Consider the following 61,274-nt stretch of genomic DNA (forward strand, 5'->3'; position numbering starts at 1 on the left):
CACGTACATTCGCACACATCCACAGATACACTCACACCAAAGAACCCACACTCCAAGAAATCCAGACGTGGCTCTGATTGCACACACATGTGATTATGCGCAGAGGTCCACCCTACCAGCCAACCTCAGATCTCCACGCAGGCACACATGAACGCACGTACATTCGCACACATCCACAGATACACTCACACCAAAGAACCCACACTCCAAGAAATCCAGACGTGGCTCTGATTGCACACACATGTGATTATGCGCAGAGGTCCACCCTACCAGCCAACCTCAGATCTCCACGCAGGCACACATGAACGCACGTACATTCGCACACATCCACAGATACACTCACACCAAAGAACCCACACTCCAAGAAATCCAGACGTGGCTCTGATTGCACACACATGTGATTATGCGCAGAGGTCCACCCTACCAGCCAACCTCAGATCTCCACGCAGGCACACATGAACGCACGTACATTCGCACACATCCACAGATACACTCACACCAAAGAACCCACACTCCAAGAAATCCAGACGTGGCTCTGATTGCACACACATGTGATTATGCGCAGAGGTCCACCCTACCAGCCAACCTCAGATCTCCACGCAGGCACACATGAACGCACGTACATTCGCACACATCCACAGATACACTCACACCAAAGAACCCACACTCCAAGAAATCCAGACGTGGCTCTGATTGCACACACATGTGATTATGCGCAGAGGTCCACCCTACCAGCCAACCTCAGATCTCCACGCAGGCACACATGAACGCACGTACATTCGCACACATCCACAGATACACTCACACCAAAGAACCCACACTCCAAGAAATCCAGACGTGGCTCTGATTGCACACACATGTGATTATGCGCAGAGGTCCACCCTACCAGCCAACCTCAGATCTCCACGCAGGCACACATGAACGCACGTACATTCGCACACATCCACAGATACACTCACACCAAAGAACCCACACTCCAAGAAATCCAGACGTGGCTCTGATTGCACACACATGTGATTATGCGCAGAGGTCCACCCTACCAGCCAACCTCAGATCTCCACGCAGGCACACATGAACGCACGTACATTCGCACACATCCACAGATACACTCACACCAAAGAACCCACACTCCAAGAAATCCAGACGTGGCTCTGATTGCACACACATGTGATTATGCGCAGAGGTCCACCCTACCAGCCAACCTCAGATCTCCACGCAGGCACACATGAACGCACGTACATTCGCACACATCCACAGATACACTCACACCAAAGAACCCACACTCCAAGAAATCCAGACGTGGCTCTGATTGCACACACATGTGATTATGCGCAGAGGTCCACCCTACCAGCCAACCTCAGATCTCCACGCAGGCACACATGAACGCACGTACATTCGCACACATCCACAGATACACTCACACCAAAGAACCCACACTCCAAGAAATCCAGACGTGGCTCTGATTGCACACACATGTGATTATGCGCAGAGGTCCACCCTACCAGCCAACCTCAGATCTCCACGCAGGCACACATGAACGCACGTACATTCGCACACATCCACAGATACACTCACACCAAAGAACCCACACTCCAAGAAATCCAGACGTGGCTCTGATTGCACACACATGTGATTATGCGCAGAGGTCCACCCTACCAGCCAACCTCAGATCTCCACGCAGGCACACATGAACGCACGTACATTCGCACACATCCACAGATACACTCACACCAAAGAACCCACACTCCAAGAAATCCAGACGTGGCTCTGATTGCACACACATGTGATTATGCGCAGAGGTCCACCCTACCAGCCAACCTCAGATCTCCACGCAGGCACACATGAACGCACGTACATTCGCACACATCCACAGATACACTCACACCAAAGAACCCACACTCCAAGAAATCCAGACGTGGCTCTGATTGCACACACATGTGATTATGCGCAGAGGTCCACCCTACCAGCCAACCTCAGATCTCCACGCAGGCACACATGAACGCACGTACATTCGCACACATCCACAGATACACTCACACCAAAGAACCCACACTCCAAGAAATCCAGACGTGGCTCTGATTGCACACACATGTGATTATGCGCAGAGGTCCACCCTACCAGCCAACCTCAGATCTCCACGCAGGCACACATGAACGCACGTACATTCGCACACATCCACAGATACACTCACACCAAAGAACCCACACTCCAAGAAATCCAGACGTGGCTCTGATTGCACACACATGTGATTATGCGCAGAGGTCCACCCTACCAGCCAACCTCAGATCTCCACGCAGGCACACATGAACGCACGTACATTCGCACACATCCACAGATACACTCACACCAAAGAACCCACACTCCAAGAAATCCAGACGTGGCTCTGATTGCACACACATGTGATTATGCGCAGAGGTCCACCCTACCAGCCAACCTCAGATCTCCACGCAGGCACACATGAACGCACGTACATTCGCACACATCCACAGATACACTCACACCAAAGAACCCACACTCCAAGAAATCCAGACGTGGCTCTGATTGCACACACATGTGATTATGCGCAGAGGTCCACCCTACCAGCCAACCTCAGATCTCCACGCAGGCACACATGAACGCACGTACATTCGCACACATCCACAGATACACTCACACCAAAGAACCCACACTCCAAGAAATCCAGACGTGGCTCTGATTGCACACACATGTGATTATGCGCAGAGGTCCACCCTACCAGCCAACCTCAGATCTCCACGCAGGCACACATGAACGCACGTACATTCGCACACATCCACAGATACACTCACACCAAAGAACCCACACTCCAAGAAATCCAGACGTGGCTCTGATTGCACACACATGTGATTATGCGCAGAGGTCCACCCTACCAGCCAACCTCAGATCTCCACGCAGGCACACATGAACGCACGTACATTCGCACACATCCACAGATACACTCACACCAAAGAACCCACACTCCAAGAAATCCAGACGTGGCTCTGATTGCACACACATGTGATTATGCGCAGAGGTCCACCCTACCAGCCAACCTCAGATCTCCACGCAGGCACACATGAACGCACGTACATTCGCACACATCCACAGATACACTCACACCAAAGAACCCACACTCCAAGAAATCCAGACGTGGCTCTGATTGCACACACATGTGATTATGCGCAGAGGTCCACCCTACCAGCCAACCTCAGATCTCCACGCAGGCACACATGAACGCACGTACATTCGCACACATCCACAGATACACTCACACCAAAGAACCCACACTCCAAGAAATCCAGACGTGGCTCTGATTGCACACACATGTGATTATGCGCAGAGGTCCACCCTACCAGCCAACCTCAGATCTCCACGCAGGCACACATGAACGCACGTACATTCGCACACATCCACAGATACACTCACACCAAAGAACCCACACTCCAAGAAATCCAGACGTGGCTCTGATTGCACACACATGTGATTATGCGCAGAGGTCCACCCTACCAGCCAACCTCAGATCTCCACGCAGGCACACATGAACGCACGTACATTCGCACACATCCACAGATACACTCACACCAAAGAACCCACACTCCAAGAAATCCAGACGTGGCTCTGATTGCACACACATGTGATTATGCGCAGAGGTCCACCCTACCAGCCAACCTCAGATCTCCACGCAGGCACACATGAACGCACGTACATTCGCACACATCCACAGATACACTCACACCAAAGAACCCACACTCCAAGAAATCCAGACGTGGCTCTGATTGCACACACATGTGATTATGCGCAGAGGTCCACCCTACCAGCCAACCTCAGATCTCCACGCAGGCACACATGAACGCACGTACATTCGCACACATCCACAGATACACTCACACCAAAGAACCCACACTCCAAGAAATCCAGACGTGGCTCTGATTGCACACACATGTGATTATGCGCAGAGGTCCACCCTACCAGCCAACCTCAGATCTCCACGCAGGCACACATGAACGCACGTACATTCGCACACATCCACAGATACACTCACACCAAAGAACCCACACTCCAAGAAATCCAGACGTGGCTCTGATTGCACACACATGTGATTATGCGCAGAGGTCCACCCTACCAGCCAACCTCAGATCTCCACGCAGGCACACATGAACGCACGTACATTCGCACACATCCACAGATACACTCACACCAAAGAACCCACACTCCAAGAAATCCAGACGTGGCTCTGATTGCACACACATGTGATTATGCGCAGAGGTCCACCCTACCAGCCAACCTCAGATCTCCACGCAGGCACACATGAACGCACGTACATTCGCACACATCCACAGATACACTCACACCAAAGAACCCACACTCCAAGAAATCCAGACGTGGCTCTGATTGCACACACATGTGATTATGCGCAGAGGTCCACCCTACCAGCCAACCTCAGATCTCCACGCAGGCACACATGAACGCACGTACATTCGCACACATCCACAGATACACTGACACCAAAGAACCCACACTCCAAGAAATCCAGACGTGGCTCTGATTGCACACACATGTGATTATGCGCAGAGGTCCACCCTACCAGCCAACCTCAGATCTCCACGCAGGCACACATGAACGCACGTACATTCGCACACATCCACAGATACACTCACACCAAAGAACCCACACTCCAAGAAATCCAGACGTGGCTCTGATTGCACACACATGTGATTATGCGCAGAGGTCCACCCTACCAGCCAACCTCAGATCTCCACGCAGGCACACATGAACGCACGTACATTCGCACACATCCACAGATACACTCACACCAAAGAACCCACACTCCAAGAAATCCAGACGTGGCTCTGATTGCACACACATGTGATTATGCGCAGAGGTCCACCCTACCAGCCAACCTCAGATCTCCACGCAGGCACACATGAACGCACGTACATTCGCACACATCCACAGATACACTCACACCAAAGAACCCACACTCCAAGAAATCCAGACGTGGCTCTGATTGCACACACATGCGATTATGCGCAGAGGTCCACCCTACCAGCCAACCTCAGATCTCCACGCAGGCACACATGAACGCACGTACATTCGCACACATCCACAGATACACTCACACCAAAGAACCCACACTCCAAGAAATCCAGACGTGGCTCTGATTGCACACACATGTGATTATGCGCAGAGGTCCACCCTACCAGCCAACCTCAGATCTCCACGCAGGCACACATGAACGCACATACATTCGCACACATCCACAGATACACTCACACCAAAGAACCCACACTCCAAGAAATCCAGACGTGGCTCTGATTGCACACACATGTGATTATGCGCAGAGGTCCACCCTACCAGCCAACCTCAGATCTCCACGCAGGCACACATGAACGCACGTACATTCGCACACATCCACAGATACACTCACACCAAAGAACCCACACTCCAAGAAATCCAGACGTGGCTCTGATTGCACACACATGTGATTATGCGCAGAGGTCCACCCTACCAGCCAACCTCAGATCTCCACGCAGGCACACATGAACGCACGTACATTCGCACACATCCACAGATACACTCACACCAAAGAACCCACACTCCAAGAAATCCAGACGTGGCTCTGATTGCACACACATGTGATTAAGCGCAGAGGTCCACCCTACCAGCCAACCTCAGATCTCCACGCAGGCACACATGAACGCACGTACATTCGCACACATCCACAGATACACTCACACCAAAGAACCCACACTCCAAGAAATCCAGACGTGGCTCTGATTGCACACACATGTGATTATGCGCAGAGGTCCACCCTACCAGCCAACCTCAGATCTCCACGCAGGCACACATGAACGCACGTACATTCGCACACATCCACAGATACACTCACACCAAAGAACCCACACTCCAAGAAATCCAGACGTGGCTCTGATTGCACACACATGCGATTATGCGCAGAGGTCCACCCTACCAGCCAACCTCAGATCTCCACGCAGGCACACATGAACGCACGTACATTCGCACACATCCACAGATACACTCACACCAAAGAACCCACACTCCAAGAAATCCAGACGTGGCTCTGATTGCACACACATGCGATTATGCGCAGAGGTCCACCCTACCAGCCAACCTCAGATCTCCACGCAGGCACACATGAACGCACGTACATTCGCACACATCCACAGATACACTCACACCAAAGAACCCACACTCCAAGAAATCCAGACGTGGCTCTGATTGCACACACATGTGATTATGCGCAGAGGTCCACCCTACCAGCCAACCTCAGATCTCCACGCAGGCACACATGAACGCACGTACATTCGCACACATCCACAGATACACTCACACCAAAGAACCCACACTCCAAGAAATCCAGACGTGGCTCTGATTGCACACACATGTGATTATGCGCAGAGGTCCACCCTACCAGCCAACCTCAGATCTCCACGCAGGCACACATGAACGCACGTACATTCGCACACATCCACAGATACACTCACACCAAAGAACCCACACTCCAAGAAATCCAGACGTGGCTCTGATTGCACACACATGCGATTATGCGCAGAGGTCCACCCTACCAGCCAACCTCAGATCTCCACGCAGGCACACATGAACGCACGTACATTCGCACACATCCACAGATACACTCACACCAAAGAACCCACACTCCAAGAAATCCAGACGTGGCTCTGATTGCACACACATGTGATTATGCGCAGAGGTCCACCCTACCAGCCAACCTCAGATCTCCACGCAGGCACACATGAACGCACATACATTCGCACACATCCACAGATACACTCACACCAAAGAACCCACACTCCAAGAAATCCAGACGTGGCTCTGATTGCACACACATGTGATTATGCGCAGAGGTCCACCCTACCAGCCAACCTCAGATCTCCACGCAGGCACACATGAACGCACGTACATTCGCACACATCCACAGATACACTCACACCAAAGAACCCACACTCCAAGAAATCCAGACGTGGCTCTGATTGCACACACATGTGATTATGCGCAGAGGTCCACCCTACCAGCCAACCTCAGATCTCCACGCAGGCACACATGAACGCACGTACATTCGCACACATCCACAGATACACTCACACCAAAGAACCCACACTCCAAGAAATCCAGACGTGGCTCTGATTGCACACACATGTGATTAAGCGCAGAGGTCCACCCTACCAGCCAACCTCAGATCTCCACGCAGGCACACATGAACGCACGTACATTCGCACACATCCACAGATACACTCACACCAAAGAACCCACACTCCAAGAAATCCAGACGTGGCTCTGATTGCACACACATGTGATTATGCGCAGAGGTCCACCCTACCAGCCAACCTCAGATCTCCACGCAGGCACACATGAACGCACGTACATTCGCACACATCCACAGATACACTCACACCAAAGAACCCACACTCCAAGAAATCCAGACGTGGCTCTGATTGCACACACATGCGATTATGCGCAGAGGTCCACCCTACCAGCCAACCTCAGATCTCCACGCAGGCACACATGAACGCACGTACATTCGCACACATCCACAGATACACTCACACCAAAGAACCCACACTCCAAGAAATCCAGACGTGGCTCTGATTGCACACACATGTGATTATGCGCAGAGGTCCACCCTACCAGCCAACCTCAGATCTCCACGCAGGCACACATGAACGCACGTACATTCGCACACATCCACAGATACACTCACACCAAAGAACCCACACTCCAAGAAATCCAGACGTGGCTCTGATTGCACACACATGCGATTATGCGCAGAGGTCCACCCTACCAGCCAACCTCAGATCTCCACGCAGGCACACATGAACGCACGTACATTCGCACACATCCACAGATACACTCACACCAAAGAACCCACACTCCAAGAAATCCAGACGTGGCTCTGATTGCACACACATGCGATTATGCGCAGAGGTCCACCCTACCAGCCAACCTCAGATCTCCACGCAGGCACACATGAACGCACGTACATTCGCACACATCCACAGATACACTCACACCAAAGAACCCACACTCCAAGAAATCCAGACGTGGCTCTGATTGCACACACATGCGATTATGCGCAGAGGTCCACCCTACCAGCCAACCTCAGATCTCCACGCAGGCACACATGAACGCACGTACATTCGCACACATCCACAGATACACTCACACCAAAGAACCCACACTCCAAGAAATCCAGACGTGGCTCTGATTGCACACACATGTGATTATGCGCAGAGGTCCACCCTACCAGCCAACCTCAGATCTCCACGCAGGCACACATGAACGCACGTACATTCGCACACATCCACAGATACACTCACACCAAAGAACCCACACTCCAAGAAATCCAGACGTGGCTCTGATTGCACACACATGTGATTATGCGCAGAGGTCCACCCTACCAGCCAACCTCAGATCTCCACGCAGGCACACATGAACGCACGTACATTCGCACACATCCACAGATACACTCACACCAAAGAACCCACACTCCAAGAAATCCAGACGTGGCTCTGATTGCACACACATGTGATTATGCGCAGAGGTCCACCCTACCAGCCAACCTCAGATCTCCACGCAGGCACACATGAACGCACGTACATTCGCACACATCCACAGATACACTCACACCAAAGAATCCACATTCCAAGAAATCCAGCCGTGGCAATGCTTGCACACACATGTGGTTATGCGCAGAGGTCCACCCTACCAGCCAACTTTAGATCTCCATGCAGGCACACATAAATGCACATACATTTTCACACATCCACAGATAAACTCCACCTCAGAAACCAAATTCCAAGAAATCCAGCCGTGGCAATGCTTGCACACACATGTGAGGACTGCAACCTTTAGGAACAATATGGAATGAGTGATAATGTCATCATTCCATGAATTGAAAAAATTTGTTTCACCTTAAATCTTTTTTTTCTTTTCTTAATTGCAAAAACTGTAAATTTGGCTCAGGGGGACCTGAAAGCCAGGAGACAATTTATTGACTTTGCCCACAATCTTATGGAGGAAAAGATTTCAAATAAATATTAATAAAGATTTCTATCAGAGCAAAATCTCTCTCTCAAGTATTTGCGCCTCACCACGTCCTAACCTAGCAGTCATATACAGCTATTACAGGGAGTGCAGAATAATTAGGCAAGTTCCTACTGGTGATGATCCAGTGGAGCTCCAGTCACTCCAGGCTCCCTTGTGGTTCCACAAAACAAACAAACTCGTGCATCCATGACTGATCCTGCTGCTTCACTTCTGTATGAATTGATCTTTTCATCACGGTTCACTTTGGACAAGCAGGAAACAGAGGTGACGCTGACTTGTGGCTTTGCAGGATGATTCCCTTTAACAACAAGAGCATGCACACAGTTTGTTTTAGGCCACCATGAATAGCTCACATTGTAAATCACAAAGAGCCAGTATATTATACTGCAGCTTCCACTCACTGTGACAGGATGGCTCGTAGGAGGTGATTACACTCTGCTTCCTTTGGTTCCAGTTCAGATTAAGGGACAACACATGAAAAGACAGAAACTGGAAACAAATGTTAGAAAAATATTTACTGTTAGAAAACATTCAGTGAAAACAAAATTGATTTTTCTGTTTGGCTTCAAATCTGAGTCTCCAAAAGCCAGTCAGACAGTACAGGGAATGCAGAATTATTAGGCAAGTTGTATTTTTGAGGAATAATTTTATTATTGAACAACAACCATGTTCTCAATGAACCCAAAAAACTCATTAATATCAAAGCTGAATGTTTTTGGAAGTAGTTCTTAGTTTGTTTTTAGTTTTAGCTATTTTAGGGGGATATCTGTGTGTGCAGGTGACTATTACTGTGCATAATTATTAGGCAACTTAACAAAAAACAAATATATACCCATTTCAATGATTTATTTTTACCAGTGAAACCAATATAACATCTCCACATTCACAAATATACATTTCTGACATTCAAAAACAAAACAAAAACAAATCAGCGACCAATATAGCCACCTTTCTTTGCAAGGACACTCAAAAGCCTGCCATCCATGGATTCTGTCAGTGTTTTGATCTGTTCACCATCAACATTGCGTGCAGCAGCAACCACAGCCTCCCAGACACTGTTCAGAGAGGTGTACTGTTTTCCCTCCTTGTAAATCTCACATTTGATGATGGACCACAGGTTCTCAATGGGGTTCAGATCAGGTGAACAAGGAGGCCATGTCATTAGTTTTTCTTCTTTTATACCCTTTCTTGCCAGCCACGCTGTGGAGTACTTGGACGCGTGTGATGGAGCATTGTCCTCAGAGATGGGATCGGATTACATTAACGCGTTACTTGTAACGGGTTACTGTAATCCGATTACTTTTTTCAAGTAAGTAAGGGATTACTATTGCAAAAACGGTAATTAGATTACCGTTACTTTCCCGTAGGAACGCTGCGTTACTGCGTTACTAAAACCGTGATTTTTTGCGATAATGTCTCATGACAGTGACGTAAGCAAGTGCGATGTTCGTGACAACAGCTGTGTGCAGATCAACAATGGATCACATATCGAGTGCGGGAGAGAGTATGAGCGTGCAGCGTTTAAAGCGTGGAAGTACTGACCTTACTTTGAGTTTGATTCCATAAAAAGTGACAAAAACATTAGCGTCCGTTGTGCGTGGGAAGAAAACTTCTTTTTACAGCGAAAAAACCCCTAAACTTCCAAGCAAGCACCGAGTAGCTACCACGTAATGGGAAACTCACAGAGAAACTCGCGGATTCTTCCACTGACTGCTGCGGCACACCTGCACCAGGGTAAACCTCCGCCTACCCAACTCCTGCTTTACAGGTGAAAATAGAGCAAAAGGACCGCTAGTCTTTGATTTTATTTATTTTCTGCTGTGTTTTACTTGCATCTATTTGAAAGAGTGAGTGTAAACACACAAAAAAAAAATTATGTGCTGGAATGTGCAGAAAATAGGTTTAAATATTAAACAAATTTCTTCCAGTCAGAGAATGTTGCATATAGGGTTGCCACAAACGATTATTTTGATAGTCGACTAGTCACCGATTATTTTTGCGATTAGTCGACTAATCAGATCATGCATCCATTGAACGTAAAACATACAGCTTATTGCACCAGCATGCATCTGCTCTTATATAACTGTCATTAGCTTACAGCTTTAAGTGTTTAAAGTATGTGCTAACTAAAAATAAAGACATGATAGTTTATTAAATTTTAATGAAGTTTGCAGATTGTTTTGGTGGAGTTTAATAAACTCAGCCGTCTGCTCCTTGCTATCTAAAATATAACAGGACACCGGAGTATATTCTCGAGCATTTCACACTTCTGATAATCAGTTGTCTGCTTAACGTTTATTCAGCTGTGTAAAAACTATAACTTTAATCTCAGCCGAAACCGATTTACTCAGGAACAAATAAAATACTGAAAAATGCCAAACAATAACATTTTTAAGTTATCTAAGTGACTTATATATCATGTTTAACCTGAGTAGCGAAAGACGGCGGTGGGTTTGAAAACGCTCTAGTGAGCCTTGCCCCCGGCTAGCTAATGAGCTAGTGGGTAACAGACGTCTCTGAAAACGTCGGAGTGCTTTTGAAAATATGTGGTGTCTTGATAAACTGAGCAGATATTTGAGGTTTACACAGTTACATTCTCGTCTGAAAATATGTTAAACGTTTATTTTGTGGCCCGGAAAGAATAATAAGAGTTAACATTAAAACTAACTAGCTGCCGCCATTGTTGGAAACTGAGCAGGGCCGCGCTATGAATTCTGGGACACAGTTTCTTCTTCTTCGGCGTTTAACGGCAGCTGGCATCCTTGTACATGCAGTGCTGCCATCTTCTGTTTCAGTCCGTTATTACACTCTTAAATCCTACTAATTCCTGCGTCTTTTGGGATCTTACAAAGCTTCAAACGACGTGTCGACTATTAAATCAGTCGTCGACGATTTTGATAGTCGACGTAATCGTGACTAGTCGACTAATCATGGCAGCCCTAGTTGCATATAATTAAATTTTTGCTTGATGCATAAAGTTAAAAGATTAAAACTAATAAAACAAGTTTTAAAAAGGGACTTTTCCATTTGATTACATTTTGTATGATGGATTATGTAGAAAAAATAGAATTGGGCTGAAAGATCTATCGCTTTATCACCTATTCAGGTTGTAAATCGTGTTTTTAAAAAGTAACTAAGTAACTAAGTAATTAATTACTTTTAAAAATAAGTAATCAGTAAAGTAACGGGATTACTTTTTTCAAGTAACTTGACCAACACTGATTGTCCTGCATGAAAATCGTGTTTTTCTTGAAGGATGCAGACTTCTTCCTGTACCACTGCTTGAAGAAGGTGTCTTCCAGAAACTGGCAGTAGGACTGGGAGTTGAGCTTGACTCCATCCTCAACCCGAAAAGGCCCCACAAGCTCATCTTTGATGATACCAGCCCAAACCAGTACTCCACCTCCACCTTGCTGGCGTCTGAGTCGGACTGGAGCTCTCTGCCCTTTACCAATCCAGCCACGGGCCCATCAAGACTCACTCTCATTTCATCAGTCCATAAAACCTTAGAAAAACCAGTCTTGAGATATTTCTTGGCCCAGTCTTGACGTTTCAGCTTGTGTGTCTTGTTCAGCGGTGGTCGTCTTTCAGCCTTTCTTACCTTGGCCATGTCTCTGAGTATTGCACACCTTGTGCTTTTGGGCACTCCAGTGATGTTGCAGCTCTGAAATATGGCCAAACTGGTGGCAAGTGGCATCTTGGCAGCTGCACACTTGACTTTTCTCAGTTCATGGGCAGTTATTTTGCGCCTTGGTTTTCCACACGCTTTTTGCGACCCTGTTGACTATTTTGAATGAAACGCTTGATTGTTCGATGATCACGCTTCAGAAGCTTTGCAATTTTGAGACTGCTGCATCCCTCCGCAAGATATCTCACTATTTTTGACTTTTCTGAGCCTGTCAAGTCCTTCTTTTGACCCATTTTGCCAAAGGAAAGGAAGTTGCCTAATAATTATGCACACCTGATATAGGGTGTTGATGTCATTAGACCACACCCCTTCTCATTACAGAGATGCACATCACCTAATATGCTTAATTGGTAGTAGGCTTTCGCGCCTATACAGCTTGGAGTAAGACAACATGCATGAAGAGGATGAAGTGGACAAAATACTCATTTGCCTAATAATTCTGCACTCCCTGTAATTAATCCTGCATTTTTTTGTCAAAGACATTTCTCACCATGAAATTACCCGATTCAAAACATGAAGAGATTCACGGAGTAATCAGAAAAGTTTAGCATGAATCTGGACATTAGATTTAAGATTTAAGTTTTAAGCTTATCAGATATCACTTGTTAGAAGCTCCTTACCGTTTGAAGAAATCTCTTCTCAATCTGCTGTCCTCTTCTGCTTGCATCTTTTTTTTTCATCTAACACTGACGTTATTCCATGTTAATTATTTTTTCTCCGTGAAAAACACAGCAACTCATCTTATCCCGGGGTGCCAGGAAGTCGAGCTCCGGATCTCAACGGAAAACTTTTCAAACTGATTCCAGGTTGATGTTTGAAACAGGTTCTCCTCTATGACGTGCCAGTCGGAACGAATCTGCGTAACCATGGTTACAGGGGGACGCTTTGGAGCTCTGCTGCTCAGCAGCAAAATATTTCAGATCAATATGTAAATACTCCAACTCTAAAACCAAGTAAAATAAATATGCTGCATATGTGTATAGTGCACCGCGAACGCGTTCAATTTCTGGAAGAGGCTGTAAAACGGAGTTAAAAGGTGACCGATGGCAGCCATACTGAGGTGAGTTGTTGAGGATATGTCGAGCTGTCGATAAGCACGGCTGTTTTTGTGCTCTTATATACTGTTAGCCTGTTTTGCTGGCGTTAGTGAAGCTGTTTTCAACTGGATGTAACATTGTTGAACTCTGATGATTAATGAATAAACTCTCGATGTGACGATATGAGCATGTAATTGTAACCCTGTGTTCATTTAGTCGTTTGATACCGTTTAATATCCAGTACATCTATTGGGTGTTTTATAACATGCCCTGGAATCATTTTAAGTTTTACAATGCCGGTGATTTACGACTCTTTCGCGACAGTCAACTGTGGCGTAAACTCTGGCGGGTCTCAGAGCTAGCTTATGTGAGCCAGCAGTGACATCTATACACGCAGTAGCCTTAAAATACTGATTATTTATTCTCCTGCTAGGTAAGTTTGTGTTTTATACGTTTATTGTCACATTGTGCGCCATGTTATTGTTTCGGTGAAATGAATTTCTACAATGGCGGACTTAGACAAAATAGTGTTACTGTTAATTTGACTCTCTGCAGTGTTTAAATGCTTACATATACACACACAGTTACTGTCCCTCCACACGTAGGACTCAGTTCTGCTTCTATGCCCCATCTTTGTTTACTCTTTCCCACCCAACAAGTGCATAAATAAGATGTTAAAAACGTCATCATCATATCAAACATGATAGATTTGGGGGGAGTTTGTTTGGCACATGCTGACTGCATTCTAATTATAACCAGAAGAGGAGGCGAGAGCAGATGTAGCAGGTTGAAAAAGCTACATGTTTATTTTTGTAAGAAAACCAATTACCCCCTTATTTTTTGTTTATTATTGTGACTTATTTTGACATTGTTATGTGTTGCCAGACCATGGTTATATTTCATTATGCCAGTAGATGGTGCTCTTGCATTGCTGTGGAACTACCAGAGAGACTCTAGCTATAGGCTCTGTGCATGCGCAGCTCAGAAATAAATGAGCTCCGGCCTGAGCAAGACGCTAACTTCGGTGTCCTCTCTATTAATCCACAGGTACTGACAAACAAACTTTTATGTTACCGAACTGGTTCTAAATGTCATGTAAGTTGAGTAACAACTGTTCGGCTATATTTTGAGATGAGAGTGATGATGTTGTTTTGTGGTATTTTGTTGTAATGAGTATTAGTGTATCATCGGCATAATGCTACATAGCACTATAAGTATATGCTATGACAGTCGCAACCTGCGGCTTCAGAAAATGTGTTGTAGTGTTTGTTTTAGTGTTAGCCAAGCAGTACTGAGTACATGTATTAAGGGGAAAGCTTTTCGTTGGTGAAACAACGTTTGCAGTCGTCTGCCGCCATGTTGTGTTGCGTTCAGGGGACGCCATGTTCAAAAGTAATAGCGTATATGGCGCGAATGTGGGGAAAGGTTGTGTGAATGTGAGATGGGTTATATTGGTATGTTGTTATGCTTTAACCGTGAGTGTTTTGTTTAAGTTGTGAGTATGTAAAGTCATTTTGAATTAGTTTGTATTTATTTTGCTTTTGAGAGAATGCTTTTTGTAACTTTATTTTTGTTTATGAACTCTGTTATTTTATGGGAAGAATGCATTTGTATTGTGTATATGTTGCAGAAATAAATGAGCTCCGGCCTGAGCAAGACGCTAACTTCGGTGTCCTCTCTATTAATCCACAGTTTGCTCATATTTGGCTACGCAGTGCTCTCTAGCCTGTGTGCCGCTTGCTGCCGGTCCAGATTCCCCTAGGTCTGGTGCCGGTAACACAGAGAACGAGAGTGCAGCAGTTTGGTGAAAGGAACAGGGAAGATGAAGAAGAGGTGAGCATCCAAAAGACGAGCAAGAGGACAGTTTCAAAGCAGACATTATGGCACAATAAAAGCTGTAAGAGCAGAGATTCATTCATATCTTTACTATTTTTCTTTAGCTTTTACTCCCGCTGCTTACAATAAATCCGTGATAAAGAACAAACAAGAACAACTCACATGGCATTGATTGTTTGACATTTCATATAAATGTGACTCTAAAATATAGTCAGTAATATTAAAAAGCTGCTGTTACTGAGTGAAACTTGAAGGATTATGATAAACTTCAGTTCTTACTGAATCTGTAACATTGCTTTTTTTTAAATTGTTAAATGACTTTTGTGTCACTGTGCACAGTGAAAAGCTCACCTGATGTAGTGGTGAGGCCATGTTCACCACTAGATGGAGACAACCTGGCACAGGTATTTTCTATACACTAAATTTCACACTGAAAAGCCTTGGTGGGAATTTTTGTTTCATAGAAAGTAAAGGAAAACATGTCTTGAGGTCTTTTTCCAGTGTTTTCAAAATTGTGTTTTTCACATACACATCAAAACTTCACACAGACAAACACACACACAAAACAACAAAATATGTCAAATTACATGCACGTCTCATTCATTTTCTGAGAATTTCACCACTTTTAGTTTTCATGGAAAATAACTTTGTCAGGTCAGTAAATAGCTGCCACATAAGTACAAATCTAAATCATACATGTGTATTATAGAAAAAAGCACAAACCGTTGTGCTGTTAGTTCATAATAAATGGGTAGGGGTGCATAGTCAGTAAAAGTCACCAAGGCTCTGCAGAGCTCCAAACCTGCTCTGCCACAGACAGAAGCATCAAAAATGTGCGCTGGGAGCTTCATGGCATGGATTTCTACAGCCAAGCAAATCTATATGTGTGTGGCCAAGAACCTTAGTCCATGTAGGGTATCTTAGCACAGTTTACTTGTGTCAGCTAGTGGGAGGGCAGAGAGCGCAGCCTTTACATTGTTTTATTGTAGAGTGACAGGAACTGCCTATGAGCTTCTAATCAAGCAGAAGTGTTGACGGAAAATCTATCAAAGGAAATTCATTGATGAAAATCAAAGAAGAGAAATATTTATGTGATGTTCCATTTTCCTGAGAGCTGATTGGCTGTGATGACTCCTTCAAGTACTACATGCTACTTTGTCCTGCTAGTTAAGCCTGCTGTCTGTTCTCAGGCCTCCTCCTGTTTCACTGCCATATATCCATCACCAGAGGGCTCCACTGACCTGCCTGCTGACATCAGAGCACACCCCTGTGTCATGTGACCTGGCAGGAGTAGCAAAGCTGGACTCAGACCTGGCCCAGGCAAGTTCAAAGGCAGCTGTGGTAGAGAGAGTATATGGGCTCAAATTGTGGTCATAAATATTTTGTACTTGTAAATCAGGATTTGTGTGTGTAAAAAGATTTGTGTGTGTATGGGATCAGAACGATGCCACCTTGAAATGAAACCGAAAAAAATATTCAAACTGAAAAAAATATTGAAACTGAAATAAATGTACAACGCGGCTGCGGTCACGGACAAACTTGCATGTGTCTGTTCGGGAATGGCAGATGCTGAGAGGTCCAGCGTTTACATTACCGGCTATTTCAAAGTGACAGCCTGAGGTGTTCTTCAGTAAATTGGACTACCAGACAGGAGGACCTGAGGCCCCCCCCCCGTATTATTTTCGGTAAGTTAAATGTGTGTGTAAGCTAATCCGTAACTTAGGTCCTTAGGTGAGCACTCGGCTGTCGGGGAAACTTGTTTTGTAAAGTTCGTTTAGCTAACCCGTGCAGGTGAATGAATTTACCCTGACTAAAGAAATCAAGAGAAACGCACCGGGCTGCTCAGTGACTAACCACGGTTACTGTACTTTTATTATGAGTATTATACTGTAAGAGCAACAGGCTGGACTCTGCTTCTGCTCCTGTGCAGAGCTGATTATTAAATATGTGCAAACAGCAGCATGTTTTCTGTCGCTTTCCACATGTGGAAGGACATTAACGCCAACTTTTAAAAACCTGGCACTTCAGTAACCCCTCATTAGTCAATAGCTACGGATTAAATAGCAAAGCCCGATACTTATGTACTGAAACCAACTACTTCCGCTTGGCAGCTTAAGTTAAAATGTTAATTTTTTCCTCTTATTTTTTTAGCACTGACTCTGTATATTTTTTGTTTGTTGCAAACATTCAGGTTAAAAAACTGTCCGAATTATATTTAATGAGGTATGTTCACAAAGTCACATGTGCAGTACTCTGTACAGCTTGCATCCTTTAGGACAAATAATTTGAAGCATTAATATTTCTTGTTCAATACTGAGCTGATAACACCTCCGTATTGTCATGGCCCTGGGTCATGTGACCCAGTATTCTGAGTTTCTTGGTGTTTTGTTATTCTTTTTAGTCTAGTTTCATTTCGGTTTATCTAGTTACATTCTGCCATGTTTCATGTCCAAGTTTTCTTTGTTTGTCAAGTTCATGTCATGTCTAATCTCCATGTTTTCTGTTTTACTTTGAAAGTCTGTATTCAATGTCAGTGTATTCAGTTTCACTTCTCCTGTCCTGTCGTTAGGTTCATGTGTGTCAGCTGTGCTCCCATGTGTGGCCACTTCCCCTGATCGTCCCTCATGTGTATTTAGTCTCTGTGTTTCATACAGTCTGTGTCGCGTCGTCTGTGTACTTCCCCCCTGGTCAAGTTAAGTGTTTTTCAGGATTCTGTGCAGTTCATGTTTGCCATTTGGTTTATGTTGTTTTTCATGCAGCCGCACGATGAGGTTCCGTGCAGGTCATGTTCATGTCTCTTTCGTCACGCCACTTGGTTCACAGTTTCCATGCATCTGCACAGCATTCTGTTCACAGTGATCATAGTTATGCCTTTCAGTCAGGTTAGTGTTTTTCCAGTTTAGGTTTTTGGTTAGTTGCAGTCTCTGTCCCTGTTATGTTTTGTCTACTCCCTTCTGCATCAGCCCAAATAAAGGCTCGCTTTCAGTTTAAGTTCACTCCCGTCTCCTCGCCTGTGTTCGCGCCTGGGTCCACCACACACACTCTCCACACGGTCTGCCCCCGCTGGCCGTGACACGTATGTTGTGACCAGGATGCAGCAGCAGACTGAACCTCGACTGAAACCTGCTCCATCATCTCATCTTTGCAGATGTCCATTTATAAAGCATCAACAACTCAAAGGTAAGCATGATATTAGAAAATGTGTTAGTATATAAGACCTTTAAAACAAATAAAAAATAAACAGCTGTCAGCAGAACTGTAGGACTGAACAACTTCAGATTCCGAGTGTGTGAGGACAGAGAAGGATCAGCTCTATTTCAGATTTGAGAGATAAACTTTATATTTCAGTTTGTGATGATTCTGTTCTCGTTGTGATTACAGGAGCCGTCCTCAGATTCAGACCTCAGCACCACCCAGTGACAGCAGACAGATCATCCTATATCTTCAATCTTTGTAGTAACATCAAATTAACTGAAGAAAACAGTACAAAGGTTAAAGTACCACATGTGCTGTCAGTGAAAGCTGCAGCTGTTTTATTGATAAATTTAAAGACAAAAAGTCAAAAGGATTAATCACCCATGTAACTGTGTCACTATACATCAGCATTAACAGGACCTCAGTTTGGTGTTTCAGAAAACTGCTGATCTCAGACCTGCACAGCTTCTGTTTTAAACACTGAATGTACTCTGCTACATGAAGAGCACATGATGTTTTCTCTGACACAGTTAGAGAAAACTAACCCTTGTTACTTGTATTTGAACTAAAAACTTGTGATCTGGAATTCTTTCACTGTTTTTGACAATAGTGTTATTTATCATAAAGTAATTTAGAGTCATTCATACCAGAGTAACCAGAGAGCACAACATATATTTAACTTTCTACAGGACTTAAAGCTATGATATTATGTTATATTATATGTTGATATGTTATATTATATTATGATATTAAGTCCAGACCCTCTGAGGATTATCTGAGTACTTCTAACACTTGAGGGAAGATGAACAACTTTAATAATAGACCAACGGTCTATTTCGGCTTATTATTAAAGTTGTTCATCTTCCCTCAAGTGTTGCTGGAGTTCCTGCTTTGTGAATTCTTTTATCCTCTCCATGCACCTTGGAAGCAGGTGAAGTTGTGCCAGAAAAATTTTTTTTTGCTACTTCTAACATTACACAAAGCAAAGGTCTCCATCAGTGTTCATGAAATGCTGGGTTTATCCTTCTTGTAAGGGAGCTGCTGGTGAAGATCACGAGCCCTGCTTGATCCCGGCGATGAGTTTCAGTCTTCCTGGTGTTTGTGAAATGATGCCTCTCACTGTGGGTCAACGGAACATCTGGCACAGGACAGCTGTAATGAAATAAATTGAAAAAGTTTTGAAAAAAAATCTTGGAAATGCCCTGTATGTGCGAAGCAGATTTTGTAGATAACTAACAAGATAACTAAAAGTAGTAATTGTATGGTGAAAATTATATCTTGTCATCTCCTGCACTGTCTGTTTTGGGCTCTGGGCGTGTCCTTCCCAGCGCTCATGAGACTGCTTTGCTGCACTGTGGTATGAGGTGCTAACCTGTTGACAGTGTTAATTTTAAAATGTATTCCACCAAAGATTATAGAAGTAACATATTCTGAATACTTTACAACTACATGAATGTCCTATTGCTGTGATTTATTACTATTACTGAAGGTTACTCTCCATACCAATACCAACTAGATGTTTAAATCTTAATATAAATGAGTAACAGTAGGTGCACATCAGGTAAGGCTGCACTTTTTGCAGCAATCTCGTATATAAAACAGGTCCGCGGCTCCGAACCGTAGTAAAGGGACCTCTGGCTAATACGTCGGGGTCTTTTTTTTTTTTTTCCTGGATCACCTGTTGAGAAAGAAAAAAGAAAACAAGCAGAAGAAGACTAGAGCAATAAAATAAACAACGCCATGATGATCTATGGGAATATAACCGTAAATACTAAATGTTAAACATTATTGTGCAGCACGTAAGATCGACAGCGCACAGTGTGCTTTAAGGTAGGAGCCAAAAAGGAGCAGAGCAGCGGCGTTAAGGACGTCCTCGTCGTACCTGGGTCCATCAGGTCCTCCAGACGCGTGAGCAGTTTGAGTTTCACCATTTGCTCCAGGAGCTGCGCCTGGATGACGGCCGATTCCAGCAATACCACCGTCTTTCACTCGCCCAGTTTGAGGACCTGCTGTCCCGCGTTGGTCCCAGCATTGCCCGCCTAGACACCAGCTACAGACGCTCAATCCCACCTGCAGAGCGCCTGTCCATCTGCCTGAGGTTAGTGAAAGTGTTTAATACGGTAGTCCTTTATTGATACCTGTGCTAACATGGATGTGCTATGCTATCAATAAATGCTGTCGGTGTTTACTGATAGCAAGCTGTGGTACGGAGACGACTGTTTATAATATTTCTAGTGATACTCGAAAGGTCTCATCAAGTCCCGATTTAATTCGATTTATGCCGTTATCAGTGTTTGAATGATAGCATGGCTGTGGTGTCATATCAATGTATGCTCTCGCTGTTTGCTGATATCAAACTGTGGTATGAGGACCACTGTGGGTTAATCTTTGTAGTGATACTCACTCCTTTCTTTTATTTAGACCTGGTTTAATTCTGGTATAGTTGAATATTTGTATATAATCACCGCAGACTGTTTTAGATTATATCTAATATACATTATGTAATTATCCTTGTAATTACAAAAGGTTTTATGTAAGATTTATGTTTTGGAATTTAAATCTGACATCACAAAAGTATTTTGGAATTTGAATAATGTATTTTGTAACTGCAGCATTTTGTCCAGGTTCCTTGCCACCGGGGACTCCTTCAGGACCATCGCATTCAGTTTACGAGTTGGCGTGTCCTTGGTGAGCCAGATCACCCCCCAGGTAGCGACGTCCATCTGGGACTGTCTAGTGGACGACTTCATGGCTGTGCCTTCAACTGAAGACTGGCGGTCCATTGCAGAGGGATTCCAGGAGCGCTGGAACTTCCCTCTCTCCCTCACAGTAGAGGTTGTATCTGCGCTCCATGGAGCTCCGTCCTGAAATTGCGGAGAAGTGTGTGAAGGCAACGTGTGTTCTCCACAATTTTCTGCGCTGTTTGGACAACAGAGGGGCACCTGCTGTGAGGGGTGTGGCACCTGCTGTGAGGGGTGTGGCACCTGCTGTGAGGGGTGTGGCACCTGCTGTGAGGGGTGTGGCACCTGCTGTGGTGGAGCCGTTGCAAGGCCTGGGTCGTGTAGCAGCAAACAACTCCTCCAGAGAGGCTGTCCTGGTGGGGGAGAAGTTCATGGCCCACTTCTCAGCGGAGGGAGCCGTGTCTTGGCAACCAAAGGAGTAGCCTGTTTGAAGTCTGAGTGACTTCCCCACAACGGCTCTTTTAAGAGCCCCCCACAAACCTCTAAAGAGTGTTCCTGTCTTTTTTTAATTTTTCTTAATAAATGGAGCTCTACTCCAAAATAAACTAACCTCTTTTTACTCTCTTAAATAACTTGTCTTCACTATGTTCCTATATACAGTGTGATGTAAAAGTTTGGGCAACCTTATTAATAGTCATTATTTTCCTGTATGAGTCGCTGTTACAGTAAAAAATGTCACTTGCATATATCATATAGGAGACACACACATTGATATACACTAAATATTCATTTCATTTCTCTTTTTTTGTGTTGCCAATTTATGCACCTGCTTGATTTTGTTTAAATAATTATTGCACACTTTCTGTAAATCCAGTGAACTTCATTTCACTTCTCAAATATCACTGTGTGTGTCTCTTATATGATATATTTAACTGACAATTTTTATTGTGACAACCAACGATTTGTACAGGAAAATAATGACTTTTCACAATGTTGCCCAAACTTTTGCATCCCACTGTATTAGAATGTTTTGTCATTAGTATAATATTTGCTGTGTAGTAGAACAGAGACATTAGTCATTACAAATGTTTATTGGAAAAAATATATAAATTCACTAACAAAAACATTAAACATAAATATATAACATTTAACTATTTACAGAGAGACAGGAATAAAAAGGACCCAGCTTGGAGTGGAAGAGCCTCAGGGAGAAGGAGGAGAAAAATAACAACATTGTTTCTGCCCTGGAGAGCTGCTGCCTCATCAGACAACGACTGATTGCTAGGGTCCACGGCAGTGATGAGCTTTTCCTCCATACTGAATGAAGAATGAAGGGCTTTGGCTGGATCTGCCCCTTTGACCTAGGTCAGAGCCACGTCACCAGGCTCCTGATTGGTTGTCACGGTGCGATTTGACGCTGGAGTTCAGATTTTTCCAACTCGAGCGGTAGACGCGAAACGCGCGTATGCACAAAATGCAACACAAAAACTGACGCGCGTGGTTTTTTTCGCGAGCCAAACGTGCCAGACGCAGTACACTGATGCCCGTTTCACGCGTTTTCGCGATACAAATCTGCTTCCAAATTTTCGCGGGACACGCAATCGCGTTCTCTGATTGGATAGTTAAATTTGTGATTGACATGACATTGGCCAATTAGATGAGAGGAAGAAAAATAGGGTCAAAATTCGTACTTGTAACTTGAAAGTTTAGTGCAGACTTTCACACGTATTTTTTGGATAAGTCCACACACAAATCTTTTTTACACACACAAATCCTGATTTACAAGTACAAAACTGATTTACAAGTACAAAATATTTATGACCACAATTGAGCCCATAGTAGTAAAGCACTGGAAGGATGAGGTGGAAACAGGAAGTGTGTAGATTCAGTGGACTTGGCATTCTCCATCTGCCTCCATGCTCTCTTTACTGGTCTTCTAAAAACTTCTCCTGTAGCTGTTTAAATGTTTAGGATAGCATTTAGAATTCAACGTTTGTCATTACACATGTCTAAATACAGGGTAACAAAATACAGTTTGCATCTAATCAGTAAGTGCAATAAGAGCAGATTATATATAAGTTCAGTAGAGAGCAGATATACAGATGTACTGTTGTATACATATGTACAGACATACAGATGGTGTAGCATACAGATGTTCTGTATTGCTGTACAGATATACAGGTGTACTGTGAACAAATATACAGATGTGCTACATATATGCAGATGTATCGGTGTGAGGTAAACAGATCCACAGAGTGCTATGAATATATCTACAGCAGTGGAAGCGTAGCTCTCTGAACAGACTGTAACAGTGAACAGTGTAGGCACTATAACAGAGACTCTGTCAGTGTCCTAAAACTATAGCAGTAACCAATGTGAGCATGTGGTGAATGTTGAGAATGAAATGATCATGGTCACTGGGAGGAGGAGTGTAGAAGGGTTCAATGAGTGTGGATGGAAAGGTTCAGTGGAGGCTGAGTTCAGTAGGGTGACAGCTGTGAGGAAGAAGCTCTTCCTAAACCTGCTGGTTTTAGTCTGAAGGCTCCTGTAGCACCTTCTGGAGGGGAGGGGCTGGAGGAGTTTATTGGCAGGATGAGAGGAGTCCCTGACAATTATGCGTGCTCGGCATAGACATCTCTTCTTGTGGACATCCTCAATGGCAGGAAGTGAAGTCCCTGTGGTGAAAACTGCCCAACCCGCTGCAGTGCCTTGTGGCCAGCAACAGTTCCCATACCAGAGTGTGACACAGTTGGTCAGGATGCTCTCTATCACATAGTGGTAGAAGTTAACCAGTATGTCAGCAGACAGGTGGTTCTTTTTCAGTGTCCTCAAGAAAAAGAGGCGCTGATGGGCCTTCTTGACCAGGCTGGAGGTGTTAGTTGACCAGGACAGATTCTCAGAGATGTGGGTCCCCTAGAACTTGAAGCTGGAGACCCGTTCAACAGCTGTGCCATTTATGTAGATGGGGACATGGGGGTCTCTGTTCTCCCTCCTGAAATCCACAATGAGCTCTTTGGTTTTGCCAGCACCACACAGCTAGGTGCTTTACTCTTCCCTGTAGCAGACTCATCATTGTCTCTGATGAGACAGTCACCGCGGTGTCATCTGCAGACTTGATGATGGAGTTGGATCCATACTGAGGTCTGCAGTCAAAGAGGAATGGGCTCAGCACACAGCCCTGTGAAGTGCCAGTGTTGAGTGTGATGGTGGTAGAGCAGTTATGGCCTGGCCTAACATGCTGGGGTCTGTTGGTCAGAAAGTCCATGATCAGCTTGGAGGGAATAACTGTACTGAATGCTGAGCTGAAGTAAACAAACAGCATTCTTACATAAGTATTGTATAAATATCTGAGTACACGTTGCAAGAAACTGCATTCCCAGATCACATCCAGTGTGTGCTGGAAAATTTGCAACGATTCTACAAAAATGTTCCACGTGGTTGTTGTTTTTTTTCTTCCTACTAGTGATCATCCAGTGGGGCTTCAGTCACTCCAGGCTCCCTTGTGGTGCCACAAAATGGACTGCAAAAACACTTGTGCATCCATGACTGATCCTGCTGCTTCCACTGCACTTCACTTCTATATGACTTGATCTTTTCATGACTGTTCACTTTGGACAAGCAGGTGACGCTGACTTGTGGCTTCGCAGGAGGATTCCCTTTAACAACAAGAGCATGCACACAGTTTGTTTTAGGCCACCATGAATAGCTCACGTTGTAAATGACAAAGAGCCAGTATATGATACTGTAGCTTCCACTCACTGTGACAGGATGGCTCGTAGGAGGTGATTACACTCTGCTTCATTTGGTTCCAGTTCAGATTAAGAGACAACACATGGAAAGACAGAAACTGGAAACAAATGTTTGAAAAATATTTACTGTTAGAAAACATTCAGTGAAAACAATATCGATTTTTCTGTTTGGCAAATTTCAAATCTGAGTCTCCCAAAGCCAGTCAGACAGTAGAGTTGGTATAAACAGAGAGAGGAGATAAAGCTTTTTTTAGACAGAGGAAGGAAAATATTTAGATTCACTTAAAAGGATAATTCTCTTTTTTTTTTTTTTAGCACTTTCCACTTTTGCTTTCATGCCATTAAGCTCTAATTAGCTTTAATTTCACTTAAAATACAGGAACGCAGAAAAGTAAGAGTGTGATTCTGCCAAAGGTAAAACCTAAAATGTAGCATTTTGAAAGGTCCCTGCTCACTCACCCCTCTGTCGCTTTTCTTAACAGCTGTATATGTGCTGGATTATTTGGACTACATTGCATTGTACAGTTAGACTATGATTGTATCTGTGGAGCTTAAAAACAATGACATTTGTTCACACACTCACAGTGGATTCATTTTCACTGCTTTAGGGCTGATCTGGAGACATTAACTGGCTCTAGGTGACAGAAAGCGCTTTAAGGACTGAGAAAAAACAGTATTAATCCCTTTTTGGTGCACATTATGACAACTGGGATTCATGTATTGTGTATATTATGTGTTGAGGTTTTCTCTTTGTGACTGAGGTCCTTACTGGCGGTGAGATTTGTATTGAGCGTGCAGTGCAGAGTGATCAGACACATATTTGCTGTTCCACAAACGGGATGTTAGTGATGATGGGCGTAGGTGCCACCGGCCGGTAGTCATTGAGGCAGGACACAGTGGACTTCTTTAGCACTGGGATGATTTTTGTGGTTTTGAGGCATGCAGGTACCACAGCTGAGCTCAGTGATGTGTTTAGGATGTCGGTGAGGATGCCTGCGAGCTGGTCAGTACACTCCCGAAGCACCCGGCCAGGTATGTTGTCAGGTCCTGCAGCCTTTCGCGGGTTTACTCTGCGAAGTGTCATCATGACATCTGCTATGGACAGACAGAGTACTTGGTCATTGGGGGAGGGAGTATCTTCCTTGCTGGCTCTTTGTTTTCTGCCTCAAAAGGTGCAAAGAAGTCATTTAGTTGGTCTGGCAGAGAGGGATTACTGCTGCATGCTGGAGGTGTTGGCTTGTAGCCCGTGATTGTTTGGATGCCCTGCCACATGCGCAGAGTGTCCTTTGTACTTGTGAAATGTGTGTTGATCTTATCTGCATACTGCCATTTTGCCTCTTTGATGGCCCGTGATAGGTCTACTCTGGCTGTAGTGTAAGCTTCTCTATTTTTTGTTACAGATGCAGCATGCAGGTTGAAAGAGATAAGTGCATCTAAAGGCTCACATCACAAATAAATATCACATTTACTGCCATGTAGGAAGCAAATGCTGAGGAACCGAGATAAGTTAAAGATGGAGTTTTTCATCCATTACAACATGTTTTGTTCCAGAGACATTTCAAACCAACCAAATCTATTGGTAGTAATAGGTAATAATCCAGACTGATTTAAGTTGAAAACCTTCAGCAGCCTGAAAAATTGTGACAACTGATGTTGCCATTTAAAGTACTGTTAACTAGCAAGCTAACAGTGGCTTCTGTCATCTGTATCCCAGCAGTCAGTGAGAAGCAGTAAACAGAACAGGGCAGCTACATCATGTAAGAATTTGAGAGGTGAGAATGGAAACTTTAATATTGTATAATGTAGATGCACTGCTGATTGTATACTTTGTCCTGTACAGGAATTCACTTTATTTGACTAGAACTGACAATTGTTAAGCTGTGCCAATGGCATTTTATTTCAACAACGTAATGATTCATATGAATTCTGAGACTGCAGTATCGATTTCAAGAAGAATAACTTTTAATGCGCTTCCAGCCTGTAATATCACCTAGCATCTGGTCAATGTGTACCTTTGGACAACTAAATTAAATTTCCACAGGTGGCAACATTGCTCAATTCTCTGTGTTCAGCTCTCTTCCCTGTAACTAATTCAATAATACCCACTCTATTCTCCAGATTAAGTAAAGTTATATCTTACACCTAAGATGATAAAAAAAAAGAAATGATAAAGAAAGTTTTCACACAATTTTAAGAATAAATGGCCTGTATTTGTATAGCACTTTACTAGTCCCTAAGGACCCCAAAGCACTTGACACAACCAGTCATCCACCCATCCACACACTGGTGATGGCAGCTACATTGTAGCCACAGCCACCCTGGGGCGCACTGACAGAGGCGAGGCTGCCGGACACTGGCGCCACCGGGCCCTCTGACCACCACCAGTAGGCAACGGGTGAAGTGTCTTGCCCAAGGACACAACGACCGAGACTGTCCAAGCCGGGGCTCGAACCGGCAACCTTCCGATTACAAGACAAACTCCCAACTCTTGAGCCACGATCGCCCCATAAGAATAAGAACAACTTTATTGATTCCACAGGGAAATTCATGTGTGACCTGGGTCATTTGTTATTTTTATGAGAGTTGAAAAGCCTGATGGTTGTGTTGGCTGTGAAAGACTTTCTGTCCATCTCACAAAGAAGAGAAAGAAGGTTTTTATGATATATATCCAGAAGCAAGCAAACATAGAAAACATGTAATACAAATGTGTACAAGTAATTACAATAAAAGAAATGTCCATGTATGTAAAGCATGTAATAAAATAAAATTCAAGTAAATATAATTTACAACTCTGCATTGGGTACAGCAAGACACCGTGTTCTGTGGTTTTGACTACTCTCTCACTCACATCTTTCTTCCTGCTCTATCAAACAAAATCAAGGGCTCATAGTGACCACATTTGGATAATGGGGGATTTCTCCATAGTCATGCCACCATTCCCCAACTGCCTGAGCCCCAGTAAGCAGCCTAAAAACCAGTAAAGTCTGTCCTCTTTTGTTCACTCAATAGTACTTTTATCCACACGTGAGGAAACAGTAAGAAAAGCCTCTTGGCCTGCAGGACTTAACTGTGAACCCCTTCTGCTCAATAAGTATTGCAAATATTTGGAGTACTTAAACATATTTAAAGTCCTTCACCTTTAAGTCCATGTGGTTTAGGGAAATCACTGGCAGGAAGCTCACTCACATTTTAAATGCTTTAAGCTGACAATAGTCTGCTGTTATCCTGCTGTAAGTAATTATGCGCCAAGTTTGTTATTGACTAGAAGACCTCACTTAAGTAGATAGTAAATAATTAAGTTTGAAAATATATATTTTTAGAGACATATTGTATAATTTAAAACAAATGTGTGAATTCGGAGAAATTTGAAGTATCCAGATGAGGTGCTGTTGTGTAACACCACAAGCTAAAACAGCTGTTTTTAATTCTAAACTTGGCTGTTTAATAATCAATCGTTATTGTTCATAAAGTCACTGCGTTACAAAAACAATCACGTGAGCAACATAAATCTTTGCACAGGCAAACATATAATCATCATGTGGTACCTATTAATGAATGTCCAGACAAATAACACAGAAAAATGAGATAATAAATAAATAAATATAATTTGCTTGGAACCAATCCATTAAATATAACGGTGCTTTGTCTTAAAGGGGCTAATGTTGCAATACCTTCAACTGTAAGAGAATCATTATTAAAAACATCCTATACTGTATGAGCGTGCCTTGGGACATAGATCACAATTTGGAGTCTAAAGCGTCATTAAATAGTCAGGAATTTATATGTTTGGGCATCATGGCAGTGCAGTGGTTAGCACGGTTCCCTCTGGAGGACTCCTGCAGTTTGTCTCTCCATGCCCTTGTGGGCTTTTTTTGGATACCCAAGCTTTCTCCCAAAGTCCTAATACAAGCATTTTAGGTTAACTTGCACTTCAAAGCTAGAGCCTCCAGCTGTGCCACTGACCCTGAGTTGGATAAGAAGAAGAACGTGGATAGATGGATGTTTTGATGATTTAAACATATTTCTTCAAATCACCTCCCAGTACAGTAGTTTTGATGACAACCCATCTTAAGCAATGATTCAGAATCCAGAAGTCTTGGGTGGAGATAAAGGCTGTATCACATTTACTCATCTACTCGCGGTGTATGCAGCATAAACATTAGCTCAGCACAGTTAAATGGTGGTTCTTATGTAACAAAATAGTCCCCATGAGACTGACGGGATATGAGGAGTGTTGTGAAAAGTCACCATCTGACCTTTGCTCTGGATTTCATCCTCTGCTGGCCAACTTTTTCTCCAATCAATCAATTCAAATTATATACAGTGTCCTAAAATGGGGAGAACACTTAAAGAAATTTACAACCAGGCAAGTGAATGGTATAAAATAATAATGTTTATCAAAGACCATGCCGGGCTTCTTCACATCTAAACAAGGCCTTCTGGTGAGTTTTGTTGTTTTGGAGATGTTGGCATTTTTTTTAATCCATACAGAAAAATGTAATCCTTAAAATGAAAATCTCCAAACAACAATCTATGAAGTGTTTACTCATTGGACAGGCTTTCAAAACACAACATTGGAATAACTGTTTAATGAAACCTGCTTTTTCAAATCTGCTGTTTCCACAGTTAATGTTTCCTTTTTGTAGAGCATTTAAAGAAGGAAACTGTGCCTACTTCTTTTTATAACAAAGTCCATTAAAAACTATGAAAACAATCTGTGGGCCAACTAGAGCTGAGTTTATGGAGACAGAAACACAGAAGAAGACAGCAAGGTAACTAAATAGACATCTTTTTGTCTTCCACACTCAGACAAATAATCTAACTAACTAACATCCCTGCTTTCGAGTACAAACTCTATGGTTGTTCAAGATGCAATACGTCTTACAACATGCTGCTGATTTTATTTATCGTTTCATCAGAAAAGACACTGCAAACTGCTCAGATTCAAATAATTTATTTTACCCAGAAAAACAAAAATATTTAAAAAAAAAAAAAAGTTAAAGAGAATTCTTTGTATTTCCTCTCACAGTATGAAAATCACAGATTTAATATTGCATACATCTACTGCATACATCATCTAAACATCCAGAGCAGCACAGGTGGTGTCACGGTAAAAAGCAATGTGATCTATCTGCTATTCACACTGTGTGTGTTGGTGCAAAGAAGCAAACTGTGCACAGTGAAACACTGTGTGGCATAAATATACTTGAAAACAAATATTGACATCGGCATTACTTTCCTTAGCATTTTAGATAAGCGGAATATAAACATTTAACAAATGGGTTTTAACCAATGTGAAGTGTCTGTCAACAACCATAGCTCCTCTTGTGCAAGCCCACAGTGCATAAACATAAGCAGGATGATGCGTGAACAGATAATGAATAAAAACACAATTTATTCTCAGATGAGAAATTAGAATTGCTGACAGATTATACAGGTTAATACTGAACACTTAAAATGTCCTGATATCTGCTACATTTTAGTGCGCTATAACCATGTCGCAATGTTTATATAAGGTTTATAAAGTGCTGCCACAAAGTATCCCAAAGGTCAACTGAGCAGAATTTATCCTCATAACAGAAGTTGCTACAGTCTAGTTTCCATCCAAACACTGCACACATTTGAACACATTTCAGAAAATCATTAAGCTCAAAGCAAACTTCTATGCATATCTGTTTCCATATGCATGTGTGACTGCATGAAGGTGGATACTTGAGTATAAGTAGCTGATGATGTTAAATTTATTGCCGGGTGTTATCACAACCACTGCAGAACAACAGTGTGCAAATTATATATTACAAAAGATCACCAGCAAAATTAGTAGCACTGCCAAAGAATGCAGAAAAAATGAAATTATATTTATATTTGTTTCATACATTAATTTAACTAATGCTCCCCCTCGCCATTAGTTCTCACATACATACTGTATGCTTCTATCTGACATGCTTCATGCACGATTAGTGTATAAAAAGCTAGTTTCAATTGCACTTTGCCACATTTCACTGTTATCAATACACACATATTTTTTTGAACTTTAAAAGTATTTTTTCTTCTTTTTTTCTGAACCTACACCTCAGATTTTATATCCAAAATGGTCAAAAAATGCAGGTGGATGGAAATATCTTTTGACTTACTCATACAGGGAGTGCAGAATTATTAGGCAAATGAGTATTTTGTCCACACCATCCTCTGCATGCATGTTGTCTTACTCCAAGCTGTATAGGCTCGAAAGCCAGTACTACCAATTAAGCATATTAGGTGATGTGCATCTCTGTAATGAGAAGGGGTGTGGTCTAATGACATCAACACCCTATATCAGGTGTGCATAATTATTAGGCAACGTCCTTTCCTTTGGCAAAATGGGTCAAAAGAAGGACTTGACAGGCTCAGAAAAGTCAAAAATAGTGAGATATCTTGCAGAGGGATGCAGCAGTCTCAAAATTGCAAAGCTTCTGAAGCGTGATCATCGAACAATCAAGCGTTTCATTCAAAATAGTCAACAGGGTCGCAAGAAGCGTGTGGAAAAACCAAGGCGCAAAATAACTGCCCATGAACTGAGAAAAGTCAAGCGTGCAGTTGCCAAGATGCCACTTGCCACCAGTTTGGCCATATTTCAGAGCTGCAACATCACTGGAGTGCCCAAAAGCACAAGGTGTGCAATACTCAGAGACATGGCCAAGGTAAGAAAGGCTGAAAGACGACCACCACTGAACAAGACACACAAGCTGAAACGTCAAGACTGGGCCAAGAAATATCTCAAGACTGATTTTTCTAAGGTTTTATGGACGGATGAAATGAGAGTGAGTCTTGATGGGCCAGATGGATGGGCCCGTGGCTGGATTGGTAAAGGGCAGAGAGCTCCAGTCCGACTCAGATGCCAGCAAGGTGGAGGTGGAGTACTGGTTTGGGCTGGTATCATCAAAGATGAGCTTGTGGGGCCTTTTCGGGTTGAGGATGGAGTCAAGCTCAACTCCCAGTCCTACTGCCAGTTTCTGGAAGACACCTTCTTCAAGCAGTGGTGCAGGAAGAAGTCTGCATCCTTCAAGAAAAACATGATTTTCATGCAGGACAATGCTCCATCACACGCGTCCAAGTACTCCACAGCGTGGCTGGCAAGAAAGGGTATAAAAGAAGAAAAACTAATGACATGGCCTCCTTGTTCACCTGATCTGAACCCCATTGAGAACCTGTGGTCCATCATCAAATGTGAGATTTACAAGGAGGGAAAACAGTACACCTCTCTGAACAGTGTCTGGGAGGATGTGGTTACTGCTGCACGCAATGTTGATGGTGAACAGATCAAAACACTGACAGAATCCATGGATGGCAGGCTTTTGAGTGTCCTTGCAAAGAAAGGTGGCTATATTGGTCGCTGATTTGTTTTTGTTTTGTTTTTGAATGTCAGAAATGTATATTTGTGAATGTGGAGATGTTATATTTGTTTCATAGGTAAAAATAAATCATTGAAATGGGTATATATTTGTTTTTTGTTAAGTTGCCTAATAATTATGCACAGTAATAGTCACCTGCACACACAGATATCCCCCTAAAATAGCTAAAACTAAAAACAAACTAAAAACTACTTCCAAAAACATTCAGCTTTGATATTAATGAGTTTTGTGGGTTCATTGAGAACATGGTTGTTGTTCAATAATAAAATTATTCCTCAAAAATACAACTTGCCTAATAATTCTGCACTCCCTGTACAATGATTGTCGATAAATCAAAGATGCGTGGATTACCACGTTAGCAGATGACAGCCTTCAGACAAAGATTTTGAGAGTTGTCAACATCAATCTGCAAAAATCTACAAGGAGAGTCTGTTATGCAGGTGAGGTCAGACCGAGTCCATTAAACAGACTATTCTGTCCTATCTCTGCAAACTGCTGGAAATCAGGTCCCATTTGAAGGAACACAGTTAAACAGTCAGAGGCTACACTTTAATTTATCGTTGCAAATATGCTGAGACATGGTGCTTTACATCGGCAGTGCAATGGTCACGAGAGTCTGTGTACTTGAGATGCAACCTTTCTAGAGTTCATGAAGTCTTTTCAAGATCGCAGGCACTGATTATCACATAAAACTGAACTGAAGAGCTGGAATTAAACCCAGTTTTTCAGCACACTAAAGTTTCTAATACGCTTCGTATTACAGCATTTCCTTTTTTGTTTGTCGTTCTCCAACAACCCTGTCCGCCTCGCCTCTCAGCTGCTCCAAATCGTCCTCTGAGCTGTGCCGCACCCCCCTTGAGAAAATCTTGCGACGTGACTGGGAGCTAAGGTCCAGCAGATCAAAGGAATCGGAGGAGAAGAGGCTATCCTCGCTCACAACACTAGAGGGGCGGCTATGACGGCCCTCGGCATCCCCTGCAGTCTGGAGGAGATGCTGCAGAGCCTCTGGGAATATCGCAGGAGTTGGAGAGGGAGACGACTGGTGGTTGTCAGGAAGATCCAGGCTGCGAGAAAACTTTCCATTACGTTTCAAAATACCCTTACGTCTTCTTACTGCTTCTGTGCGCATTGTGGGACTGTCTTCAACTCCAGGGAGACATGTTTGTTGTTTGTGGGAACAGGACTCACCTGCATTACTGTCTGTACTTCCTACACCTGAGCCCCTTCTGTCTGATGAGGAACCATAACCTGACTCCCCACCATACAAGTTCTTTAGTATCCCTTTCTTGGGCATTTTGGACGACGGCTGACTGAATGTAGTTGGAGACAGAAGGCTGGTTGATAGGACGTCAACATACGCATGAGTAAGACTGTGTGTTCGACAGGGCTGCGGTGCAGTGTTACAGAGCTGAGAGGGGGAGTTATCCCTGGGAGGGGTGTGAAAGACTGAATCTAAACTTCTCTGGTGTTTCAGAATACCTTTGGGCTTTTTTCTTTCAAAAGTGGAAGTGGAGGAAATCACCACGGAAGAAGCAGTTGCTAAACAAACGTCACTGCAAGCTCCCTGTGCAGTCTGGGGAATCGCATTCTCCTTGCGAGACTTCCTAAGACTCGATATTCCACCGCGCACCCTTGCACCTCCCCCACATTCGTGGGGGAGGTGAGCTGAAGGTAAGCTGAAGTAAAAGGGGTTGGAAGCGTGTTGAGGAAGACCGGAAGAGTCTGAGGACAGACAGTCTGCATCCACCGTCAAACTGCTAGCAGCAGCAACCTGATTCTGCCAGTCGATGTAGCGAGCCAGCAGCGGGGAGGGGCACTCTTGGTGTGGAAATGAAGGGCAGTCACACACACTCTCTTCATATCCCCAGTTCACCCACCAGTGGTTAGCCACGTCCTCTATCGTGGCTCTCTCATCCACACGCACCGTCAGCAACCAGCCGATGAGAGCACAGGCGTCTGGAGGGGACAGAGTCAACAGTTATTTATGGCCACTACGCTGACAAACCAGATCCCATTTGACAGCTTTAAAAATATATATAAAAAATAAAGTTATGAAGCTTTACCAGAGGGGGGGTTGGGTCTGCGATAGCGACCTTGGCTGATCTGCTCTGTGAGTTTTGTGTGACTGGCCCCATCAAATGGCATGCTGCTGTAAACAAGGGCATACAGCAACACCCCCAGTGCCCAGCAATCCACCTAAGACACACAAACACATACAGAATGAAATATTATATTCTTTTAAAGCATATTCATGAACAAAAGAAGATGTACTGTGGTTTAAAGCTACACTAATCCAGAAGATATGAATTTTACACTGCTAAATTAGTGTAATTTAGCATTGCACTAATATAAATAACAATGTTGGATTGATGAAAGACACAAAAATGCAGCAGAACCAGCGACATCATAATTTTTTTACATTTTAAAGAGCTTTTTTTCACGCCAGCATCTGGTGCCTACAATACCCACAATGCAAGTTGTTAGTATTAGCTAATGTACTAGAAAGCTGTTGTTTTAAAAGAAAACCAGCCACATGTGGTGACATTAAATGATGATGTAATCTCACCAAAAGCAGCCCTCCAGTCTTGCAGTAAACAAAACTGATTATTCTGTGAACATTTTAAAACAACCTAACATCCATAATGCTGGGAATTAACAGCATGTTGACCAACCTCTGGTCCCTGGTATGGCAGCCCTTTCACGATCTCTGGGGCAGCGTAGAGCGGACTTCCACAGTAGGTTTGCAGCAGCGTGCCCTTGTGGAAATTATTTGAGAGGCCAAAATCAGCCAGCTGCAAAAAAGAAAGAATGCAAATTAACATATTTTGTTAATAATTATTTTTATTTCTTCCTACTGCTGACACTATTCAAAGCTTTCACAGCTGCTGGATGTGTCTGCACTCATTTTCTGTGTCAAGTAAACACAAGAGGTTCATGTGACACTGTGAATCATAGATGGCGAAACAAACTAACAGCTGTCACATTACAAGACAACAGATCTCAGTCCAGATGTCTCTCCACAGACTCAAAACACTGATATCTCAAACTTTATGTCACAGTGAACTAATCAGTTCACACTGAATCCTGCACTGAGTTTCATTCACTTTAGCACTCGCCCTCACGCAATCTAAATTCCTTTTCAGTGACTATGTACGGAAAGCTTTTAGTCATGTGGAAAAGAAAATACACAATAACTCAAAAGCAATTCCTTTTAAAGGAGCCAAAAATACTGCAGGTATGCTGAGCTTTTGCCAGAGTAAGTGTGAGCGAGGAAAAGGGGAGCGGGCCAAAAGCATCAGGCTGCTTACGCCCACGTAACGGAACAATCACTCACTCGAGGCTCCGAAAGCCATACGCAGACATACTGTGTCTCTCCTCTATCTGCGAAGATTATAAACATGCATGCTGGCTCACTATCAGCCCTCGTGGTGTTAAAAATATTCACAATGACAGCTTCACTTCCATGGTAGAGAGATACGGGGAAACAAAGACCTCATTGAAGAAGACAACACTGTAAATGCAAGCCAGCTCACTGTTCATATATATCCAGTGGCAATTAGCACATTTCTTTGGACTCCCATATGTTTGCATGCATTCAGCCTATAGTGAGACAGTTCTTCATGAAGCTGGAAGAGTGAATGAATGAATACCAAATGCTTACAAAAACAAAGTCAAACACAAAGTTACACTCTACAGACTAATATTCTACTTTAAACTTGACATGACCTAACATTTCACATATCCGCCTCTCTCTGCCCCATACAGATGCCATTAAGCAGCTATTGTGCAGACATAACAACGCATTGCACAGAGCCTCGGTCATTTCCTGCAGCAGATGCCGAGAAAGGCCGGTGCGGTGAACCTCCGGTGATGTGGTTGGCAGCGAATGAAGACCCGCAGAGAAGTCTGCACATAGCGTTTTCTTTTGACAGACAGAGCACACATACGTAAACACCCTGACTGGCATGAATCCTCAAGATTGTCGCTAAATTCCCGGCATTCCCTGCTGACCATGCACAGCTATGATATAGGGAGAACAATGCCCAAATAAGGCAAGAAATATTCCCTGGGTTCTTTTGTAAGGCCTTACATTGTGTTTTTTCACATTCACTGTGCATTGCTCAACAACACATTGAAATTCCTCTGGGTAGAAAATGCTCCAACATATATCCTGAAAGTACACTGTGTTTGCATTTTATGTTGGAGGCGGCAAAACAATCCACGTAGCATGGATCAGATGATAATGGGAAACTATGAATTATGTATTATTAAATGCTCAGGAAAGGTGGCAAGATGGCTCAGTTAGTGCACAATATTTTCTTAGGATCCTACCTTTACATTCAAATCTTGGTCCAAAAGAATGTTCTCCAGCTTGAGGTCTCGATGCACAACCCCGTTCTGCAAGACAGGAGAAACACACGTGAGGTCCTGCTCTTGGAGAGTCTGAAGGAAGATCATCAGACTGTTTAATTATTCTCAAGCATGAGAAGGTGCTCTGTTTTTTCATCGGATGACGGTTTGAGCCGCCGACTGGCATTAAGCACAAGTGTGCAAGGAAAAGGCAGATGACTCAAAATCTACACTATTTGTAGCAAAATAAATTGCATATGTAGTACCTCATTAGGTGTGGTCACCCAGGAAATCATGTGACACTTTAAACATTCATGTCAGTTCGTCTTAAACAAACTTTATTTCATTTATTAAATTCTCTTCTGAGCACTTATGTGAAGGAAATGGCCAATGACCTCAGACAGTGCTTTGTGTGCTACATGTAACTGCACTGCGTGTGTATGTGTGCAAGCACGGCAGACACACATATGGTTAGATGTGGTTTATCAGGTCAATATTCTTACTATCGTTTAAATGCCTGTGAACGGAGCAGTGAATGGCCCTCGATTATTTCCATTTTTCTCGTGAAGCCTTGCTCGTCTTTCCAAGTGCACCGCATACCTCTGAGGCACATTCAATAATTCATTCACGCTGGAACATTCATGTCTATTTTGGGACAATATTCAAGGGCACGAGGAGCCCAAATTCCATCACCCTGCACACCACAGAGACGCAGAAGCTGAATGATAAGTTTAACGTGAGCAGATTCACACAAAGTCCAAACTTCCAAAATAAGAAAAGCAAAACAACTGCCTTTTTTTTTCATGTCCAGCTCAGCTGACAGTCAGGCAGATATCCTAAGTTCCACTGTAATGCACTTCTGTTTAAACAGGACTTAATAACTCCTCAATAATTCCTGCTTTCTGGCCTGATTTTATGTACACAACAATAAATCAGAGAAACAAAGAAGTGTTTGTTTCTATGCCAAGGCTTACAGTAATGTTGAAGGAGGCTCATTTAGCGTTTGTTAAATGTGTTAGTGTGTGACTGTAAAGAACAATCGAGCCTTATAATCCGCTCTTAACCCAAAGAGATCTGAAAACTCAAGTCAAGTTTTTCTGCAGTAATAGGATTAGGATTTATTGGTTTAAGCGGTACAGTATTTGCATGTGTGCACACGTGCCTGTGTGCAATTTGCTAACTTGTAATGTATTCCTGTTGGGCACCTGCAGAACACGTGGGTAGGTTGTTTGGTGTGTATAAACCTTATGGCAGTAGTGGACAGCAGATGTAATCTGTCTGAAGATGCTGCGGGCTTCTGTTTCTGGCAGTCGCCTCCTCTCCTGTATGTAATCATACAGCTCTCCTCTGCTGGCGTACTCCATCACAATCACAATCTTATCCCGGCTCTCAAACACTGTCAACACAGGAAAACAGAAACCTTTAATGATGTTTTGGCTGTGTAGGTTTTCAACTCCTGTGTAATCCGCAGTGTTGGGTAAGTTACTTTAAATTAGTAACTTAGTTACATTACTAGTTACTTCTATCAAAAGTAACTCAGTTACTTCAAGTTACTCGTTACTTTCAGAGTAACTATTTACTAGGGAAAGTAACTTTGATTTTACTCAGAATTCTCTTGTTAATGTGCTGCTTCCGTAACTGGATACCCAGCAAGATTGTCAGTCTTCTAGCTTGCTTACTTGCCACAAGTGCACTGTGCCACCTACCAATAGAAAGGAAAAAATAATGTGCACATTTCCACGAGAGAAATCCCACACCTGATTCTATCCTAGCCTGCTTTTTACATCCAACACAAAAACTGCAGTCGTGGTGCTTTCGATTGTACTCAGAACTTGGAAATTCTGCCTTCTGAATAGGAAGATGTAGGTAACACCAGACTGCAGATGAGCTGCATACAGAGCTGGACTGGGACAAAAAATCGTCCCGGGCATTTTGACTAGAGACCGGCCCACCATTATAGGAAAAATCATAAAGCCTTTGAATGAAAACAAACGCTGTTGTGACAGTGATGTACACTGTTCTGATGGTATATATGTATCAATCTATCAATTGTTTGCTGCAAGACTCAGATAATTATTTTTTTAAAAGTGAGACATTTTAAATGAGAATAAGAAAGTATTTCCTTGTGCCCACCTCTCCCTTTTAATGCCCTACATGGACCCCTGGCAACACTTTGCTAGACCCGCCCCTGCACAGTTACCAGCTGTCAGCTACTTAGAAAAGGATCCTGGTGTTATTTGTCTCTCAGAAACAGTTCATAACTTCCCTTCAACTCATTCATGTTAACTAAAAGGTAAACCTGTTTCTCCATCACAGCTCTGATGATTCAGTAAGGACATCTCCTGTTTCATCTTCATGTTTCCCTCTCATCACATAACCAAACCGATATCAGCTTTACAGCTGTGGCTCCAGCAAACATCAGCTGATACTAGAAAGTAATATTAAATAAATCCTAACAACAGCTGATCAAACGTGCTGCTGTTGTTTAGCGCGACATCCGCTGGCTTCCTCTTTCTGGCGCAAAGTGGGCGATAAATAAACAAGAGAGAAAAGCCGATCAGCTGATCATTGATCAGTTTCATGATTGAAGTAGAAACAGGAGAGGGAGGGTGAGAGGATGAGAGAAGAAGAGGCAGCTGCGAAGCGTAAACACAGAATAACTCCAGCTTTGTGTCTTTTTCATTGTAGCTGAAGTCCGGGACAAACTGTGTTCCTTTTCACCTCAATACGAAACGTGTAATATTTTCTCTGAATACGAGACGATTCCGTTTTTTACGGGACGGTTGGCAACTCTAATAATTAACCTTATGAACAAAATAAAGTTCAACATCAGTAACATAGCACCACCCAGCTGCATAGAAACTCCGTCATGCTAGCTAGCACGCAGTACGAAAAAGTCAGCATAACGAAAATAAACTCCACCTAAACTTGGTTCATATCTGACCCAGATGGACTGCAGGTTATAACTTCTTACCTGAAGTTCAGTTCACCTGACACTCTCGGACCAGCGGCCGCTTCGGGTCTCTCCTCTTGCCTCCCTTTTCCTTCATCCACCTGCTGGCTTCCACCACTTGCTAATGTTATTGAATCTGTGGAAGCTCCGCGATAGCCACCACACGAAGTAACGAATAACGAGCCTATCTAAATCCCAGTAACGAGTAACGCGTTCCCGATTTTGGCATAATAACTAGTTACCGTGCTCGTTACCACAATAATAACGTAGTTACTGTAACGCGTTACTTAATAACGCGTTAGTCCCAACACTGGTAATCCGTGTATGCAAATGCTTATTGATTTCAATAAATCTTCATAGAAACAGAAATATCTGCAGTTTCTGTCATTTGTACAACTTTAAAAGAGTCTCACCTGATGAATGGCTACCAATCGAAATGATATACTTAAGTATAGTGACAGGTGTGGGGCTAACTGGGATTTTTTTATCTTATTGATGGACTATAACATCCTCCTCATTTGTTCTATTGAACAACAATACCCATCCAACAATAAATGGGAGACCTTTAGTGAATAAGGGTAAAAATCTTCTATTTTTATTGTTAAGTAACACTACGAGATGATGAAACAAGATACCAAAGACCATCTCTCAAGGCTGTTTTAGAAATTTTACAATTCTTTTCAATCATATTGTTTCATTTCTGGGTGCTGTAGCTTTTAGCAAATCATTTTTGGGGAGATTACTTCTTGCTGCAGTGAGTATTTTGGTGGTTTAGCCTGAATTGACCCAGAGTGGTATTTGTAGTAGTTTTGGGATATTTTTCCCAAATTAGTGCATCAGTGATATGATTTTAAGTTAAGTATTTGACAACAATGCAAGTTTATGGAACGGAGTAAGAAGCCATGTGTACGATTCTTTGTACAAATAGGAAATACTTAGTTGGGTCGTGTCATTGTTGGTTTTGGGCTTCAAATAGGATTTGTGAGCATTACCAGCGTTATCCCTTAGCCCCTGGCATTGTTGAACAACACTGCTGTAAATGCTGCTGTGTGTGTTGTGGAACTTAATATCTTTCGACTGACTTTCTTTAAAATATTGACTGCCTAAACGCTAGCTGGATGCCACACTATGAAATTGTCTGATTACGTGGGAAGGTGTGTCAGTGTCATCTTACCCTCATGGAAGCGTATGATGTTGGGGTGCCTGAGAGAAGATGTGATCTCAATCTCTCTCTGGATGTGAATTCTGTCCAGGTCGTCGGTGATGCGCTCCTTGCGGATTGACTTGATCGCCACCTTGGAAGGAAGACAAAGTTTAGAGGATGTTATACAAAAAAGGTTGTGTCCAAATTTCACACACCATGTGTTAAATCTAGTGACTGAGTAATAAAACTTGAGCCAGTAGATTTAATTTCCATAAATTCCTCAGAAAACACACAAATTTAACCATTTTCTGCTTTACCTCCATCAAAGCAACAAATAAATAAACAGTTCATGCATCATCTGCACAGCCAAACATGGAAACAAAGGCATACTGTACATACTGTTGATGCTTAAAAACACACACGCTCATACACAAATAAAATCTCTGGGTATTAGACATGATTATGTGGGTTTAAAGGCTGTATGGTGAGAGCAGATCTCGTGATGTGAGATGTTCAGAGGCAGAAGGTTGACAGCTGCAGTGTTCACACTCTGCTTCTTTAATCCCATACACCAGTGCAACCCGAAGCTTCTGAACACACACACGCAGGCCCGCAATAAAAACGTGCATCCTAAAACAAACCTCTAAAACTGGTTGGATAGAATAAGTGTCACATAATCAACACTTTACAAAGACGAGACAAGTGCATGCAGGCAGACAACGAGGCATCGGAGTGTGCCTAAAATACACCAAGGACAACAGAGACGTGGAATATAACAAGTAGCTGAAGTCATGGGACTAATTTGTGAGGCTGATATTTAAACATGGGACGAAACATGCGCTGTATAATTTTGGATGTCCCTGTGGGTGAGCTCCCACAGGTCAAAACTCGAGTTTTCTCAGCTGGCGGGGGAAAAAAAATGTCTCCGAAAAACTGGAAGAGACACAGTTCGCACGCTCCATCAACCATGATAGTTATGCAACACAACACGAACACCATCCAGGGAACCCCTGAGACTGAAGTGACCTTCTGATTTATGAGGTCATCAGCTGAAGGGCAGATATTAAAAAGTTGGGGAGGCAGATTCTGATGCTCACTAAAGAGCCATTTATGACCCAAATACTTAAAGCAATGTGAGGAAGAGAAGGGGAGACTGTAAAATCAGTTACTGGGATGATTTAGTGCAATATAACAGATAAAAGTTATGGATTAGACACGTCAAGATATAGACTGGGAGTCAAAAAATTCTACTGCCGTCTCAGCTCTAATTTACTACCAAGACTTTGAAGTGACACATGACACAGGGAATACAGACCCTCTGGGTATGGTTCAGGGCAAAGTGAGTATTTTATCTGACTGATTTCAAGGGGCCATGTGTGAGTAGAGGAAGCTGTGGTTGTTTGTGTTTGTGTGATCTCACCCTTATGCATGCAAATATCCTGCGGATGCATCACGCAGAGATATGACCTCTAAAGTATCCTTCTCACCAACAACATCTCATTGTTTCCTCTAAAAACTGCAACCTCACATGTGTAGAACACAACGCAGCATGTGGGAGTCATTCAGGCGTTCTCTGACATCATCACGGCCTATATTATGATGGCATGGCAATTTTAGATGTGCAAAGGGATGTACTGGCTTTCCCATCCCCTTCTTGTTTTCCTGCTGACTCCAGTCTTGACTTTTTGCAGGTGTGTTTGTCTGTATGAAGTCATCATGGGAGTTGGGGTGTGCACCAACTTCCTTCCTACCCTGCTATTCTCACAAACACACAAATGTATCCCAGGAGCCTGAGCATCACTAAAGGTCCCTGCTGCATCTGTGAACGATTTAGCGGCAGGATTATACAGGCTTCCTGCCAGAGTGACCCTTGACCTCCAATCATCTACACACAGCCTTAAGCCGTCCCTTTCCTTAACCAGGAATTGCAGAACTGATGGGAAACTGGGCAAAGACATATACATTAAATGCAAGAAAGGAAACAAGAATTTTTTTCTGATGGCATTATCTGATTTCTTCAATTCCTTTTTTTTTTCTTGCCTACGATATTTAAGCTTTAAAAACAAGTGAGGCTCCCAACCAGGGTAAGTGACCACAGAATACTTAGCTTGCATAACCAAGGCTGGTTATTCATCTTTCCTTTTGCTTTACCCTGTGCATTCATGAGGATGACTTGCATTCATGAGGATGACTTACATTCCTTTCTTGCAGCGTCACAGGAAAACCACTTAGACACTTTACAGGAACAAGTCTCAAGTGAGCTCCTTAATATAAAATCACTGATAGTGCCTTCTCTTCCTGCTTTCCTCTCCCATCTCCCCAAGCTCACAAAACAGCCCGCTAGCCTTGTTTCCAAAAATAATGCCTGTTTTGTTTCAAAGAATTCTTGGTATGTGCCTGCTAATGGCTCAAGGAATTCAGCTTTTCCCCCTTGTCCTACCAAACCCACTCACCCTGCACACACACACACACACACTACATGGCCTTGTTCCTCTCTCTGTATCCTACCAGCAGTCTCTTATACATGCTTCACTACATGTTAAGATTTAGAATAGAATAGAATTGTACACAACAGAAAACAAGTTGCAAAGTGCTTGAAAGTTGTGCAAAGAAATGACCTGGTATGAATAGAGTCCGTGTGTGAGTGGCATGAGTGATGAGGGTAACTCAGGCCATGGCTCAGATCAGTGAGGTGATTGGGCAGGGGTGGGGTGTGGGGAGATAGTGTTTTTTGACAGTCTGAATGTCCCAGGGGAAGAAGGTGTTTTTGAGTCTGAAGGTGTGAGACCTGATTGACCTGAGGCGCCAACCAGAAGGCAGCAGGTCATACAGGTGGTGGGCGCAGTGCAAAGGGTCTCCTGTGATGGCCCTGGTTTTCCTGAGATAGGAGGATCTGGCGATGGCTTCCAAGGGTGGTAGAGGGCAGTGACTGATGTTTTGGGTGATGTTAATTACGCTCTGCACAGGCTTTGTGTTCTCTGTTGTGGCCCCTGCGTAGCAAACACCCAGGAAGTAGAAGAGCACACTCTCCAATGAGGAGCAGTAGAAGGCCACTTCTGGTCCAGGTTATTCTTCCTCAGGACACAGAGGAAATGAAGCTGCTGTTGGGCCTTCTTTACCAGGGTGTTGTGGCTCCAGGTGAGATCCATGGAGATGTGGGTGATTCTACAAATTCCACCCATTCTTCATTTATGAGTGGGGAGTAGACCTATCTGTGCCTCATGAAGTCCATTATGAGTTCTTTTGTTTTAAGGGAGTTAAGCTTCAGGTTATTTTCTAAGCACCGTCAGGACATCATTGGCATACGTGTCGATGTCATTAGTTGGCTGGGTTGGTGTGCAGTCATAGGTGTACAGGGTGTACAATAGAGGGCTGAGAATGATTTGCTCTGTAAGCAAACTGGTGGGGGTTGAGGGAAGGGGGGTAGGCAGTCTCTGATATGCTGAGACATTTTCTAGTTGGTGAGGGCTACGACGTCTCCACACCTGGCGGGGGTTACTATCAGTGAGGAGATCTGGCAATCACAGTTGAAGGAGCCAGACAAATTGTGAGAAACTCACTCTAATCAGGATCATCTTTTTTGTCGCAATCAGATTATGGAACTGTGTTTATTTACTAAAATAAACCAGAAAAGAAACTGATGAGGCCCCCGTCCTCTCAGATCACAGCACAGAGGGAGGGATTAAGGTCTGACCAGACATAAACCCACGATTATTCAAACTAATCTGGTACCACATTCTGTTTTAACCTAGATATTCAGATTGTGAAGTTAAATAGAAACTTGTTATGGTATTATGTCTCGCTCTCTCTCTCTGTGTGTGCTTAAGTCTGGGTTTTTAGGGGTCAGACTCTAGTTGGAGCAGACCTATTGTAGTGATTTTATCCCCTTTTTCAATTGCTGAGTGAGTCAGACCAAAGGCATCTCAAGCTGGCAGCACAAGAAATGGGTTCAAGATCAACGCATATCCTACCACACGCAGAGCGCCCCCCACGAAGTTCTTTCCACCTTCAAATTAATATTTAATTACCACTGAGCAACACTGTGGCAAGTGCAGCACGCAAGCACAGACGCATGAAGACACAGGCGAAAAGTAAAAGCATGGGAATCACATTACACTTTTTATAGGCTTTTTACAGGGTCAGCAGACGAGGTTAGGAGGTCAGATCAATTTCAGAAACTGATAATTGATCGTTTCCTTTCACCACATTTCGCCCTTTGTTTAGGAAATAACGAGTCCTTCAGCCACACAGCTCCGAAAAGCTTGAGGCAGTATGATATGATGGGTTATGGTGACCATCTTACCGTCTTCAGGCTCGCTCTCTCCACCGCTTTCTTCACTTTTCCGTAGGTGCCTTTCCCCAGCGTCTCCATCACCTCATAACGGTGCTTTAAGTTGTGCTTGTGCTGATGCTTTTTTACTTCCATGGACGCTGTGGCTGTGGATGCCTGGCCCAGCGCCTCCACGCCTACTTTCATGTTTCTCTGTCGCTTCTCCGCGTTGCAGGCACGGCGGCTGTCCATTCTCGGTGACTGCTCGCCGCCATGCTGGCTGCTGGACGCCGCGTCCTGCAGGCAGCCTAGCTCGGAGCGTCCGCTGGTATTCATTGCGCCTCTGCTGTCCGCCTCACGTCTGCCCATCCTCTCTGCGCACTTTGCGCACCTGTCAGGAGCAGCTTTCCTCGGGACCGGATCCCCAAATCACTTTGAATTTTGATAAAAAGCAGCTGGAGCTCTTTTTAATGATCGGGTTGTCCATATAGAGTCTCACACGTTTAAAGGAGGCTTCTGTAATGGTCTGAAAATTAAGAAATACCCCAAAGCCGTCTGATCTATCTGCCCAGCTGTTGTTTTCTACTACCACTCTCAGTCTCAGGAACACAGCAACAGGAGCGACGGGAACCACACGCTCCGAGGCGAGGGGTGGAGCCTCCACAAGGCAACATCCCCGAGCGTCACACTGGTTTGGGATTAATTTGGGTTTTTCCAGCGAATACTTGACCTACCCAGCGGCAGAAACACGGGGGAAGAAGGCATGCGGGGAATGTCCTGCGGGTCAGATTTACCCTAAATCCATCACTTCAATCAGACATTTGTGGTGATGCTTTGCCATGCGGCGAGCTTTGAAGACTCTGAGGAAGTTGGCAGAGACTTTGCAGTCAGAGAAAAGGGATTTTATTCTTTTATTTAAAACGTACATTTTAAACAGTAAAACAAAGAAACAAAAAACTGTTATAGATAAAGTAACCTCGGTTAAACGTCATGAAATAAGACAGCAGAAGCAAAGGACAGTGAGAGATACATGCTCTGTGGCTGTGTTGTGTGCAGAGTACAACTAACAAGTTAAGGATGGTTTAGCTGTCAGCAGTTGTTAAACCAGTATCTGCACTATATCTGCCAAATTTCCCTAGCAGAACTTAACACCAGGTAATGTGTGGCCCTTAATTTAAAACACAGCCAGAGAGAGTGAAGCAGCAGCAGCAGCAGGTCCCACTCCAGATTATGTGACACAAGGTGAGTTTAAAAAAGTGGAAACTACAAGTTATTCCAAATAATCATTAGTGTCAGTAGCAGTTTCAGCTGAAAGGACTGAGCTTTATCGTATGCTGGACGAGGAGTTCACAGCTACAAGATATTTTGAGGAAAGCAATGTGTTTGAAACTGAAGATATAGCATTTTAAAATACCACAGTGGCTCTGCTGCTTAATTAAAAGAAACGCTTTTGTTAGTTCTAATGAAACCGCATCAGGCAGGACACCAGCATAACTGTGAGCTCTCTAGTAGATGTTTCCGTGCATGACTAAATCACCCAGAATATCTGCAAGACCATTAGACTGCTGTACATGACGTCTCTGGCTTTTGTGGTTGGTAACATCAAAAGAACACTAACAGAAAGTGGGCTTAAAAGAGGGCAGGGGTTAAAATGAGGTTTACTGTTCTTTGTGGATTTTTGGAAATTATTAAACTTATTCATCCTCGACTGACTCCTTCGTTGGGTTATCCACCACAAGCATATTGTACTGGTTCAAATACTTCTTTCTTATTTGTTTCTCTACTGATGTTAAAATTTGATGACACATAAAGTCATATTTTTGGAGCTTTGTGCAAATTTTTAAGCACAGTGACTTAATCACAGCAACATTTGTAATGACAGTTACATACTGGAATTCAGTGCATGCAGCATACAATAAGGCAATGCCAAAGAAACAGTTTTAAATTTGTGGTTGAAGGTTGGAGATCAAAAGAAATGCTGCTGAGGCATGAGCCTGCATCTCTGAAACATCAGTGACATTTTTGCATGAAAACAACATTTCAGTTGAATGCAAAAGTTTAAACAACGAAATGCTTAAATAAATATATTTCAAGTGTAAGCCTGAAGAATGTGGCCACATGTTGAACATGCTGGCTTTTTTCCTTGTTGTGGTGTTAAGAATAGATTTGTGATGAGATCACAATCCATTGTTTCCACTGGAAACAAATAGATGTGAGTGAACAGTGACATCTAGTGGTCAGTTTTAAAATAATCTTTATAATTAATTTAATAAATGAAAATTCTCTAATTCATAAGTTTCCTTGATTATACATTTTTAAATGAATATTATATTTGGTATTCTGCATCACCTTCAAAGCCCAGCCACAGCAGTCAAACGGTGTATGCTTGGAGTTTGTCCCTGTTGCCATCCTCTCTTTCATAAGTGATAAATGGGATTAAAAAGGTAACATTATGCACATTAATTTAAAGGCAGCTAAGTTACACAGTGTAAGATATATGCACTGGGGGAGTCTCCTGGGATTCAACAGTTATTGCACTCAATCATTGGGATACTGAAGTTAATGAAGAATAAATGTCAATAAAACATGAATTTCATGTTTCTGTGTTTGAAGACCTAAAAATTAGATTTAGCCTGAAATTTAAAACTGAAATAAATACTTGCACTTTCCAATAATCCCACTTACAGTTGATCATGGAATATTTAGTAAGAAACAAAGGAAACGCTCTGATCTTATCTTTTTTCTTTTTCTTTTTTTTTTAGGAGTGACCGTTTAGGGGGAGGTTCAATTTAAATTGAGTTTATACGTATGAAACATTTGCTTTTTGGGTGATATTTGTTGCATTTCTGAGATGTTTTGAACTTGCATGGCTGCTACCTTGGTCGGTTCTCTTTTGTAATATATACCACAGGGCTTTCCATAGCAGGAACACAAATCCTGTGGGCTTTAAAAGAAACCGTGAAACCAGTTCCTGCTGAAGTAAGACGTCAGTGGTATTAATGAGATCAAATTCAGTCTCCTTGTCAGTATAGCTCTGAGTAAACTGGGACAGAAATGCCTATGAGCCTGCTGAGTAATGCTATCAGAGTTCACTTTATATCAGAACTGCCAGATAAGAGATCATTATGGCAGCTGATGCAGGTGCAGGTTCTCTCTCATTCTGATTAGGAGAAATAAAGTTATAAATGAAATGAAGTTATAAATGCCACTAAATGTTAAGGCATTCTTTGAAGACTCTTTTACTAAAGGTTTCTGAAGGAAAGCAGTACAAAATCATGTCTACCTGAAAAGACAACAGAAAAAGAAGTCACAGAGAGTAAGAAGACTGAAGAGAGGTTATTCTTTCCACAACACTGTGAGCTGTCAGTCGGGCTTCTGAATCACTGTCCCAGCAATCTTCCAGGAGCTCCCTCAGCGCAGCTCCCTGAGAACAATAAACATTTAGTCCACACATTACAGACACCACAGGTGTAAGTGGTACCACAAAGCCCCTATGCAAGAATACCTGCGGTAGCAGTTCCCAGTGTTCAGGTATACAGGGTCTTTTGTCCATATAGGACACATACAGCATGAGGCTCTCCAGTGTTACATTGCTTCCCAGCTCTAGTTCATATGGCAAAAGATGCTGTGGTGCAGCTCCGCCTGCAGGTGGAAGCAGTGCTATTAGTTTTTTCTAGGCTTAGTGAATTGAAAATATGACTTGTCAGCCCAGAAACCAATGCATTAACTATCAGATTTCAAGCAACTGGGAAACCAGGCCGGCTGGAGCGCACTATTCACCAGTTTCTGATTCAGATCGGTTTTCCCCTTTCAGTGACACACCCACTGAAAAGCCAGTGTGGTAATTGATCTTTTCTGAGAGGAATGAAAGCTGGACACTCTAGCAACAGCCTGCAATTGTACTGTTGATAATGACAACCCATTACAATAATAGGCTCGCCTTAAAGCAGAGAAAACTGAACGACCTGCAGTTTTTTGTTTCTAAATTCAGACTACATTAAAAGTATCATATTTGACTCCAAACACATCAGAAACACTGCAGGTGTATGACATGACATTTATCATTTGCACTGCTGCACCATTATTGTTTGTTTGTTAATTTATTTCAAACGTGTAAACAATATACAGGTACACTTAGTAAAGAAAATAAGAGAGAGAGAGAGAAAATACTATACAAAAGTCAATACATTTCAATATTGCTACCGTTCTGATTCATTTACATGTTGAAAGGGAGTGGGAAGAAGTACACACTTATTTAATCCCACCCCTTTGCCATAAGTTATCAGTTAATATTTAGTCAGCTTCCTTACTGATATAATTTGTAATAAAAATAGTGAACAGATTTCTGAAATAATATATACTATATACTATAATATCACATCATGAAATTTTTTAAATAGAGACATTCACTTATTATCAATATTTTCCCTTTCTTTATAGTTCGAGAAGATCATATTTTTATAACTCTTTTTCAACTGTTTTCTGTTTGGACGTTGCTTTAATTCCATATTCAAACTGTTCCACAGTTTCACTCCATGAACAGAAACACAAAAGCTTTTTCTTGTAGTACGTACCTTACATGTAAAAAAAAAAAAAAAAAGTTAATTTCTAGTCAAATAAAGCTGCACTTTACAGCTACACAATATACAGCAACCTTTTTACAGTTTGACAAGCCGTTTAAGTACTCTGAATAACTTTACCTTGGCCTTCTGTACTACTCTAAAGAGCCTTGGACTTATTTTTGAACATCATAACATCATATCATCTACTCATAATGACTAACCGTCAAATAAATCATAGCAGCACATCCAGATCTCCCACAGCAGCAGACCCAAAGCGTAAACATCACCCTGCATGAGAAACATGCTTTCGTTCAGGTTCACAAAGCCTTCCAGGATCTCAGGAGCCATGTAGTGCAGCGTGCCCAGTTGAATACACTACAAAAATACAAATTTATCTATTAGAAATAAGTAATAATATTGGATGTTTTGATTTCATGTAATTCTAGTGTGAAATTTTAATTACTTCAAAAAACAGCAGCAAGTCTAGGTCTTCAAGTTTTTTTGTTTTGTTATTTAAATAAGAGGATTTGAGTGGATAAACAGTAGTACCTGTGTCTCACCTTCGTGTTTTTATTCTGGTTGTGCCTGCGGTAAGGCTCTGAACAAGAACGCAGAATGGTGGAGCATCCAAAATCACACAGGGCACAGGTACCATCCGCCTTCACCAGCACGTTGGAGCTGCTGAGGTCTCTGTGGGCCACAGGAGGTTTGTGCAAATCTGTATGAAAAATCCAATAAACAATATTTTGTTCCCGTAGCTTACTCTCACATACCAAGACAGCCTCACATAAACAGCTTATCATTATTTAAGATTTGTGGCCACATTAGATGAATCACTGCAGTAGATCCATTGTTTGGATAAAAACAACTCATCTTTATTCTTGATGATAATAGTTTAAAAACATGCACTCTATGCTTCCCACATCAAACAGACAACCCATGCACACATGCATTTGTTGCAATATTATTCTGGCCAGTACCATGGCTGAGAAGGTCAGAGTGGAGATAGGAAAGTCCCTGTGATAGCGACTGGCACAGGTTCAGTGAGAACATCCAGCTCGTGGTTTGTTTTGACAAAAAGGAATGAAGAGATCCCTGAAATCAAAGGGATAATAGTCATTCGTACTTGAAGCATACAGTGGTTTCAAATACATAAAGCGCTATAGACTTAAAGCCATCGAACATAAACTATTCAACCATAAATATAGAAAAGCAATTATGTTTCACACATTAGCATTAGTTTTAAACTTTATGTAGAGCTGTTCTACTCTTACTGATCAACTGAAGTCCTACAAGGTTTAACCGTACAGTACCGGATTATCCGATCTATGTCCAGGTTAGAATAACAGCTTAATATGACATGAATGTCTTCTGACTATGAGAATGTGAGAGCTCCACACAGAAAGACTAAGTTCAAACTCGGAAGCTTCCCTGCTGTGAGGCAGCAATCCTGACCCCTGACCCATTAAACCTTTATTAATGGTTTTGTTCAGTATACCCATCTTAAAATCTTTACAGTGGTTTCCACTTAGTGTTTGCAATAATTTTATTAGCCTTACTCTACGATAATTCTGTCTCGGACTAGACATCTGATCAGAAATGGTTTTAATGATGAATGAGCCACTTAATGCAACATGTTTCCTTCAGTCTCCGATGGGATCAAAAAGGAGCTGAAATCATTGTGATTAAATAAGAGATGTGGGTAGAACAGCTGGTGTAATAAATATTTTTAAACACAGTGGCTTAACCTGGCATATAATTTTACATTTTTATTGTAGCGCCTGTTCATTTATTCATTTTTCTTTAACATTTACTCACGTTACTTTAGATAATTTAAATAAATATTTTTCTTTTACCTATATATTCTATTTGTCACTTGTAACAGACTCTTACTATTATTTACAAATATTTCTCTGGTCTGTTCCATGCAGTTTTTTCCTTGAGCAGCTGTTGTCTTCGTGCAAAGGTTTTCACTCACATATTCAGCAAACTGCAGCACGATGAACCAGCTTTTGTCATCTGGTTTCCTCCCAGCACCGAGAAAGTTCACAATGCTAGTATGCTTTGACAGCAGTAGCTCATAAATCTCCTTTTCTGTGTTAAAATTATGTTCATAGGCTGCAGGTAAAAATTTGACAGCCACCACAGAGCCCTGGTATGTTCCTTGAAAAACAGTTGCAAAATGCCCTCGGCCCACAATCTGCAGGACATAAACAAGTAAAGAATCAGAACCTGTATGCATTTCTTGCTGATAATTTGCACACTACCTACTGTGGAATTAACCTGTTTCATAGCAGAGCATACCTGCTGTAGCTCGATATGACTGATGTCGATCTCAGAGGTTTTTGTCATTTGGCAGGAACAGGAGGGTCGGATGTGGTAATCATGACTGGGGGACTGTAGATTCTTCTCTGAAATATTATAGTAAAGAAGTGATTTAGTTGCCACTCATAGAAAGTAATCTGGTAGTACAATAAAGCCACCATTCATTTGAAAGCTTCCTGATTAGTTACTGAGAGCATGGAAATGTGACTGAAGAGTAGCAGAGGGAGTACCGTAACACAGATAAAAACCAAGGTCAGCGTAGCACATAGAATGAAGGCATTTCAAGGCCAAGACATCATGGGAACTCAATTTAAGTTGAGAAAATGTGGAAACAATAGCTTTATTCTTCTGTGGAATTAAAAAAGACAAATGGACACATTATTACCATATTAATACTAAAAATAGACAGGTAAACCTAATATCTCATCACAGTTGATTGATGTGAACATGCAATGCAAATATTAAACACTAAAAATGTAAAACTGAAGGCAGAAAATGGACCTTAAACGAAACACAGTCTTCAATCTCTGAGCTGGCCAGCTTGTTGTCAACTTTTATCACATGCGATGTTATCCCTTAATGAAATTCACGCAAGTTACACATCCCAGAGAATGACTCAACTCAGGTATGGAATGCCAGGACTGCCAAAATGAATTAATTAAATAGACCGTTAAATAATAAATAAATACATCATGAAATAATTAATTAAATGTGTCAATAATTAATCAATATATATATATATGTAATTAATTAATTAAATACATATTTGGACATATTTAATTAATTAATTAATTAATTAATTATTAATTATTTATTTCACATTTTAATTAATTATTGACACATTTAATTATTTCATGATAATTTTATTATTTCATTTTGGCAGTCCTGACCCTAGAGATTAAGACTGCCAAAATGAATAATTAATTAAATGTGTCAATAATTAATCAATATATATATATATGTAATTAATTAATTAAATACATATTTGGACATATTTAATTAATTAATTAATTAATTAATTATTAATTATTTATTTCACATTTTAATTAATTATTGACACATTTAATTATTTCATGATAATTTTATTATTTCATTTTGGCAGTCCTGACCCTAGAGATTAAGACTGCCAAAATGAATAATTAATTAAATTATAGCATTAAAATAGCATTAAATAGCATTAAATAGCATTAAATTATGACATTTATATTAAATTAAATGTCATAAATATGTATTTAATTAATTTATTCAAATTTTAATTAATTAATTATTGGCACATTTAATCCATTATTTAACGATGTATTTAATTAATTCATTTTGGCAGGCCTGGCATTTCATAAACAGGTAGGTGCATCTCTTCATATTGATGAACATACAGACACATAGAGTGATTTTGAATTTTTTTTTAGAAAGACAACAAGAACACATTATTTTAGAAATCTGCAAAATTCTTCTTTAAAACTAAAAGTGACATTGTTATTTTTAGGAAAATAACAAACTGAATTTGAGTGTTTTTGCCCTGCACGCTGGACTTCTCTGAGAAATCTGAGGGTAAAGCATAACTTTGAAGGTGTAAAAGAAGATTCACTATTTTTTCTTTTCTTTTCTTTTTTTTTTTTTTGCAGTGGAGTCAGTCAGGTCAAACTGAATTACTCAAGTGGTATTTAAATCATAAATAATGTTTTTGAAGAAAAAAGAACCTTACTTTTCTTTTTTAGGCAACTTCTCCATTGAGCAGCAACGATCCAGAAACACATAAAGAGCAAAATCCCAACCAGAGGTTTCACAGCCTTTTTCATGAAGACGACTAAAAAGGGGAGAAAAAAGGATTAGGTGCCAGTTGAATTGTGAGTGAATGATCATATCTATCGCACATGCGAATGGGTGAAGAATTAAAGGAAAAACACAACGATTTGAGCTAGAGATCTCTGTAATGGTGTGTGAGCCATTTTGCTGGCATGGTGATGGCTAACTGCTCCCTCCAAGAAAGCTCCAGATACTGACAAATCAACGCCAAGTGTTGGGTGTTACACTTAATGTTGATTTTTCCTTAAATTTGTCAACCACCTGAATATATATTCAGTATAACAAGAGCCTAACAAGAAAAAGATCTTTGGTTTGATTCCCCGAGGGGCACAAATTCCTTTGGGGTTGCCTCGGGAAGGACATGAAGTGTTTTAGGCTTTTTAAATGCTTCTAATTGTATTATGATATATTATTCTTAAATTACACATTTATTTAGTAATTCACGGTTATATAACCTTATTAATACCATACCTGAAAAATAAGAGTAGGGGTGTGAAGTCTGTTCTTTTCCCAAAGTAATGTTGCCATTGCAGAGGTCTGTGTTGCACATGCACGTCAAGAATTGATTGTTGATGCGTGTTTGTGCCTTGCAGGTTTCATCTGGGCATGACTTTTCAATTCTGTCACAAGCTGCAATCGAAAAATCAGGAGCACGACAAACAATATTACATACTTCATTATACTTCACAGCACGTGTCACATTTCAGCTGTTACAATTGGTGCTGGGGCTTTCTTTAAACTAGCTTATCAATCATTAGATTTTTTTTTTGCTAATGTGCTAAAAATGTGTTGTTGTTGTTGTTGTTGTTGTTGTTTTCAATCGCCCGGTATACACTCCACGTACTTGCCCAGACATTCGGGCTTCTTACCAAGAACGTCAGCTTTTGGTGTGCCATTAATGATCCGGTAGTAGCCCACGCAACAGTCCGTGGTCTCACAAACTTGCACTGACCCGCTCACACTGCCCGCAGCAGTGTATTTCTTATTCTGCCTGTAGTTGTGCTTTGTACTTTCTGTTATTTGGAAAAAACACCTTCTCTTCTGCTGTAAGGGCTTGCTGTAGATGCACATAATACATTCTGGGAATAAAAAAAAAAGAATAAAAAGAAAGTCGGACGTATAATGTAAGATGACAACGGTGATTAATAACATAGGAGTCTAAATTAGCCTAGTCAACAGTCCTTTTACAACACAAGCAACACAACCTGTAACTATTAGCAGCCATCATTAATCAAAATCAGACACAGAAAAAGGCACAAACAACACAGCAGATTGGCAGATGATTTTAAAAATACTCACCCAAGGCCAAAATCAGCCACCACCTTTCTACTAGCATGTTTATTCACCCTGAGAGGCGAAGTTGAATGACTGTCCTGAGAATGTGAGATTAGTTTCTCATGCTTGCAAGCGCACCTCCCACCAGCCCACACCTGCTCTTGTATCCTTGTGCGAGGACACTTGTCTAAAACATGATTAAATTTAGCCTCCCAGACTATCGGCATCATCTATCATCATCAAGGTCTCACAAAATGGCAATTTCAAAGAATTCTGGAAGTATGCGCTAGGTTATCTCAAGTCACGATTGCTGTATCAAATACTACAGTGAAATCTGCATTCATCGTAATGAATTGAAATGTTGTTTTTTTAAGGGCAATGTAGAGGTTTTTTTAGACTGACTATATCACTATTATTCGTTTAAAAAAGTGCATGAAAGACCAGGTATTGTGTGAATGCTTGGGAATTTCCGATTGTATGACCCACTGTCTTCAGATCTGACCCTAGAATACTTTGGTATACAGATGTGTTCATTGGTGTTCATTGTTCTACCATGTTGATTGAAGCATGGAGAGTCTGAGATGTAACTTTTGGGATTTTTGTAGTTAATGAGCATTGCACAGTCTGACCTTGGGTCAAATCTACTTGGACGTCCATTCCTGGTAAGATTGTGGCATTGCGTTAACACACACCTGAATCCTCCATCTTTTTCACGTGACTTTATTATTTCATTTTATTATTATATCATTTCAACATGCAGTTATCCAAAAAAAAAAAAAGGAGAGAAAAATATATTTAAAATGTTTTCTCACTAAGAGGTCACCAAGTTCTTCTGCTGACATCCTTTCAGTCCAAGTGATGTTTGACAACACAGAGAAAAAAACAACAACAAAAAACAAGTAGCAGTCAGTGTGAGGCTTCTGTGGTTTCTGTAGTTTGACTGAAGAGCAAAATGAATAGCTTGTTAAATATAAAATTAGTTTTTTTTCTTGCCATCCTTCTTTTTACTGAAAGAAGAGTTAAAGTGGTGGAAGGGACTTTTGTATAGGCAAGATTTTGTGACTTTAAAGAAGGCTGCACGTGTTAGTTTAACAGTTTATACCACATATAGAAAATACACAGAACAGAATGTTGATTTTTCTTTTATTCTTACATTTACAGGTAAAATTTATTGCTTGGACAGGACATGTAACAAACAGACTTTTGACTGAACATATCATACAACACAATATATATTTAATTACAGCTAATGTCCCATTGACATATAACATAAAACTGCATTATCTAAAGTTTGACTTTGGATACTCATATAGCAAAAAAATAAGTTGTTAGTTAATTATAGTGAAAATTAATGTGGTTATTCTTTTTTCCAAATACCAAGAGTGAATAAAGCTTTTTTGAATGAGGCTTTCCGGGTTTAGCATATAGACGCTTACTTTCCACACACACTGGCCCAGGAGGAGCTGGATTAGGGTGTGAAGAGATCTCGAGGATTAAGCTTAGCCACCAGACAGACGTCGTAGCTATCGTGCATGGCTGCTCGTCTTTCCACAACTGTCCACACATTGTCTGCAGGGTCCAATTCCAAAAGTTCCTTGGTGATGATCTCATGACAGCCTGCAGCCATTAGAGAAAAATTATTTGAGAGCATGCAAAAGTGCTTTTAAAAATTATTTGACAGGCATTCAGTAACTGACCAGCCCCCTTGTAGTATCCACAGAGATAGAGCTTTCCATCCACTACTCTTACGTTGGAGGCGTTCGTTCGAAGGGAAAGTAGGGATGTGGGGACGGTTGGTCCTGGTTTCCAGGCGTCTGTATCTGGGTTGTAGATCTCCACGGAGCTCAGGCAACGACGCGATTGCCCACGGTCCTCTCCATCGCATCCTATACCACCTGGAAACAAATGCATCTACTCTTGCTCCAGTGCAGAAATTTCACAATACTAATATAGATACAGTTATGTGTTTTGGTAGTCTGACCTAATACATAGATCTCTCCATTGAGTACAGCTGACCCACAGCGGTACCTGGAGTACTTCATGCTGGCACACTCTGTCCATCTGTCTTTGCCGGGGTCAAACTGAAACACACGATTGCTGAGCTTGTCAGGCTCGTCGTCAGGGTGATCCTGAAAGGCAGGAAGAGAGATTTAGGCAGAGAGATGAAGAAAAAGATGAGGACATATTGGACAAATGAGAAGCAGAAATATTTCAGTAACTATTTCACCATCTCTATCGTGTGGGAATTGTTTTTAAAAAACGAAAATGATTTTAAATAAAAGTACAATACTGATGTTAATGTTCAGGGGAAAAACAACCAGTTTGTGGATTTTATATGGCAAGTTTTTGTAAATTTTTGAGACTTCCACAACTTCAGTATGATTTTTTTCCCCCGTGAAAAACCTAAATAAATTGTGCATTACATTTTTAACTGATACCATGTAAAAAAAATTTAAAAAAAGGCCAGACACAACAAGTATGATAAAAATTCAAACTCACATATACAAATACATTTTTTTCTTTTATTTTGTAAGAAGGTTCCATAAACACTCAGTTTAAAAAGATGAATTTTTGGGGCAATTATTTCATGGCTCAGGCATTAAAGGGTTAAGATGGTGTGTCTGGGTACCTGTGGTGTCCACCCCCCCAGCACATAAAGATGCTCCTTCAGTGTCACAACACAGTGACAGGCTAATGGAAGAGGCAGAGGAGCAAAGCTGAGCCAGCTGCCTCCTCTCTTCAGCGACCATCTCTCCATGCTGTCTGTGATGACGTAGTGATTACGCACTTTCATCTGACCACCGATTAAATAGAGGGCATCTCCTATGAGCCCTAAAGCATACATGTCCCTGTAAGCTGCTGAGCACAACTTCACCCAGCTGTTCTCCTCTGAACTGTCATACCTGGAAGATAAACAAGTAGTTCATTTGTTAATTCAGTGTGGTGCCTATTGATAAAAAGATTTCTGATATGCAAAGGGATTAAAACCTGTAGATATCAACCCCCTTCGTTCGATGTTGGTCTTCTGCTTCTACGGCCACCACTATGATGTTTTCTCGGCTCACTGCGCCTGCTGTGATCTGTCCCACTATGCTGCAGCCCCTCAGGGGAGAGGGGATGTAGTAAGTCTTCCTAACATGGGGGTCGAAGCAAAAACTGAGGTCAGCAAGTCCTCCACGCCGCGCAGGGACGCCCTCCTTATTCACACCACCCAAACAGAGGAGCAAATCTGTTGTCTCCATGCCATAGCGAAGAGCTCGGCGAGGAGGAGCTGCGGCCTCGCAGAGACCTGACGTCTGGAGAACAGCATCAATCATCCCAAAGCACTCAGTATCCCGCAGAAGCACCTGAGAGAATCATAAGTATAAGAATGATATATCTATATACTTATCTCAGGACAAATATAAATAGGGAGTCTTGCTCCTTATTATATTTGGACCTCATTCCAATCTCTTCATACCGGGTTTCTCCTCCTTGCTTTACGGAGAAATCCAGGATCCACAAGCTCCAGTCGGACATGCCTGAGCAACTCCACAGCCTGGGCTTCCCTTTCTGAGTCACCCCTGTACTTTTCCACCCAGCGCAGCACCAGCTCCAAAACAACCTCCTCCTGTGATACGTTAAGGTCATCTAAGCCAAGCAGTTCCCCAAGACTTTGAGCATTCAGCTCTAGCACTTCTTCTTCTTCACAAACCTAGTTAAACAAAGATAAAGAAAGACAGTATAAGTAATGAAGATAAAATAAAATAAGATAAAATAAGAACAACATCGCAAAATGAACAAAAGATATTCAGAGATTTCCTCAGTGTTCAAAAGCTTCACTGAACTTTGATTCTTCTGATAATTTAGGGCAGGCCTAACTTCATTAATCGTAGGTTCATGAATAATTTTTAAAGACTATGACTGAGGGATTATTTCACATTGTTAATACTTAAACCCTACCTGTGAAAAGTGTTGACAAAGATATCGCAAGGCACAGTCAGCGAGGCTAGTTGCTCCCAAGTTCCTGGCCCAGTGGTACAGACCAACACAGTTTGACGGGTCCATACAGGCCTCCATGTGACTCTGGCACAACCTTACCTCAGTAAAAACAAGGAGAGTACTTCTTAAGCATAAAACTTGCACTTTAACAGGTGACACCTTTACCAAGTACCCCTCTGTCAGTTTCACCCCACCTGAAGGCTCCGTCTACATGTAGCAGAAAGGCAGCAACGGCCACTCCCTGGATGTTGTTGTTTGTTAGTGGGAGCTCGCCACAGTACATGTAGTCCAGCAGCAGCCTTAAGCTTTGTGCAGAAGTGTCTCTGAGTGGTATTTCTCCTCCGTGCGTCTCCTTCAGACCACATGTAAACATGGCCTGGACACAATGATTCACCAGAACAGTAAGAAATGATACAACTACAGCCTTGCGTATCATTAATGCATTTGCTTGGAGCAGTTCAGAAAAAAATAATAAAAAATATGGTAACACTTTATAATATGGCCTGCAACGAACGGCTTAATTCCCCTGCAATACAACATGATTTCCAATGTATTTTATTTGAAATTACCGGAAACAAAGAAATAATTATACTGTAAGTAGATTTTAGTATTATGTTTATAATTATAAGTAATGTGGAAGTAATTTTATGTAGTGCATAAGTACTTTTGAGTATTGCATATCTTCAGGTATTTTACAGGAAAATAAAAATAATTGCATTGCAAATAATTTAAATAATGTTCTTCATTTTCCTTCAAGCATACGGTTTATTGTTCCTGACTATTTTACCTGGAAGTAAGGACTGAATGCAGACAGCACCACCTTGTGGCAATGGAAGGGGATCCCTTCAGCTAGCAGCACCACGTCAGTGAGCTCCTTAGCTGTTCTCATCCTCTCTAGCTGCCTTAGCAAAAGTGAGCCATGCTCTGCTTGAGCAGAGTGCAGCACCTCAGCATCCATGGACTCTTGTTTTGAAGAGAGGGGAGTTGTGGAAAATGCATCAGTAATTACAATTAAATAAATCAATAAACAAAATCAGTGAACATCTGTGAAAGTTTGGTCTATGCACACTTGTATGCAGTTTCAACTGCATCTACCTGCTCTTCACTGTCGCAGCTTCGCTGTTGTCAGTAAGTACTGCATGCAAAGTTTTCTCCCACGTGAGACTGAATGACTATGCACTTTTCCTCCGTAGGTCTGATCCATGCGCAGAGCATATTTAGTTCCACTTTTTGTTTATTCATGTTGAGCTAATGAGTACCAAGTGTATTCATTAGCTCAGCCGGGAGTGCTTTGCATGAGTGAGCTAACTCATGCCAGTCACAATGGCCATTATATTATGAACACATGAGCAGTGTGAACTCTGATCATGCTTTTAAGTGTGAACAGCGGTTCAAATGAGCACATCTTTCTTTTGTTTTTATAAATTACGTTGACATGTACACCAATCATGTTAAAGAGTCTGCCTTAACTAATGCGACATTTAATATACTTCATAAAGCTAAATAGCATTGACCTGTTTGTAGATTACGTTCTACTACATGTTGACCTGTGGTTCCACCCCTGCAGCTGATAACCACACTCTGTGTGCGTGAGCTACACATAAACAGCCCACAGACACGCACACATGGTTCAGAGAAGCAGAAATAGCATGCATTATATTTGCTAAGCACATGCAGAAAAACAGTTACCATACCAGTGTTGTCCAAAGAACCAAGATTAGAAGTATTAAAATGAGATTACGTCAGTTTTCCTTGCCAAAACTACAACACAGGCTGGGCTGTTTTTGTCAAGTTTTTGTTTGCTGCCAGTTCTCTCGTGTTCTGTGCCATTTTGTTTTGGCGAGTGGGGGTCAACAGCATGTTCACTGTCAAAAACGAGTTTAAAATAGACCAGCAAGTGCTGGTGGGGCTGCAGGCCTGTTCAGGTTTCTATACATGACTGAGCAGTCTGTC

At 42.1% G+C, this 61,274-nt stretch overlaps 3 protein-coding genes and 2 long non-coding RNA genes across 11 annotated transcripts; 1 reads left to right on the top strand and 4 right to left on the bottom strand.

Annotated features, from left to right (window-relative positions):
- Positions 1-8,575: 8,575 nt before the first annotated feature.
- On the bottom strand, positions 8,576-13,543 carry LOC146363655 (uncharacterized). Its single transcript, XR_014798926.1, has 3 exons — positions 13,390-13,543; positions 9,483-9,570; positions 8,576-9,379 (listed from the first exon to the last, which is right to left on the bottom strand). It is a non-coding gene; the product is annotated as an uncharacterized LOC146363655 (long non-coding RNA).
- Position 13,544: 1 nt separating this feature from the next.
- On the top strand, positions 13,545-22,209 carry LOC146363656 (uncharacterized). 7 transcript variants are annotated; one of them, XR_014798923.1, is made up of 7 exons: positions 13,545-13,829; positions 14,854-14,901; positions 15,499-15,639; positions 15,982-16,046; positions 16,833-16,962; positions 17,209-18,822; positions 19,024-19,423. It is a non-coding gene; the product is annotated as an uncharacterized LOC146363656 (long non-coding RNA). The 7 variants fall into 7 exon arrangements; XR_014798922.1 differs by lacking the exon at positions 13,545-13,829 and adding an exon at positions 13,837-14,239; XR_014798924.1 differs by lacking the exon at positions 14,854-14,901.
- Positions 22,210-30,205: 7,996 nt separating this feature from the next.
- On the bottom strand, positions 30,206-46,179 carry LOC146363657 (NUAK family SNF1-like kinase 1). Its single transcript, XM_084917282.1, has 7 exons — positions 45,409-46,179; positions 41,136-41,256; positions 38,253-38,404; positions 36,991-37,056; positions 35,331-35,450; positions 34,722-34,854; positions 30,206-34,614 (listed from the first exon to the last, which is right to left on the bottom strand). Exons 1-7 carry the CDS (start codon positions 45,742-45,744, stop codon positions 33,416-33,418), a joined length of 2,127 nt encoding a protein of 708 aa, XP_084773408.1. The 5' UTR covers positions 45,745-46,179; the 3' UTR covers positions 30,206-33,415.
- An 88-nt stretch (positions 46,180-46,267) lies between these two features.
- Positions 46,268-55,473, bottom strand: LOC146363658 (bone morphogenetic protein receptor type-2-like). The gene is made up of 11 exons (XM_084917283.1): positions 55,365-55,473; positions 54,935-55,144; positions 54,537-54,695; positions 53,965-54,066; positions 52,242-52,348; positions 51,916-52,137; positions 50,918-51,032; positions 50,498-50,655; positions 50,159-50,312; positions 48,881-49,017; positions 46,268-48,799 (listed from the first exon to the last, which is right to left on the bottom strand). Exons 1-11 carry the CDS (start codon positions 55,399-55,401, stop codon positions 48,683-48,685), a joined length of 1,518 nt encoding a protein of 505 aa, XP_084773409.1. The 5' UTR covers positions 55,402-55,473; the 3' UTR covers positions 46,268-48,682.
- A 959-nt stretch (positions 55,474-56,432) lies between these two features.
- On the bottom strand, positions 56,433-60,727 carry LOC146363659 (kelch repeat and BTB domain-containing protein 12-like). The gene is made up of 9 exons (XM_084917449.1): positions 60,109-60,727; positions 59,516-59,697; positions 59,283-59,415; positions 58,801-59,034; positions 58,329-58,687; positions 57,970-58,243; positions 57,322-57,469; positions 57,038-57,235; positions 56,433-56,957 (listed from the first exon to the last, which is right to left on the bottom strand). Exons 1-9 carry the CDS (start codon positions 60,277-60,279, stop codon positions 56,809-56,811), a joined length of 1,848 nt encoding a protein of 615 aa, XP_084773575.1. The 5' UTR covers positions 60,280-60,727; the 3' UTR covers positions 56,433-56,808.
- Between the last annotated feature and the right edge of the window lie 547 nt (positions 60,728-61,274).

The sequence above is a fragment of the Perissodus microlepis genome, chromosome 20 (assembly GCF_051167445.1).
Source record: "Perissodus microlepis isolate ML-2025 ecotype Zambia chromosome 20, ASM5116744v1, whole genome shotgun sequence".
Classification (NCBI taxonomy): Eukaryota; Metazoa; Chordata; class Actinopteri; order Cichliformes; family Cichlidae; genus Perissodus; species Perissodus microlepis.

Coding starts and splice junctions, on each gene's coding strand:
- LOC146363657 (XM_084917282.1), bottom strand. CDS start 45,744: ATGGGCAGACGTGAGGCGGACAGCAGAGGCGCAATGAATACCAGCGGA. Junction 37,057..38,252: donor CTGTCCACTACTGCCATAAG/GTTTATACACAC, acceptor CCTGTCTTGCAG/AACGGGGTTGTGCATCGAGA. Junction 35,451..36,990: donor ACCAAGATTTGAATGTAAAG/GTAGGATCCTAA, acceptor TCTTTTTTGCAG/CTGGCTGATTTTGGCCTCTC.
- LOC146363658 (XM_084917283.1), bottom strand. CDS start 55,401: ATGCTAGTAGAAAGGTGGTGGCTGATTTTGGCCTTGG. Junction 55,145..55,364: donor GTGGCTGATTTTGGCCTTGG/GTGAGTATTTTT, acceptor TTTTATTCCCAG/AATGTATTATGTGCATCTAC. Junction 51,033..51,915: donor TGCTGCAGTTTGCTGAATAT/GTGAGTGAAAAC, acceptor CTTTGATTTCAG/GGATCTCTTCATTCCTTTTT.
- LOC146363659 (XM_084917449.1), bottom strand. CDS start 60,279: ATGGATGCTGAGGTGCTGCACTCTGCTCAAGCAGAGCATGGCTCACTT. Junction 59,698..60,108: donor CATTCAGTCCTTACTTCCAG/GTAAAATAGTCA, acceptor CATTGTGTCCAG/GCCATGTTTACATGTGGTCT. Junction 58,244..58,328: donor AAGGGGGTTGATATCTACAG/GTTTTAATCCCT, acceptor TTTATCTTCCAG/GTATGACAGTTCAGAGGAGA.